The sequence below is a fragment of the Pongo abelii genome, chromosome 16, assembly GCF_028885655.2.
Source record: "Pongo abelii isolate AG06213 chromosome 16, NHGRI_mPonAbe1-v2.0_pri, whole genome shotgun sequence".
Classification (NCBI taxonomy): domain Eukaryota; kingdom Metazoa; phylum Chordata; class Mammalia; order Primates; family Hominidae; genus Pongo; species Pongo abelii.
The window spans coordinates 94,554,703-94,626,791 of record NC_072001.2 but is presented as its reverse complement, the minus strand read 5'-3'; the positions used below and the strand labels follow the sequence as shown (position 1 = coordinate 94,626,791).

General features: G+C 39.2%; 1 long non-coding RNA gene across 1 annotated transcript; it reads right to left on the bottom strand.

The window, feature by feature from the left end:
• Positions 1 to 28,427: 28,427 nt before the first annotated feature.
• LOC103892587 (uncharacterized) lies at positions 28,428 to 62,417 on the bottom strand. Its single transcript, XR_656799.3, has 4 exons — positions 61,909 to 62,417; positions 50,111 to 50,206; positions 33,976 to 34,066; positions 28,428 to 30,086 (listed from the first exon to the last, which is right to left on the bottom strand). It is a non-coding gene; the product is annotated as an uncharacterized LOC103892587 (long non-coding RNA).
• Positions 62,418 to 72,089: the final 9,672 nt, after the last annotated feature.

The following is a 72,089-nucleotide window of genomic DNA, read 5'->3' as shown; positions in this document are numbered from 1 at the left end:
CTTTTGATTAGAACTACTTATATTATACAGAGTGTCTAACAGGTAAGATCATCATGATTTGTTTCCTATTCCCAAGTTTTTATGGAAAAACATACAGAAAAGTAGAATCATTTAATGAGCACCTGTACCCATCACCTTGCTTCAACGCTTCTCAACATCATGACCCTCTTGTTCTTCCTCCACTACACATGCTCTCCTTTCTCCTGGAGGATTCTTAATGGGCACTGCTGGTCCTCCACCCAGATTCACTTGGATCCTTTGACCATTTCTGCATACCCCTCTTCAGGCTTCAGTGTGCTTCTATCTGCAAAGATCTGCACCTGCAACTCCTCTTCTGAGCCTTGTCCCTGGACTCCAGAGCTGCTTTGCTTGGGAAGTACCTGAGAGTTTATGCCTTCCAAGATGATTTTTAGCCAGTGACGGGTGCACATGGAAGTGTGAGAGCCCAGCTCCCTTGTTTCAGGGCAAAGCTGCTCTGAGGTGTAACATATGCCAAGCCATCTGATTTCTTCAACAAATATTTGGCAAGCAAAAGAGGTCTTGGCCTTAAGAACTCTCCATGCTACAGCTTTGACAAATTGCATCTTTGTGGTTTAGTGGGATGCTTATCCCTTGTCAGTTTTGTACACTGGTAATTAGATATAGAAGTTCCATTGAATCCAGCTCTTTTTTCTTTGTTCTCAAAAAATATCTCATAATTGGGAATCTGTACTTCGCCTTACATCAGAAGGCCCATAATGTCAAGTTCAGGTTTTGCCAGGCTAATCCAGTCATTATAAAATTCACTATCAGTCTTTCACCAGGAGGCTTTAGCAGCCAATGATGAGTGTTAACCACCAATATTGTTTTGTTACATGTTGCCAAATAGTGAATTCCAATTCTATTGCTTCTGCATTTGGTAGCTGGAATTCACCTCTAAAGAACATTCTCTCACTAACTATTTGGTAACCCTGAAATATAATTTGTATAAGAAGTCCTTGATTCTTCTATTTGCAGACTTTTGGAACAATGACTTGGTATCCTAGCAACCTTCAGAGGTGACCAATTAAAGGAGTATTTTTATAGAAAAATTCTTGAAGAATTCTTAGATTTTTACATATTTGATACATTTTAATCCATTGAGGTAATTACTCTTTTTGATGATTGAATTGTGTCATCTTTGGCCATTGAGACTACATTCACATGGGCTCCTGTAGCTTTCTAGCACCACCTCACATACAAAGTATTCCCAAGTCTTGTATAATTTCTTCCCCAGACATGAAGTTAGTCATTTTTCTAAGGAACTTGATTTCCTAGAAATCAAGAAATGATATTTAGAGATACAATCTGGATGCTAGTGTTGCAACAGTACTGAGTTGTATTATTTCTACATCTTTTTTCATAGCCAGAAATAGGAAACGCATGTTTATATAGAAAAAAATCTTAAATTCATATTGATATTTCCAATTCAAATGAAAGACTGCAGCATTTTACTTAACTTCTTTGATTTTACATGTCTTTTGTCTTACTCTTGAGAACCTTTACCCCTAACTGCATTAACTATCTGTTTGTTTTTATTCTTAAATATATAACTAATATATTCAAAATGCTAATATTATTACTGAAAGTAGTTCAAGATTTCTCAGTGGTTCCTTTCAGTCTGAGGATTATCTTACTAGCAACGTACAGTCAAGTTACTCCAATTCTGTGTTTAAAAGTCACTTGTACAAATTTTTCTCTGCATTATTATGCCATTAATTTCATATGTCATATTTGTTTACTTTTGTTTCCTAAGTCTTGGGATTATGAAATATTTTCCTTTTTGTTTATCTAGAGCATTTTCATGACTTCAAAGTCAAAACTATAAAACAAAGCACATTCTTCTTTGTTGTGTTTTCTACACCCATAAAGCATATTTTTACTAGGTTTTAATTTATCTTTTCTTTGTTCTTTTCTTATTGTTAAAAACAAGCAAGTAGGTATACTTTTATATACACCAAAAAGCAAATGCACATTTGCCCTGCACCTTGTTTTTTTTTTTTTTTTTTTTCTTTTTTTGTGTGTGTTTGTTTGTTTTTGAGACAGTGCAGTGGTGCAATCATAGCTCACTGCAGCCTCAAACTCCTGGGCTCAAGCAATCCTCCCACCTTAGCCTACTGAATAGCTGGGACTACAGGTGTGTTCCACTATGTCTGGCTAATTTAAAAATAAATCTGTAGAGACAGGTTCTTGCTATGTTGCCCAGGCTGGTTTTAAACTCCTGGGCTCAAGTGATCCTCCTGCCTCAGTCTCCCAAAATGTGGGGATTACAGGCGAGAGCCACCATGCCCAACCATGAATTTTTCACTTAATTAAGTATCTTTGTAATGGGAACAAAAGGATTTTCCCCTGGAATGTTATTCTTTTTTCTGCTTCTTTCTCTATGTAGAGTACTTTCCACTAAGTTGTACAGTCACTTGCTGCATTGAGACCCATTTTGCAAAATTAGTCCCCAGAGGGGTTGACACAAGCCACCAGCCACATGTCTAAGCAGTGTGCTGAGGTGAGCTGAAGACCTGCCAACATGAAGCGTGGTTGATGAGAACTAAGAAACACTAGAAAAGTGGGGGATATGTCTGTGGCCCTTAGCATTGAGGACAATCATTCAAAATCTTATCTATTTATGCAGGCAGGGATGCAGGATATTTAACAGCAGGGAGGTCTGTGTCCATTTGTGTTGTTAGAAAGAAATACCTGAGGCTGGGTAATTTATAAAGAAAAGAGGTTTATTTGGCTCACAGTTCTTCAGGCTGTACAAGAGGCATGGCACCAACATCTGCTTCTGGTAAGGGGCTCGGGAAGCTTCCACTCATGGTGGAAGGTGAAGGGGAAGTGTTGTGTGCAGATCACATGGTAAGAGAGGAGACAGACGGCTGAGGGGAAGTGCCAGGCTCTTTTTAACAACCAGCTCTCTTGGAAACTCACAGAGCAAGAACTCACTCATTACCATGAAGATACAACCAACCCACTCATGAGGGATCCACCTACATGACCCAAACACCTTCCATTAGGCCCCACCTCTAACTTTGGAATCAAGTTTCAATATGAAGTTTGGGGAACAAATATTCAAACAATAGCACAGGGGCTTTAGAGTCAGACAAACTTGAGCTTCCATTTTCCAATTACTTGACCTTGAACAAGGCATTTTATCTCTCTAACCTGTAAGTTCTTTGTGTAAAAAGTGAGAATGATTATGAATAACCTAAAATACATTGTGAATATTAAATGTGATAATGTACATAAAGCCCCTCACAGACAGCCCTCGTTATTGTGGCCATCATTTGATATATACAGTAGTCTTTGCAGCAAGGACCAGAGAAAATCTTATGGGGGTGCCCCTACAGTGGCCTCCAGTCTAGAGATAGTCCCAGGGATGGCTCAGTTGGATGAGTTGCTTAAAAGGGTGGCTAAAGAGCAGCATGTGGTGGTAGGAAGAAGCAAAGAAACAGAGCCTGACAGAGCAGCAGGGCCATAAGCAGGAAGCCAGGATGAATGGGAGCACATAGAAAGTGCTTTTCAAAAGCTTTGAGGCCAGCAGATTGGGACTGGAGCTAAGAATAATGCCAGAGTGTTGGGAGGGGTAGGGTGTGAGTGGCTTCTCTGCAGTGCAGGCTTGGCATTATAGCGATAAGTTGGAAGCCTTAATTCATCTGCACAGTATCAGGGAGCAGGGGCAAAGTATTCCCCATCAAATTCCATGATTGCCTCCAAATAGGTTCATGGAAAAAAATCATCCATAGAGAATAAACAGAAAAAAGGAATATAGTGGGAAGTAGCTCCCACAATCTACAGGGGATGTTATATGGGATACCAGTTTTGGTGTCAGGCCCATGAAGAAATGCAAAAAATCTTGTAGTCCAGAGCCTGAGAGGAAACCCGCAACATATCCAGAAATAGCTGCTGATGCAATATAACATACAAGGTGTGCTAAAATCTATGTGCCCCCACACAGGGTGGATAGAAAAAATTCCCAACCCTGAGGGACTTTGGCATACATGGAATTTTACCTGCTCAGCACCCACCTCCCTTTAACTGGCTGTGAGCAAAGGGACCATATATCATGGGTCTAGAAAATAAACCACAAGTGACATTCCCGCCAAGGAGGCAAATAGAATGGAGCAGTGCACACTAAAATGTATCTCTGGATTTGTTCTTTCTCTCCCAGAGATTTTCAGTCTTGAAAAATCTCTCACTGACCCTGCTATCCACGCCTATTTCTCTTCTTCATTTTAAATGCTAAGCTTTCCCCAAAGCACAATTCTGATTTCTTAAGTGAAGCACTAAATCATTAAATACTTGATCTTAGTAAAGTAAAAATCATCATTTATTTTAAATGGTTCTTTCCATATTTCCATTTTCATCAATAATAGTCCATATATTTGTAGTATACAAACAGGTAGTACATTTAATATGCTAAAAAAGGACCTTAGTTGATCAAGGATTTAGTGGTCTTTACTTGGGGCACCTTCTCACCTTAATCCTTGTTGCCTTCTCTGTCTGCATAGTTTCAACTAATTATATACATATATACATATATATATATATATATATGTATGTATGTGTGTGTATATATATATATATATATATAGGCTCTCAGGTCCTACAAAGTCTTCCCTGACCTTACTGGGTAAAATTTAACTCTTTTTTGTTCTATATCTCATAAAACTTTATTTATTCATACCTATATTTTTTAACTAATCATATTTCTTTAATTATTTATTCACAAGTCTCTCTTTCAAACTATAAGAATTAAAGAAAGAGGAAAGAAGCACAAAAAGGTGGCTCGCCAGTCAGGACAGATTTATTTTAGAGAAAACAAACCTGAGAGGGGCTTCTGGCCTAGTTAGGTGAGAGGCATGCTCTCTTACAGACTGAGTTTTTAGGGATTCAGGGTGGGAGAGTTTATCAGAAGCTTGGACTGCTTCTGTGTCTCTTTGTTGTGCTTATCTGGGAGGGAGAGTTGTGTGTCTGTTCCAATACCTCTTTCTGCAGCTGCAGGCATACCCCACCTGAGTCTGCTTTTAGCTTCCCTATCTTAGTGCACCTGAAGGGAAAGGAATGTGCTTATTAAGGCCCACTGTTTTACTGGGGCCCATTGTATGAGGGTGAAGTTTGGCAGTTACCCAAAAGACTTTCCCCCAACCTCCCTCTGTGCCCTAGCTGTCTTATCTGTGTTTTCCTGTCTGCTCTTTCTGGCTGCTTGTAATTAGAAGAGAAATTATTTCCTTGAAATGCATGAGGCTAGAAAGGGAGCTGGAACTTAAAAGTGGTGGTGTTTGTTGAAGATGATGATGCTCCTGCTCCATCACCAACTGAGCTCATGGAAAAACTGCATGCCATTAACTTTATGCTCCCAATACCTAGCAATAGTAGGTAGTCATCAAGCGGTTACTGAACAGGTTCATGCATGCAGGCCAAAACTCAAGCAATCCAGAAACTCATTTTCTCTAAACTCACCAAATTATGATCAAGTGAAGGGAAAAAAAGAGAATTATAGACAAACCAACCAGAGAGCCCCTTTAATTTGATAAATCAAGCACAATCGCAGTACACCTAACTTCAGTTGACTCTGTATCTTGCATGTCATTTATGTAATAAGAATCTATATATCATTTCTGTTCAAGCATCCATCTGGTGCATCATTTGTAAGCATAGAGATGCTGAAATATTATTCTGGTCTGCAGAGAAAAGTCACTGAGCATAGATATACTTGTAGGGGAAATTCAAAGGTCTGGTATGAGTCAACTGACAAAGACCGTCTGCTTCCCAGACCAACAGAGAGGGTCCAATACAGAAACACAAAAAGGAAGAAAGATACAGCAGACATATCAAATGAGCCCACACATTAGGAAACCCAAACTAATATAAATTTATGAAACAAAAGTGCTGGCCAGGTGCAGTAGCTCACGCCTGTAATCCCAGAACTTTGGGAGGCCGAGGCGGGTGGATCACCTGAGGTCAGGAGTTAGAGACCAGCCTGACCAACATGGTGAAACCCCATCTCTACTAAAAAATACAAAAAAAAATTAGCCAGACATGGTGGCGGGCACCTGTAATTCCAGTTACTCGGGAGGCTGAGGCAGGAGAATCGCTTGAACCCAGGAGGCAGAGGTTGCAGTGAGCTGAGATCATGCCATTGCACTCCAGCCTGGGTGACCAGAGTGAAACTCTATCTCAAAACAAAACAAAACAAAACAAAAGTGCCTTCACTTACTTGCTATTTAAAAGTATTACCAAATTCTCTAGGAAAGTTTAGATGATTGAAAATGAATACCATAGATTTTTCTTGGTTTCTGTGTGTCCCCAGATTCTCCAAGTTGTCTAACCAAGACAGTTGTGAACAACCCAGGCTCCTGTGTCAGCCCAGGTTCTGCCTGTGGGTAACAGGAAGGAAAGCCTATTGACTTCTCTCACCCTCAGTCTCCTGACCTCAAGGTTAAGGTGCGACCATTTGAAAGGGTTACTTTGTGAAATTTGAAAGAAAGAGAGCAAAGTAAAGGCAGAAACAAAGTGTGTTGTTCAACATTCATGCCACTGCCTAACATATTCCTGAGACCCGGCAGCCAAGGGGGAAGTCTGAGGGAAGGAGTCATTGAATTGGCACAGTTGAAAATGGTGAAAGACCAACGACATGAGAGCACCCTCATCTGGGCATCATCTTCTTGGAGGGTAAAAAAAGAAAAAAGTTGTAGAGAAAATACAGTGATGAGAACAATTCCCCACTTCAAGCACCAGATGGTACCATTGACCCAGAGCATCCAAACTTAGAATCTGGTAAGAAGGGAGAAAGAGTTGCCCTGAGTGAATCAGAGTGGGAATGTATTTTGGTATCTGGAAATTTACATGAATAGGCTATCTGTAAGTTGTATTTTTTGTTATTTCTTTTTTCAACTTGGGGAAAGACTCTTGGGAATAGTGCAGTGGTGCTTGAGACAGAGAGAAAGAGCACACCTCTCCAGGAAAAACAAATATTTCAGAAGCACTGTAACTGAATAGTTTGTAGCCCAGAGAACTTTATCTTCATGAAGAGTGGCTGACATTTTACCTGCTGGCAAAAGACTATCTGTTTCTCCAAAAAGAGAAATGGTGGCCGATTTAGTCTGCCAAATCTGGACCATAAAATTGCAAACACTGGACCAAGCATCAAAATTCAAGTGACCTTTTTCACTAATACCTAAAGTGACTCCATTAACATACGGTTTTAAATAGAAAACTCAAAGAGTTGACTTACACTATGTAACTATATTTAGAAGGAGTTGACAGAAGTATAGTAACAGATCATATATTCAGAAAATTGCAATACACTAATATAACCTCAGTATGCAGTGGTCTGGAAAACAATCTTAGTTCAATGATTCCTCACCACTTAGTTGCTAAATAACTAACAAAAGGAGGTGAGGAGGAATTGAGCTATAACATTTTTCTGTTTCCCACATAGGATAGGAGCAGAAGTAATAGGCAGTGAATTGCAGTATTAAGGTAAGCTACCCCTGTGTTAATATCTACAGATCTAATCGAGGCTCCAGCTGATTTAGGAGTGAAGAAGAAATCATTTAGGCAGACAGTAAGGGTATGGGAGTCCTCACTAAGGCTATTCTTTTTAATGAAAAGCAGCCCCAAATAATTTTCTAACAAAGAGCAGCCTGTAAAGTCGAGCCACAGACATAGACAAGCAAGCTGGGAGCTTACGTGGGTGAATGCCAGCAGGAACTAAGGACTAGACATGTTCAAGACGGTGGCTCCATTCTTCCCTTTGTCAGCCACGTGTAAGAGGCAGACAAGATGTCCCCAATCAACTGGAAAGCCCATTTGCATAATAAGATTAGGGTAGGGTGGGATGACCAGGCTTCCCTATGCACTATGTATGTAAACGTCATACCTCATTGAACAAATCGGTGAGCCCCACGTAAATCAGACACCGCCTCCTCAAACCTGACTATAAAATGCAGCACATCCACCACTCACTGGTCCTTTCTGCTTGGAGACCCCTTTGTCTATAGAGAAAGCTATTTCCCTTTCTCGTCTCTTCTGCCTATTAAACCTCCACTCCTAAACTCGTGTGTGTCTGTGCTCTAAATTTTCCTGGCGCCTGACAATGAACCCCAGGGCATATACCCCAGACAATGTAGCTGCTTCACAGCTACCATGTCTCCCAACCATCTTCTCCCTCTATGTTTGAAAGTAACTTTCAAAATTGAGTTATAATTTTAGGAAAGTTAATAAATAAAATTTATCATAAAATTACCAAATCTTAGGAGCTTGATGAGTTTTTAAGTAAAATGTTCAGTCGTGTAGCCACCAGACAGATAAAGACTAGAATAGTTCTCTTCTATATCTTTACAGACATAGGCTCCTTTACACTCCACACCTAGTCAGCATCCTGCCCCTGAAGTTAACGACCATTCTGACTTCTATCACCATAGTTTTGACTGTATTTGAGAATCATACATGGAATCATCCACTATGTGATGTTTTATCTCTGACTTATTTCACTCCATACAGTTGTGAGATTCATCCATGTTATTATGTTTATCAGTAGGTTTTTTTTCATTGCTGTGTATAGCTGTACTGTATAAATACAACATATTTCTCAATTACAGTTTTGATGGAAAGTTGGGTTATTTCCAAATTTAGACAATTATGGCCTGGGGGCAGTGGCTCATGCCTGTAATCCTAATGTTTTAGGAAGCCAATGCAGGCAGATCACTTGGGCCCAGGAGTTTGAGACCAGCCTGGGCAATATCGTGAAACCCGGTCCCTACGAAAAATATAAAAATTAGCTGGGCATGATTGGGAGGCTGAGGTGGAGGATCACTTAAACTCAGGAGGTCAAGGCTGCAGTAGGCCATGATCGTACCACTGCACTCCAGCCTCAGAGACAGAGTGAGACCCTGTCTCAAAATGTTTTTAAACAGTTATGAATAAAGCTTCTCTCATCATTCTTGAACATGTCTTTTAGTGAATGTAAGTATTCGTTTCTGTTGAGTAGGACTGTTGGGTCATAGGGTAGAAATGTATTCAGCTTTGGTAGTTGCTGAAAAACTGTTTTGTAAAGTGGTTGTAGCAATTAAACACTCCCACTGATAGTATGAGTGAGTTCCAGTTGTTTAGAGTCTCACCAACACCAGGTATCAACAGCTTTTTGTTGTTAGCCTTTCTGGTAGAAAGGCTAACATTTCTGATAATGTGATGTTATCACACTGTGGTTTTAGTTTCTGTTTTTACTAATCACTAACAATGTTGAACATCTCTCTATGTATTGAGGGGGTGGGATTTGGATAGTTACCTTGAGAAGTCTATTCAAGCCTTTTACCCATTTTTAGGGGCTTTTTATAATTGATTTGTAAGAGTTTTAAAAAATATATTCTGGATATGGGTCCTGTTTTGGATGTATTTATTACAAGCATCTTCTCTGGGAATCGCCAATTCACTCCATTAATAGTGCCTTTTAATAAATTTTAATGAAATCTCTATCAATATTTTCTTTTATGGTTAGCGCATCTCATGCCCTGTTTAAAACTTTTTTGCTTATTCTAGTATCATGAAACTATTTTCCCTTGTTTGCTTCTAAAGTGTAATTGCTTTAGGTCACAATCTATACTCCATCTTAAAATATTTTTCTTTGTGGTAAACGTAAGAATCAAAGTTCACTTTTTAAATACAGATATCAAATCAACATCAACTTAGGATAAATCATTGAGAAGATTCTGTGTTCCTCACTAAGCCTAGTATGGTGAGCCATTTAGTCCAAAATATATTTTTAGTTTTATTTTAAAACTTCTACTCTCTTTTTTTTAATCATGAATTGATTTTGAATTTTACAAAGTACCTTTTCTATATCTATTTACATAGTCATGTGGTTTTAATTTTTATTAAGTTATAATAAATTATATTTTTTGATTTTCAAATACTAAAGCAAGCTTACTGTGATACAGGAAAAATCTATACCAACACTATTTTTCTCTATACCAACATTCAATACTTCTGTGCCCAGGTGTGTGGGTTTTCTCCCACATTGACCAATTTTCCAATGCCAGCGGGGTGCCCTGCAACTCAGTTCAATTATAACACTAACCAAAGTTAGTAGAGAACCTACAGCTTTGGGGCTCAGTCCCGCAAGACTGTCACCAGCTTTGGGTGTCAATTGCCAGTAGGAGGTTCCCAGTGTTAAATCAAGTTTAGCCCAAAGCTGCCTCCTTACATATTCTAAGTTTGGCCTAAAGGTTTCTCTGTACATTGTGAACTATAACAAGTGGAGGTGTAAACAGATTGTAGCCTGCTCTTGTGCTAATCACCACGTTTTGACCAATCAAATGTGCCCAACTGTTTGAACCTTGTTCAAATAAGGCAAACACAGAGCTATACCCAATCCTGTTTCTGTACCTCTCCTCTGTTTTCTGTCCATCACTTTCCTTTTTCTGTCCATAAATCTTCTTCCACCATGTGGCTGAGCTGGAGTCCCTGAGCCCACTCTGGCTTGGGAGGCTATCCAATTCGCAAATCATGCATTGCTCAATTAATCGCTTTTAATTTTAATTCAGCTGAAGTTTTTCTTTCATCATCAGCTTACTCACAATTTCTGTCTAATTTGCTACAAATCAGAGGTTCTCATAACCCCCTTCTCTGCTTTACTAATTTGCCAGAGCAGTCCACAGAACCCAGGAAAACCATTTACTTACTATTGCCAGTATATTACAAATGATATTTCAAAGGATACCAATGAACAGCCAGATGAAGTGATACACAGGGCAAGGTCTGGATAACTCCTGCGCACAGGAGCTTCTGTCCCATGGAGCTGGGGTGCACCTTCCTCTGGGCACATGGATGAACTCACCAACCCAGAAGCTCATTGAAATTTATAGTTTAGGGATTTTTACAGAGGCTTCATTATGTAGGCATGCACAATTAACTCAATCTCCAGCCCTTCTCCCCTTCCCAGAGGTTGAGGAGTGGGGATGAACATTCCAAGTTTCTAATTATGACTAGCCCCAGCCAGGATCCCACCAAGGGTCCCCTCATTAGAACAAAAGATCTCCTATTATGCAGGAAATTCCAAGGAATTAAGAGCTCCATGTCAGGAACCAGGGTCAAAGACCAAATATTAGAACAAAAGATGAACCTAGCACCCCTATTGATCAGGAAATTACAAGGGTTTTAGGAGTTCTGTGCCAAGAACAGAGGGCAGAGACTATCTATCCAACTGTCTGTCTATATCTGTAACTATATTTTTAATTATGTTACACTTAAATTCTTAGGATAAACTAAACTTAGTCATAGAACATTAACCTGTTTATACACTGCTGGATTTGGTTTACTAATATTTTGCTTAGGAATTTTGCAAATATCCCTATAATAATAGCCTGTAATGTTTCTTTCTCATATTGGTCTTTTTGGTTTAGTATCAAGGTTATTCTAGCTTCATAAAATGATTTGGAGGAGAGTCTACACTCTTTCTCAATCCTCTCGAAGGACTTACATATGATTGGCACTATGTATTTCATAATTATTTCATCAAACTCACCAGTGACACTATCTGGAAATCAGAGTGTTTGGATTCTCATGGATAGGCAGTAAGAGTGTATTGATTGTGAAATCACAAGAAATAAAAGAGATGCATATATATATATACACACATATATACATATATACACACATATACATATACACAAACATATATATATATACACACACATATACATTATATATATATATAGAGAGAGAGAGAGAGTGTGTGTGTGTGGTTGGGGGGGAGAGAGATTGACAGACACAGAGAGAGAAATTTTGAGGTCTGGTAGGAAGAAACCTAACATGAGTCACTTTGGTAGAGATTCACAGCCTGTTAACACTTCCTTCCCAGAGGAACCCATGGCCCATTTACACAGCTGCTATGCACCAAGAAAGGGAAATGCAAAGACCTTCTAGGGGCTGTTAGAAATGGATTCTGAACTGCTACTCATTTTCAGAGACATGAATGATATTGTGTCCACCAGTAAGATAGGGGTTGATAGGCATCAGGTGACAGATGGGGTCCTAATGGGACTGAAGACCCAGAACGTATAATGAAAATAGATGTACTTAGCATTGGATGCAACATCCACATTGGTTTTCTGACATGAGGAGTGGGGGCCATTCTGGTAGGAAGGATGAAACTGCGTCTACCCCTCTTCCTAAAATAGGAAACCAAAAGCAGAAATTTATCCCTGGGGACAGGCAGAGACTAGACTAGCACAGCTATCAAAGACTTGAGGGATGCATAGGGTTGTGGGGATGCTTACCATAGATGTTTTGATTTGTCTACACTACTGGTATAAAAGCCAGATGGGCTGTAGCAAATGACAGCAGATTATTACAAGCTAATTCAGGTGCTAAGGCTGATCATAGCAACAGTTTCAGATGCGGTGTCTTTACTGAAGGAAATCCACACTTCTCCTGCTACCTGGTATGCAGTTAATGACCTGACAAGTGCTTTATTCCCCACTCCAAACAAAAGGAGTTTGTATTTATATGGCAGGGACAATTTACCTTTATGGTATTCATGGCTGTATAAAACTTTACTATATTGTCTCATGGCTGGGTAAGTTCTCTCATTCTCTCTCCCAAGAGGATCCAGAGGAAGCTTATTCACCCCAGTAGCTCACAGAATATGACTGTTTGTTGTATAGATCAAATGATGCTAATTGGATCTGGTGACCAAAAAGTATAAAGCACTCTAGATGCCTCAGCAAAACATGTGAAGCCAGAAGATAGGAAACAGACTTTTAGAAAGTTTAGGGGCCTGCCATAATGATAAAAGTCTATTTCTATATTGACTATATAGACAACAGTCTATTGATCTATGGAAAGTTGACATTTTCCTCTTAAAGTTAGAAAAGGTGCTGAAACTTGTTCCACCCATGATTACAAAAAAAAAAAAACCCAATGTGTTGGCTTTTGGAGGTCACATATGCTATCTTCTGTTATGTTTCACTAGATACTCCATAAAATCCTTGTATCAATACCACCATTTGTGGATTAATATAATGCCGAACCCATTGCCATGGATTGCCACTCCACGTCATTTCCATTCAGAAAACATACGTTTTTTTTTCTTTTTTTTTTTTGAGACGAGTCTCGCTCTGTCGCCCAGGCTGGAGTGCAGCGGCGTGATCTTGGCTCACTGCAACGTCTGCCTCCCAGGTTCAAGTGATTCTCCTGCCTCAACCTCCCGAGTAGCTGAAATTATAGGCGCCCACCACCATGCCCAGCTAATTTTTGTATTTTTAGTAGAGATGGGGTTTCACCAGGTTGGCCAGGCTGATCTGAAACTCCTGGCCTCAGGTGATCCACTCGCCTTGGCCTCCCAAAGCGCTGGGATTACAGGCGTGAGCCACCGCACCCAGCCCAGAAAACATGTTTTATAACAAAATAAATCCAGGGATGGGCTCATGCCTACAGGATGTTCTGTCTTATGTGCACTCACATGCAGAAGCAGCTTGCTCAACAGAATAGTGGAATGCCCTGCTGAAGGTTCTGTTATAGTGCTAGCCTGGAGACACCAGCTTTCAAGGTTGGAATGCTTCCTGCAGAATATGGTATATGCCTTAAACCAATGGCCAATATATGGCACTGTCTCCCCCTACAGCAAAAATGCACATGTTTGCGAATCAAAGGACAGAGGTAAGGGTGAGATCTCGTAACTAACTTGAAGAATTTTTGCTTCCTGTTCCTGCAAGCTTGAGCTCAGTGGGTTTGGAAATCCTAGTACCAAAGAAGGGAATGCTTCCACCAGGCAACATAGTGATAGTTGTAATTCACTAAAAAAAAATGCCAAATTGGAGATTTCATGGTATTGAACCATCAGGGAAGAGCACAGTGTACACAGTGGACTTATTAACAGGGAAAAATTGAGCGGCTGCTATTCATCGGAGGTCAGGAAATCTGTATCTATGACCCAGAGTATTCACTGGGGCCCATCCAGCTGAGGTGCTGGCAAGAGGAAGGGGAAATGGAACAGGCAGTAGAAGATGACAAATACATGATGCTCAAGTTAGACCATAAAATCCACAACCAAACTGGGGACTATGGCAGCTATGTTTATTACTTATTTCATTCCCCCATTTTCCTTCACTATCTATAGTAGAACACTGATAGTGGCTAATGTTTAAAGTTTCAGGTGAAAGTAAAACTGAGTTTACAGCATCCCTTGATGCTATGGTAGCTGGCAGGACTTCACTTGTCCCCTGTGATGAATACAAAATCTTTTCAGCCAGGTTAAGGCAAGAGTAGATGTTGAAGGAAATGGTGTGAGTAGTGACAGACATATTCCATTTGCCTTCCATCCATGCCCCCACGCCTTGCCACTCTGCTCCCTGCTGACCTGCATGAGCTACTACTTCCATCTTACAGAAACTTCATTGGTCTTTGGTTCCTGATTTGTTTTGGCCACAGGGAGCCCCAGCAGGAGAGAGAAGGATAGAAGAGAACGAGGTAGACTCCCTCCCTGCATAGCTGCTTCTTTCTAGATCAGCCTCTCTACACCACCCTCTCTCCTTTATACTCCGTGGACCAACCCCTCCCCTCATCCCTTTGGGCTAATTGGTGATAACAGCTCTGCTGTTACTAGACACAGGGTACTTCCATCTTCCTTGTAGCCTCTCCTATTCTAATTTGAGAGCATCTTCTTCCTGCTGGGACCCTGACTGCTACAGGTTGTTTATCTATATTCTTCTTCCACCCACATGCCTGCAAAACGATGACTCCAACGATCCTAAATGATTCCCTTCTCCTTTCTTTTGCAGCACATAGCAAGGAATCTTTTTATTCAGTTTAATCTCTTGTAAGAGAGAGGAAGTACTACTGTATCTTATGCTTTTTGCCCAACAAAATCCTACAGGCAGGGAATTATAAGGGCCTTGCTCTCTACTTAGACGAGGTGGGGAGGGAAGGAAGAATCAATACAAATAAATACCTTAAAAATATATTCTGTTATAAACTTCCCTGGCTGACAGTTTGCCTGCTTCCAACCTGGACATGAATGTTCTGCCCCCACTCAGCAGCCTCATCCACAGCCCACTTGGCAGTAAAAATCGAATCAAAGGAGGTCAGATGCATTTCATTGCTATGTCAACCCTAATTGATTGGCTTCTGATGCACGATATTGGGAACAATTCTGAGGCCTCATCCCAGCTCAGCAGGAAAGAGTACTGTAATCAATTAGGGATGCCTATCCTGGGAGGTGACCAGAGGTACGGCAGCCAGAGCTATGTGTTTATTATTCCCCATCTAATCTCTCCCTCCATCTCAGCAGCAACCCCTTTCTTGGCTAGTTAACCCTCAGGTGTTCAAAAGAGGCCATTTGTCTCATAGGGAGAGGTCAAACTGGGTGCTAGGACAAGAACTGTAGGTTTCAAATTATAATACCCTTTTCTATGTAAGAGTGGTTGTTCCATACAGGTTTCTGCTAATACTGGCTTAATAGACATTGGTGGATGATGATTCTGTATTATCTCACAGTCCTGCTATGTTTTCAGAGCTTTCTTCCTTTAGCCCTTTTTAAAAATAAATATGCCACCAAAGTTTATGCTAACAGAGGAGTTGCAATATCAAATAATGACTCACTGAAGAATGAAGTGGAGATATTTTTTACCCTCCTTTCAGCAATTGTTCTGTATATCTTTCCCCAGGTCCTCAAAATCAGATTCAAGGACATCTCCATGTTTTTGTTGTGTCTACCTCTAGTTCTGGCCCTATTTTCTTGAAATAAAGGAGGAGCCAACAGCCTCTGCCTGCCAATCACTGAAACTCAGCATTGGCAATCTGGTATATCTGGTTTAACATTGAGCTGCTACATCGGTTTCTCAACAGACTCACGGCCCTGTGTTTTGGTTGCTGTGATGATAAGCCTTGATTCTTGGGACTGGGTTTCTGCTTCATTCCTTCCACCATCGCTGAGGATGAGGCTTTGAGCCCCTTGCAGGAAGGAGCCTTCCTACTCCTTAAAAATCCTCTCAAGTGATGACTTTCCACTGCAAATCTGCTTCTCTGCAGTCTCCTCACCTCCAGCGGGCTCTGCCATATCATTTTTCAGCCCTCCCCACCCATGGATGGCTGTTAGATGTGCCTTAGCTTTCATTCTTACCTATATTGCTGCCTCTTCTTAGGGTCAGTTCCACTGACCTATGTCTAAATCTGGGTGGGTAAGTCCCGTAATTGGCGCACACTCTATTCTCCACCTCTACCTCCACATTGCTGTTGTGGAGTCGTGAAGATGTGCACAACCTGAAACTTCAGAGCAGGATTTGCCTTTAGATGCCAGGCAGGTCACATAAATGAGCACCACTGATCAGGTGGGAACTGTGTAAACCAGAGAACAGATGCCCAGTGAAAGAGAGGCATACACAACTCAACCTTTGCCACTGGAAGCCAAAAATCTAGATTATGTGGAGCCTCTCAAATCGTTAATACTGTCAAACTAATTCACAGGTTTCTTCACAGTGTTCTAATCCACATGGCATTGGTTTGTGAGTTCTACTCTAAAGTGAAAAGGTGAAAGGTAATTTTCTAGTAATAACAACTAATGTTCATCTTCCTACATTCCAGCTTACCAATCCTTTCAAATGACTTGAGCAGTTTGCACATAGTGGAGAGCTCATCAAGAATTTCTCTATATACGAAGGAGAACACATTTGGAAAAAAAGTTTTTCTTGGCTGGATAGCATTAAACCCTAATTCAAAATAAAACTATTTCAAGCCACATTTATTCCCTAAGAAATGAGATGAAAAGAAACCAAATGAATCAGCCAGATGATTCCAGCTCTTTAATCACCAGCATCACTATTGCTAATTGAATCTTCAATGCATATTGGCTTCACTCCCTGAGGTGCACTAAAACAAATATTTAACACATGTCTCCTTAAGATGAAATATTTCACATGGATGAAATATTTCACATGTTTGAAATTAAAAGTACCCATAAATTGCAGCAAAGGCAGACTATGGCACCTAAATAGAGGACTGCAACCTTGTAGTGGAGACAACAACATTATTCATTGGATCATTGAGGGTCAGAACCAGAAGGGTTCTTATGACTACAGGTTTCCCAATGAAATTTACAAAGCCTAGCTGTCAGTGTTCTTAACCAACATAATGAAGGTGATACCTATGCATTACCTTGAATCTATCTCTTGCTGCTTTTATTATGGAATCAGATTTTTGATGCTGATTGGGTTGTAACGGTCAACTGTTTTGACCAGATGTCAAAATAACCAGATGTTCCCGTTAATTGGTTGGCAATTGACCTGAATTTTTTGATGTAGTTGATTCATTGTTGCATTTTGATTTGGTTTCCAAGGTGGAGAGTTGACAGTGAGTGAAATATTCAGCATTTGTGAAAAATGTCCCTGGGTCCTTTCCAGCTATAGAGTCTTAAATTTCATCTTTTCATATTCATAGAAGAAAAGAGTGTGGAAAAGCTAAGTTCGGGCACAAAATAAGCCAAATTGTAGTGAGCTAATTGCCTTGCGAAGTACGCCTGTAAATGAATATTAATCAGAACAGGAAGTGACTGTGAGAAAGCAAGGATCCATCTTTAAAGTTCGGCTGAGTCCTTTAAAACAACATTTTATTCAAAAATGTAACTAAGAACATATCGCATATATATATATATATATACACACACACACACATAAATTAACTTTAGAAGACACATTTTGCCCCATTCTACTGCAATTATATGTTGTATTGTCTGTGATTAAAACAGGTCCTATAATATAACAAAAATGTTTTTAAAATTATATTTCAATAAATAAATGTTGCCCCATTGTAATAACAGATTTGTGCAGTATTGGTCCTGGTTGAAACAAACCTAAATTTAATATTTTTTCAAAGGGAAAAATTAAAGACAAATTTTAATAATATTAAAATGTGGGAAAACGTTAGAGCTATAAAAATAGAATGACCCCTAGGGAAATGTAGAGACCCAGTGAAGATGTCACTTGTTTTAAAAAAAATTAAAAATAAAGTGAAGCACGGTTTGATGTTTTACTCTTGCTTTTTCTTTTTGATTGTTGGTTTATTCATTCCAAACATTATTAATTCCCAAAAAAAACCTGCCTGCTTTTCTAAGTGTGATCCAGAGTTCAACAGCATTGATATTCCACTCAGAGCTTGTTAGAAATTCTGACACCACCCCACCAAAGCCCCCCAACCTCCACCCTGAAAGCTGAATCAGAATCTGATTTTACGTCTTCAGATGATGTGTATGCACATTAAACTTTGAGAAGCACTATTCTACAGGGCACTAAAACAAAAATTAAAAGAGTGGTTCCTGACCTTGAATAAGTCATAAGTCTAGGTAGGCAAATAGATCAAGTGAACAGGTAATTATGGAACAAGTGTCAATGTATGTACCAAGCACTTTGGGGACACAGAGGAGAAAGTGTGTACTTTAATGGAGGCAATGATTTAAGAGGTAGAGAAATTAGAGTTGGATCTTGAAGACCAAGTAGAGTGAAAAGCATTCCCAGCAGAGAGGACATGTGACAGGTTAGGGAATGACAGCCCTTTTCATAGAGTGGACTGGCAATAATTTGAACCAAGAGGCTGTGATGGGCGAGTAAGGCAGGACAGCAACCATTGCAGGGACCTGGCAATGGAGTATGAACTTTGTCCTCGGGACAATGAGGAGAAATCAGAGTTTTGAAAAAGGGGCATGACTTTTTCACAATTCTCTTTCAGAAACGTGTGCAGTGTATGCAGGCCACAAAAGATGAGGAAGCTACCAGTGAGTATGCTGTTGCCAGGCCTGTATTTAGGAGCTAGGAAGGCTTTAAAAGACCAGTGGAAGACAGGATTGATTGGGTGTGATTTTTGACCCCTGAGGTCCATTTAACCAGGGTATCTTTAATACCTATAGAACTCTGAGGTGATGGATATTCAATGAATGGCTTTAGAGTTTTTACATCCTCCAAATACTCACAAAGAAATTCATTTATGCCATGTGTACATACTGCCTCGAAGGAAGTTTTACAGTCTTTCTCAAATAAATTCAGAGTCAATTTTTACCAGTTTTATAAGAGGATTATATTTTTCACAAAGATCATCCCCATTATTTCTTGGTTCAGTTCCATTACATTCAATGCACATGAGCTGAATCAGATGATTCTCCTCTAGGTGTTTTTTCTTTATCACCAGGCAGGATCTAGCCCTTTTAGCAAGAAGCAAAAGAGAACCAAACACCATTGTATTCCAGCAATAAAAAGGACATCAGAGTCCATCCATATAGAAACAAAGTAAGCAACAAAAATGGGCAACAAAAAGTTTTAAATAATGCTAATTCTCATTGGCTTAGACTTTCTATCTTAGAAAGATTAAGTAATTAATCAGTAAGTCAGCATACCTTTATTGAGGTCGCCTATGTGGCCTTTGCACAGAGTCACAGATATTGACAGAAAAAGAAGTAAAGACGCTATTCTATAATAAAGCATGGATTATAGACGTGTATATAACCACACTTACAAGGAAAGATTCAGGCTGTGGAACCAGACTAGGTTCAAATTCTTACTGACTGTGTGACCTTTGGCAAATTATTTAAACTTTCTCAATCTCAAGTTCTTTACCTAAGGTTATTACCTGTAAATAATAATAGTAGCCTATCTCACAGGTTGTTTTAACTATTAAATGAGATAAAACATGTGAAACTCTTAGGATGGTGTTTGACCTACAACAAGAGCTCAGTCAATGTTAGCTTTTACCATTCTTATTAGGAGACTCACTGGGACCAAAGGGGAAGACCTGCCAATTCCAACAGAAAGGTTAGAGGCTGGCATTTGAACCAAGCCTTGAAAGTTAACCAGACAGTCTTCCAGAGAACAAGGTAAGAGGAAGAAGGGGAGTGGGAAGAAGCAGCGGCAATGTAAACAACAGCTGGGAGGTGTGTTTTAGGACATTATGTGTTGAGTGGTCTAGGAATATAGGGGAGAACCACAACAGTCCAAGGGGATAAGGGTGAGGGGCTTAGCTAGGGCCACTGAACAGGGAATGAAGACGAGGGAATGTAAAGAACAGTAAAGTCACAGGACTTGTGCACCCTAGCTATGGTGGGTAAGGTCAGTGGAGGCCTCATGACGACTCCCTCTCAAACTTACCACGTGGGTAGGTGGGGATCCTGTTAACTAAGACTAGGAATACAGAAGGAGACAGATTTCAAGACATGATGGTAAATTTAGTTTTAGACGTAGTGATTTTAGGACCATGTGGGACATTCAGATGGAAACGGCCAATAACAGTCGTATGAAGTGGTGGCACATCATAGGGGCTCAGTGAACATTTGCTAAATAAACCATAGCACACGAGAGAAAGATCTAAGCTGGAGACAGACTTCATCTCAACAATGTAAATGCATGCACAGATTATTTTTATTTTTTTACAAGTATCTGCGAACATTCTTTAAAACAATAACTCATCGATTTTTCAAAATAAAAATAACTATTGTTTTTGCTAATTATAAAAGCAATACATACCTATTGTATACACATTCAGATAGTAAATTAAAGAGCAGTGAGAAAATATGAGAAAATACAGTAAATTTTAAAGAACAATGAGAAAAATCACCAGTAACCCAATCCCATTACCCATAATGACTCATATTCTGTTTTATAACTTTTCAGACTTTTATGATGAAATTTACATACACATATTTTTATAAGATTTAGTCATAATATCTATAATGTTTTGTACCCTGACTTTTCTATTAGCAACTTAGAGATAACTATCTATGACTCTATAAATAAACATGACTGTTTCAGCAGCTGCCTTGTATATCACTGTACATATGTCCCATAATTGCACCCATATCCCATTTTACAGATACCCCATAAAAAGGGAGTCTCCCCTTTCTTGATATTACAACCAATACAGCGAGACCCTTGGAAATATATAATGATTCACATGTCCAGCTGTTTCCTTAGGATAATGTCCTAGGGTACATTCCTAGAAGTGAAATTTCTGGTTTAAAGGAAATGCCCGCTTAAAATCGGATAGCATGCCAAATTGTTGTCCAAAAGTATTTACCAATTTACCTTACCAAAAACAATACAAAAGAATCCCAGTCCTCAGCCCTAGTCTGTCACTATCATCAATGTCAGCTTTGAAACATCAGTTTTTAGTAAGAAAGTTTAGCATACTTATCATTTCTGTGTGCTGAGAACATTTAAAATTCACTCTTTCAGCAATTTTGAAATACACAATACATTATTAACTATAGTCACCATGCCGTGCAATCGATCACCAGAACTTATTTCTCCCGTCTAACTGAAATGTTGCATATTTTGATCAACATCTCCCCTTTTCCCATCCACCCCTTTCAGCTTCCAGTAATTCCCATTCTACTCTGTTTCTGAGTTTGACTATTTTAGATTCCACACCAAAGTGAGATTGTGCAGTATTTGTCTTCCTGTGTCTGGATTATTTCACTTAACATAATGTCTTCCAGTTTCATCTATGTTCTACAATGTATACATGTTTCAAAACATCACATTGCACCCCATAAATATAATTATTATTTGTTGATTAAAAATAAAATTTAAAGAAAGAGAAAAGACAGGTAAGCTAAGGCCTGATCTTAAAGAGACTTGTAATTCTGGAGAAAGATTCAGACGTGGGTGGTGACTGGAGGAGTACTTGCTTTCCAGGTGGTATCTGAAGCATGGGGGTGAGTTAGATTGTCCAGGGTGAATGTATAGCATGAGAAGGAAAGTGAGCCTAGGACTAAGCTCTGAGAAATCCTTCAGTAAAAGGGACTGATAAAGAAAGAGGAGCCAGTGAAAAGGCTTAGGAGAAATTAGTCAAAGGAGAGACAGCAGGAGACAGGGACACAAGTGCTCTAGTTAAGACAAGAGGTCTGTGTCTTCAACAGGTTGCTGTCACCGACTCCAAAGTTGAATTCAAGTCCATGATTCCTCTAAGACCCCTGTTGACCTCATTAACCAGAGTCAGGGATGGTCACAGAAAATTAACACTATATACTAGACATTTTCAGAGACGTGAGAATATTTGTTTATCTTTCAAGTTAGGTACCCCAGAGCAATCTGAGCTCTGTGGAATTCCTATTAGTGGTTCTAGATAAGACACCAAGAGATTGAAAAGCACACGGTTAAAAAGCTTGATCTCACATCATCAAATAAAAAAGTCAAAATTATTCCATTAAAGTATGAGTGAAGAGGCAGATGTAGATATTATAGAGACAATGGCTAAAACATGACCAAGAAATGCAACAAAAAATAACTTCCAAAGAAAGAAAAAATTGTTCCTCACCTATACACTTTTCAGTATCTGGCATGGGTAAGGCTTCTGCTTAAGTGGAAAAGAATGTTTTAAGAATCAGGTAAGCCTGGCTTTTAAAAAAAATTTTCACTAAATCCGAGACTTGAAAGTCACTGCAAGTTAACCTTCCTAGCCTCCAAAACAAAATAAGCTCCTTAAAAAAATATGATATATAATGTGGGATTGCAAGAGCAATGTGAATATAGCATGAAGAGATTTAAACATTTTAAAAGAGGTTTTTTCCCTCGAGTATGAGCAAAGTTCTTTTTGGCTTAATATTTTTAGCAAAAAGAAGTCTTTTGATCAGAAATTCTCACAAAGTATATAGGTAACTGCTAGATTCTTAGAATAGTAATAACAATTTCTTAATAAGTAGTGTCATAGTTTTAACATTACTATAAATTGCAGGTTTTTTCTATAATTTTCAAAGTAAAGAAATCAGGCCTGTCTTCTGTATTCCCTCCCTGGTGAATATTTTGTTTCTTTCTCAGTTATTTTTCTGAAAAATTTTCCCATATGCTAGTGGACACTTAAAGAGGAAATATGGAAAAAATTTAATTTTTTTTTTCTTTTGAGACACTCTTGCACTGTCGCCTGGGCTGGAGTGCAGTGGCCTGATCTCTGCTCACTGCAACCTTCACCTCCTAGGTTCAAGCAATTCTCCTGCCTCAGCCTCCCAAGTAGCTGGGATTACAGGCGCCTGCCACCACGCTCAGCTAATTTTTTGCATTTTTAGTAGAGATGGAGTTTCACTATGTTGGTCAGGCTGGCCTCAAACTCCTAACTTTGTGATCCATCCACCTCGGCCTCCCAAAGTGCTGGGATTACAGGTGTGAGCCACCATACCCAGCCAAAAATTTTAATTCTTATAAGTTCAAAAAAATAGAATTAATGCATATGTAGGCCTTAGAAAACATACTCCAAAAGTTTGGCTCTTTGGGATGCCAAGCCCTTTGAACTAAAATAGGAAGGCTTCAGAAAGAAGCCTGAAAACCAAGGTCTCTCTCAGACCTTTTCTTGCCCACGCCCGCACCTCCCGGCCCCATGTCTCTGATCTGCTTTCTTTCCTCAAGTGCAGGGAGGGACTCTTTTGGGAATTTTCTGACTATGGAAACTTCTTTCCAAAAGAAATGCAGTTGTCCTAAGAATCTCATCAAATAACCAGGAAAGATTAACCAGTGGAGAAAAGAGGAGACTAAAAGTCTTCACCACACCCAGATAGGCTTTTCACCTATTCCTCTGAGAGCAACTCAGAGAGGCTGCCTGGGAGGCTTTATCTGCATAATAAAACAACCTTTGTTCACAGTGAAGTTTTGCCCCTCACCTTGCCCAGAGCTCAGAGGAAATTTGTCCCAGACTATTGTTCTTTGGGCTCATTCATTTGCCCTAAAAATCATTCACTATTTTTCTAAAATTACCTACATCCCCCAACTTTCCCCTCCCCTACGAAGAGAGGACTTAAGCCTCAACCTTCTAGCCATTCTTTGAGAGTCATATTTTGGGGAATCCCATGTCCATATATCCCTGTTAATAATTTGTGTGCCTTTTTATTCTATTAATCTGTCTATTGTCAGTCATTTCAGCGAACTTCAGTAGGTGAAGAGGAAGCTTTTCCTCAACCTCTGCACATGTTTTAGATTGCCCATATATGATAATCAGCTATCATTACCGTTTTACAACCCTTGACACCGTCAAGTCGTTAAGACAACAGAAAAATGTTCTCAAATGTGTAAGGGCTTAGAACACACAAACATACAGACACTACATTTTCTAGGAGTATCATCCTGGAAAAAAAAAAAAAAAACGTATTTTGAGGCATTGTAAATCTGACTGGAAGATATCTAAATTAGGAGCACAAAATTTTATAGTCTAGTGGAAAAGGATTGGTAGTTGGCATCATAACAAATTTAAATAACTCTAAATCATATAATTACAAATATGACTACAAAATGAAGCCAATAGAAATATTCATGAAAGATAAAGCATATAACATGAACATTATAATATCGTAATGATCACCTGGGTCCCAAGTTCCCAAATGGCCTTAGATGAAAATTCTAATCCCTCAAAGAAGCCAGAGAACAACTACCCCTTTCCTCTGGGGCCCACAACTACGAGATATTTCCCAATTCTCCAGGCCATGGGATAGTGTTCAACAAAGAAAATCGCTACAGAGATATGAATTCCACTTCTAGGCCTGCCCATAAAGCCTACCTTGCAATTCTCTCTTCTTTCTTCCCAATCCCCAGGCTGGAAGTGAACACCCAAGGCAGCTTTGGAACTCCCCAGATGAAGACAGCAGGGCCATCCTCTGGATTCCTAGTTGACTGCACGAAGCATGATCCACCCCACCCCACCTGTATTCCCCACTGTTGGAGGAACATTTTACATGAGTGAAGCATAAAAAATGAATGAAATATCTTTTGCTGCTAAGCCACTGGGGGTGATTGGATTTTAATTTGCTATAACAGCTTTACCTTAACTAATATAATATCCTACTCAAAATCTGGAAAAATGAGTGTCTTTGTCAAGAACATCACAATGTTCTGGGGATTTCTGGGAACAGTTCTAATCCTTGGACCATCAGGATTTATGATCAGCTCTCCTGCAACTTCTCAAAGGTCACACTAATGTCACAATCCATGACTCTTTTCTCTCTTTTTTTTTTTTCCTCTGCAGTATTTCATTGGCAGTGAGGGGAAGGAAGAAAAGGCAAGAATTATACCTGCACGATAAAAGGAAAAAGGCATTTTATCAATTCCTCCCTTAAAAAAAATCTGACATGTCTACATAGAAATTGAATCCACAAAGGAGTGGTAAAGAGGAGAAAAGAACATAATTTAATTTATTCTCAGCTAACAGGAAACTGAAATCCATACGGCTTTCCTCTGTCCTCCATGTAAGATGGCTTGGAGAGCCACATCTGTGAGAAATATGTTTTATGTCAAACTGATTAGGAGAGTCAATATTAGACATAACCTCTTTCTCTTTAAGAGTAGGCAGGCACACTCCATTATCCATTTATTTCTCTGGTGGGGCTTAAAGGGAGGCCTTAATCAACTTGCCTTATAACCTAAAGGCATTTGGAAGAAAAATCTATATTTGTTTCCTTAGTCAGATTGCTGAAGCAGGAAATGGGATGTCTTGTCCTGCTGCCTTTGGTGAAAATGCCATATATTCTGTTTATTTATTTGGAGGGGGAAAACAGGAGAATTGTGAAAAACTTTTATATATTGCCCACTGGCTCTGAGTGATATGATTCAAATGGCTAGAGAAAGATAGGCAGATGCTTTCACGCAGAAAAGACTTGTACAGCAACTTTTCCCTTAAAACACAGGAAGACAGCCATTGCAGCGGTATCAATGCAAGAACAAGAAAAATTCTTAAATTAGTTTTCACCTAACTTCTTTGGGTATCTTAATTGGCAAGATTACAAACACAAACTACAAACATCATCTGAAAAGTGTCTCACGGCTGAATCAAAGAAAGGAAAATGCAGGCTGGTAGAGGACCTACGCAAAGACCCCAGTCCCAGGACTGGAGGCCTGCTGGAAGGAAATGTGGTGGAGAGGGAGAGGACAGAGGAAGAGCCTCCACTTGGGTTAACCTAGACCTAGCCTGGAGATATGTATAAAACTGTTCATAGCAGGGATTCTGTCTAGCTGCTCTGTCTACCTAGGGAAGTATCTTTTCTCTGTGCCCTGTGTATAGCACACTGGCTGCCAGGAAGGTAAGAGAAGCAGGTTTAGAAAACTGATCATGGCAAAGCGGGGGATTAGGCAGCAGATAGGGCCCATCCCGTGAGCTCACCACAACTATCATTACACTCTGGATGGCAAAACTTGTCCTGCTGCCTCTACTGACCCTGCATGCTGGATACTGGCCCCAGTGGCACTGCTGCAATTATCCTAACAGATCCTTCATGATCGCAGATTCTGTGTACCACTACCTAGGTCCCTATTCAAAGTCTAGGGTGAATACATTTGACTAATGAAGCCTGGGTCTTGTGCAATGCCCTACTGCTTGCCAGGGGGTAAATAAGGGAGTGTCTGGCCTTTGGACATTTAGAGTGGAGGGAAATTCAGCCTCCCAAAAAGATTTCAACTGGAGAATTCCCAAAACATAAGATCTCTAGCAACAGCCTGAAAAATGACAAAAGCTCCCTACAAGGGGACCATTCACTTGGCTCAACTGAACCAGGAGAAATCTTTGGGGAAAGAGGTAAAGTGGAGATGACAGTAAAAGTTCACAGATGAGACTGACTCAAGTATAAGTGTTTCTGGGGAGATATGGAGAAATGATGAGCTTATAAATCATTTAACTTACATGTTCAGTGGCAGGAAAAAGCTCTATTTGAACTTAAAGTAAATATTGACAGTGGAAGATATTACAGGAACATAAATGCTATATTTATTTTAAAGGCATGTTAACTAATAATAGAATATGAATTTCAGGATCCATATGATAGAATAAACATAGGAGTTGATGTTGGAAATCTATTATAAGAATTCTTGAGAATCTGAACAGGTCAGACAGCTCTCCAGAGCTACAAGTTTACATGTTTATTAACAGAAATAACAGATTATCTCAACACAGGAGGAAAAAAGTTCTAGATTCTGTCAGAGTCAGAAATTCCTAAAAGATAGTCATATCTGCCCAGAAAAACACCCGTTTGGCTCTAGTTTGAATCAGTGTAAGTCTAAGCCAAGATTGGATATTCCCTCCATTCTTCCCATATAGAGCTAGGGCCTCCAATTTAAGTTCAGTAAACTGGGGGAGAAACACAAAAATACAATGAGATTTTCTAAACCCCCAGAGTAGTCAGGAGCTACATTTTTTGTATCTGGGACTATTCGAGGAAAAAAAAATCTGATTGGTAGCCACAACTTTTTCAAAGTGAAATTGCTTTTTTTGTCTTGTTTTGTTCTTTAATTATAAAAATGAAGCACACCACCAGGCGTGGTGGCTCTTGTCTAAAATCCCAGTACTTTCGGAGGCCAAGGCAGGAGGATTCCTTGAGGCCAGGAGTTTGAGACTGGCCTGGGCAACATAGCAAGACTCTACATCTCCGAAAAGAAAAAAAAAAATGACAGATTAATGGAAAGAAGGGAGGGAAAAAGCAAGGTAGAACAGATGGAAGGAAGAGAGGGAGGGAGGGAGGGAGGGAGGGAGGGAGGGAAGGAAGGAGGGAGGAAAAGAGCCCTGTTGTAATCATTCAAAAAATGCCAAAAAGAATAAGGAAGAAGGCAAATGACCTGAATTTTTGCCCCAAAGAAGGACAAAATTCAAATAATAGCTACCTATTTCTTTACTCCTCTATTTATCTGCATAGAGAGCCACCTACCCTCCAACTCACACTTGAATACTAATATGTTTTTACCAATGGGAGGCTAATGCCAGATGCCAACACATTTTTGACCACTCTGGTAAAAAATAGCTCCAAGTCTTTTCTTGAGCACCAGATTCCATTACTTCTTCCTACCTTCCTGGAGCCCCAGTATACCACCCAGGTAGGAGGTCACCAACACCAGAAATACTTCACAAGGCACAGGCTCCAGTGGAAGGTAAAAGCTCTTACATAGGTAGAAAAGCCTTGAAGGTTATTCCTGAGTTATTCAAGGGAGGAGCCTTCCCTGTCAGCTCAAAAACACTGTTGAGTGCTGGTCTAAGTGCCCTGATATATAATTACTTTTCTTGACCACTATGCAACCATATTCACTGACTCCATATGTTTCTTCATGACAACGTTGTTTTGTACTTTTTTCAGGATTAGAATATTAATTCTAATTAATACAGAAGTTGTAAGTTGAATATTTACAACTTGCAATTTTTTTTACTGGATCCTAGGTTATTATATACTATATTTATATGGGGAAATTGTATGGTTTCTCCTACAAGACTGCTTTAAAATTAATATCAATTATTGTGTTATATAAAAATGATTTACCTTTTTCCACAAAATATTTTCTTACTTGATAGTGATTCATCATTTCACACTAAGATCAGAAATAAGACAAGGATGTCTTCTGTTATCACTCCTGTTAAACAAAACCCATTGCAATAAAGCAAGAGTAAGAAATGGAGAACAGATTAGAAAAAAAATAGCTCTGTTTTATCCAAAAAGACATATTTATCTTCCCAAAGAAACCCACCAAAATGCTCCTAGAATTAATAAATTAGTTTACTGAGGTTGCAGAATTACAAAAGTCAACCATTTTTCTAGATAGTGGCAATGAACAACTGGATTTCAAAATTTAAAGACAACATCATTTATAATAGCATCTCCTGCCCCATTGAAATACTTAAATTCTAACAAAACATGCTCAGGAATTATATACTATAAACTGCAAAACACTGCTCAAATAAATCCTGGAAGATGTAATTAAGTATAAAGATATAACATATTCTTGGATTGAAAGGTTCAATGTGGCAAATATACCAATTCTCCCCAGTACAATCCTAACCAAAATTCCAGCAAGCATTGGGTAGATATCAACAAACTGATTCTAAAGAGCAAAACATAGTAGAATAGCAAAATGATTTTGAAAGAGAATAAAAAAATGGAAAGATTTACACTACCCAATTTCAAGACTTTTATTTAAAATTTTTTTATTTTGTATTTTGTATTTGTATTTTTATTTTTTTGAGACAGTCTCACTCTATTGCCAGGCTGGAGAGTGGTGGTGTGATCTTGGCTTACTGCAACCTCCACCACCTGGGTTCAAGTGATTCTCCTGCCTCAGCCTCCTGAGTAGCTGGGACTACAGGCAAGTGCCACCATGCCCAGCTAATTTTTGTATTTTTAGTAGAGATGGGGTTTCACCATGTTGGCCAGGATGGTCTCGATCTCTTTACCTCATGATCTGCCCACCTTGGTTTCCCAAAGTGCTGGGATTATTATAAAGATATAGTAATAAAGACAGTAGCAAAAGGATAGACACATAGATCAATGAAATAGAAGAGAAAGCCCTGAACTAGACCTACATAAATATAGACAATTGATTTTTACACATTTTGTGTTGTTAACTCTTGTAGTGATTGCCCTAGGTTTTATAATATACAATTTTAAATAATCTAAGTCCACCTTCAAATAAAAGTGTTGCCACACGTTATGTAAGATCTTACAAGTGTTTCCCAATTCCTTCTTCTCATCTTTTGCACCACCATTGTAACTCATCTTACTCTCACATACACCATAACCATATAATATATGGTTATTATTACTTTAAACAGTCAAGTTACTTTTTATAGCAAGAAAATATGATAAAGTATATTTTACAGCTAGAAATATGATAAAGTATATTTCCCTTCATTTATGTCCTGTATGCAGATCTAAGTTCCAAACAAATTCTTTGTTTGAAGAACTTCCTTTAATATTTCCTGTAAAGTAGGAAATATTACTGAACCTCCTCAGTTTATGTTGGTACACAAAAGTATTTATTTGTTTTTCACAGTTGAAAGATATTTCTCCTGGATGTAGAAATCTGGTTTGACAGTTTTTTTCTTTCAACACTTTAAAAATCTCACTCCATTGTCTCTGGCTCGCATGGTTTCTGGTGAGACGTCTGCTGTAATTCTTGTCCTTATTCCTCCATAGTTACGGTAGTCCCCCATTATCACTAGTTCCACTTTCTGCTATGTCAGTTCCCCATGATAAAGCACAATAAGTTTTGTTGAGCTAACTTTGATGTTTTAAAGAACACCCTTCATTCTGAGATGGTGCACGTCCTTCTCTTCTCCTCTCCCCCCTCCTTTCTTCTTCTCACATCCTTTTAAAAATTAAATTGGGATGATATAAAATGTTAGAATTTGTTTGTTATTTTGTTTTGTTTTTTCATATCCTTACTTGAGAAAATAAAATTTGACAACCTAAAAAAAATATATATATTTGGGGAAAGAAATCACATTTACATAAATTTTATTATAGTATATTGTTATAATTGTTCTATTTTATTAGTAGTTATTGTTATCAACCTCTTATTGGGCATAATTTATAAATTAAGCTTTACTGTAGAAATGCATGCATAGGAAAAAATCATAATACATATACTATATACAGGGTTTGGTGCTAGCTACAGGTTCAGAGATCCACTGAAGGTCTTTAAATGTATCCCTCACAGAAAAGGGAGGACTACATTAATGTGCATTTTCCTCTGGTTCCATTCAAGAGTTTTATTTTGTTTTTGGTTTTCAGTAGTTTAAATATGCCTATGTGTGTTGTTTGGTTTTGTTCTTGCATTATCCTATTTAGTGTTCTCTGAGATTCCTGGATCTGTAGTTTGGTATCTGCCACTAACTTGGAACAATTCTCAGCCATTATTTCTTCAAATATTTATTCTGCCTCATTCTTTTTTACTTTCCATCTGGTATTCCCAATAGGCACATGTTAGAAAGTTGTAATTGTCCCACGACTTTTCAATGCTTTTTTTGTTGTTGTTACTATGTTATTTCCTAACTTTTTCCTTTTGGCATTTTAGTTAGGGTAATTTCTATTGACCTATATCTTCAAGTTGACTGATCTTTGCTTTGGCCATGTCAAAAGCATTCTTTACTTCTGTTATTGTGTTTGGTTTTTAATGATATATCATAGTTGTACATATTTTGGGGGTACATATGATATTTTGATATATGTATATGATGTATAATAATCAAATTAGCATAATTGGGATATTTGTCACCTCAAACATTTTTCTTTGTGTTGGGAACATTACAATTCTTCTCTTCTAGCTACTTTGAAATGCATAATATATTATTATTAACTGCAGTGTCCCTACTGTACTATCAAATACTAGAATGTATTCCTTCTATCTAACTGTATTTTTGTACCCATTAATCACTCTCTCTTCATCCATTTCTAGTGCTGTCATTAATGCTCTCTTACAGCTTTCATCTCTCCACTGAAATTACCTGTCTGATCTTGTATATTGTCTATCTTTTTAACAGAGACTTCAACATATTAATTATAGTTCTATTAAATTCCCCATCCATTAATCCTATTATCTGTGTCATACCTGAGCTTCGTTCTGATGATAGTTTATCTTGTCACAGTGTATTTTTATTGCCATTTGATAAGGCTTATAAATTGTTGGAAGCTAGACATATTATATATGACAGCAGATACTGAGATAGGCACTTTTTAGAGATGAGCATGCATTTGCTTAAACTAGGCTCTAGTATGAGGGTTCATGTTAACCTAGTCAGGAGCTGAGCTGTGTTTGAAGTTCATTGTCGCTATAGTTACCAGACTTGGAGTTTATTGTTGATAATGGACACCAGAGACTCCCAGTCCTTCCAGTGATACTTTATTTTTGTCTCTCTGATTGGCTTTGGGTATTTGCTTTGTACTGCTCACCAGAAATAATTTGCCTCTTACAGCTGTCCAGGCAAACTTCCCTATTATATTTTTACATGAGCTGGTTAGCATGCTGGTCATGTCCTGTTGGGGAGGAGAACAGCCTCTGACTCAGCATCAGACTTGAGCAGCTACTGGGAACCTAGTTTCAGGGGGTGGCCTTCACAAGAGTTTCTGTCCTTCTTCCAGAAGTAGAACCTGTCCCCACCCCTCAGCTGTAGTTGGTATCTGCCAGCATCCTCAGGCTATGGTTTTAACACCCTGTCCCCTGCAGAATGTGGCTTTTATTTTTTAGCTTAAGGGCAATAGAGAGATGTATCTGGGCAGAGGTTTGGTGATTGTCTCCATCTTGCCCCCACCCAAGCTGCAATGAGATTCCACCACAGATTTGACTACAAGCCTTGATAACCTTTCCCTGCAGACTAAAGCTTTTGTTATATAGGAGAGATGGGAGACAGGCCTGCCTGAATTTCACATTGGCTGCTGCTGTTTTCATCCCCTAACATAACAACAAGCACCAGAGTTGGAAAGGCGACAGGGAGCTTTCCCTGAATCCTACCCCACCCTCCCTGTGAGTTATTGGAGAAAAGGCCTACACAGGATAAAAACCTTCTGTATCTGCCTATATCTGCTGCCCTCAAGGGCTTTACCCTCTTCCTCTAGCCCACACTCAGGTTTTATCAGTTTATTAAAAATTTCTGTTATTCTTAATCCATTGCTCCTGCTATAACAGAATACCTGAGACTGGGTAATTTATAAAAAACAGAAATGTATTTCTCACAGTTCTGGAGGCTGGAAGTCTAAGATCAAAGTATCTGCAGGTTGGGTGTCTCGTGAGTGCCATCTCTGCTTCCAAGATGACCCTTGTTGCTGAATCCTCTGGAGGAGACAACACTGTGTCCTCACATGGCAGAAGAAACAGAGAGCAAGAAAGCCTTACTAGTTTCCTTGAGGCTTTTCTTAAAGGCACTAATGACCTCCTAATGGCGCCACCTCCTAATGGTATCACATTGGTCATGAAGTTTTAATGTATGAATTTTAAGGGGACACATTCTGACCACAACATAGTTTAGTCTCCTAAACTGTTTATATGGCATCCATGGTTGCGTGCCCCAGGCACACATAGGCTTGGGTCCTATTTCACTCTGTAGGCCCCTTTATCTCTCCAGAATTCAATTTAGTTGCCCACTCTGTCATCTCCAATGTTTTTAAGAAAAGTTAATTTTCCATTTTCCTAGCTTTTTCTTATTGTAGGATTGAAGTGACTTTTTTTTCAAGCTGTCTACATCTCCAGACAAAAACCAGAAGCCAGGTAAATTGATTTTTGACAAGGTGCAAAGGTAATTTAATGGAGAAAGGATAGGTTTTTCAATAAGTAGGACTGGGACCAGTGGGGATCTATATGCAAAATGTGAACCTTGATACATACCTCACAACTTTACAGAAATGAACTCAAAAAAGATTGTAGACCTAAATATAAAATGTAAGAAAATAAAACTTCTCATAAGAAAACATAGGCAAAAAAAAAATGTATGCCCTTTGTTTTGGCAATGAGCATTTAGGTAGGACACTAAAGCATGATACATAAAGAAAAAATTACAAATTAGACTTTATTAAAATTAAATACGTTGCTCTACAAAATACTCTGTTATGAAAAGACAACCCACAGAATGGGAAAAAATATTTCCAAGTCATCTATCTGATGAAAAACTGATACACAGACTATATAAAGAATTCTTAAAACTCAACAATAAGGAAATGACAATTCCAATTTTTAAAATGGGGAAAAGACTTGAATAGACACTTCACTGAAGAAGATACGCAGATGACAAAATAGGCATATAAATATGTGCTCAACATCATAGGTATTAGGAAAAAGCAATCTGAAACCATGAGATACTATTATATACATATTAGAATCGCTAAAATAAAGAAAACTGATGATACTGAGCACTAAGGAGGATGCAGAGCTACAGGAACTCCCATTCATTGCTGGGAGAATGAACAATTATAGGGCCACACTGGAAGTTTGACAGTTTAACTTTTTCAGCATACTCTTGCCATACAACCCAGCAATGCCTCCCCTTAGGTATTTACTTTGTTTACTAAAGTGAATCAAAAATGTATATCCATACTACCACTTGCACTCAAATGTTCATAGTAGGTTTATTCATAATCACCAAAAACTGAAAACAACCCAGATGTCATTCAATGGATTAATGGATAAACAAACTCTAGTACATCTACTCAGTAATAAAGGAACAACTGATACACAATTGTCTAGCAAGTATATGAAGTGAAAAAACCTTGAATGCATTTTCCTAAGTCAAAGAAGCCAGATCCAAAAGGCTACCTATTGTGTGATTCCATTTATATGATATTCTGGAAAAGACAGAGCTATAGATATGAAAAAAAATTTTTAAAAAAACAGATCAGTGGATGGGGGAGGGAGGACTGACTACAAATGGCCACACAAGGAAATTTTCAGGAAGATTAAACTATTAACATTAGCAGAAGCTAGGTCATGGGTATACAGAACTCTCTGAACTATCTTTGCAATTCTTTGGTAAATCTAAAATTGATTTTTTAAAAAAGTTTGAAAGCAAACAGTAAGTCTTAGCTCTGTAACTGATGAGAAATAAAATAGAAGAATTTTTTTTCACCTAACAGACTGAATTGTAGAATGAGAAACTCAAAAGATGGCTAGCTTAACTAACTTATACCTTAAAATTTACAGAGCATTAAAGCATTAATTGCCAGTTTTTAAGAACTCATGATTCATGATCTACTTAAATAACAGGAAGAAATAAGGAATAAAGTATCTATCTTTTGAAAAATGAAATAAAAGTAAACATAGGAACACGGATATTTATTCTAGAACCAGAAAATTGTTTTGCATGAAAAGAGTAACACTCTTCACTAATTCTTATATCAGTTTACTTCAAAAGTATACAAATCTAGAGAACTTAAAATAGTCTGATTTTTTTCTTGCAGATTAAGTGAATAAAATAATCAAGTGCTCTGAAAATAAAAATTTGGGATGTGTTGTAACTTGCGTATGTTGACAAATATGCTACATTATTTCTGTAATCAATGTGTCCCATTCAACCAGGCTAGGAAACACAATGAGGTTAAAGTTATTTTAAAATTCAAATGAAATGACTCATTCTTTGCAGGCTGTTGGCCCCATTTCTTGTTGAGAGAAGGTTTTTCTTGCCTCTCTGGGCTCCTTCTGGGTGTGATATTAAGGTTGGTGAAAACATAATTGCGGGTTTTGAATTGTTGAAATTTGCCATTTGATATTGAGATACATTCTTAAATAAGTGTGGTTATGTTATACGTCATTTTAATGGGCATTTCTCACTTTACTTTTTTTTGCTAATGACTTACTAATTGCTGTTTATTTTATATTTATTTTAGACTACGGAAATGATGTTAGGCAAAAAGCAAATTCGAGCAGTTTTCTTATTCAAGTTTGAAATGGGTCATAAAGCAATGGAGACAACTCATAGCATCAACGACACATTTGGTCTAGGAACTGCTAACAAACGTACAGTGGAGTGGTGGTTCAAGAGGTTTTGCAAAGGAGACGAGAACCTTGAAGATGAAGAGCTAGTGGCCAGCCATTGGAAGTTGACAAGGACCAATTGAGAGTGATCATTGAAGCTGATCCTCTTACAATTCCACGAGAAGTTGCTGAAGCAATCAACATCGACCATTCTATGGTCATTTGGCATTTGAAGCAAATTGGAAAGGTGAAAAAGCTTGATAAGTGGATGCCTCATGAGCTGAGCAAAAATAAAAAAATTGGCATTTTGAAGTGTCATCTTCTCTTATTCTACACAACGACACGAACCATTTCTTGATTGGATTGTGACGTGTAAAAAAGTGGCTTTAACACAACAACCGGCGACGACCACCTCAGTAGTTGGACTGAGAAGAGGCTCCAAAGCACTTCCCAAAGCCAAACTTGCAGGAAAAATAGGTCATGCTCCCTGTTTGGTGGTCTGATCCACTACAACTTTCTGAATCCTGGTAAAACCATTACATCTGAGAAGTATGCTCAGCAAATCAATGAGTTGCACCAAAAACTGCAATGCCTACAATAGGCATTGGTCAACAGAGAGGGCCCAGTTCTTCTCCATGACAACACCTGACCATACACCACACAATGCTTCAAAACTTGAATGAATTGGGCTACAAAGTCTTGCTTCATCCACCATATCACCTGACCTCTCGCCAACCAACTACCACTTCTTCAAGCATCTCGACAACTTTTTGCAGGGAAAATGCTTCCACAACCAGCAGGATGCAGAAAATGCTTTCCAAGAGTTGGTCAAATCCCAAAGCATAGATTTTTATGCTACAGGAATAAACAAACATACTTCTCTTTGGCAAAAATGTGTTGACTGTAATGGTCCCTATTTTGATTAATAAAGATGTGTTTGAGCCTAGTTTTAATGATTTAAAATTCACAGTCCAAAAGTACAATTACTTCTGCACCAACCTAATACCTCTCAGTCCTGCAGCCTTTCTCCATCCCAAGTCCTAGGACCTTTAAAAGAGGAAACTAGACACCTGTGCCACCTGCCCAGGAGTTGATTGATTTTCAGCTCTGGTTGCTGTCACGGTCAACTAGTGCTCTTCTTCAAACAAGTAATACAACCACTCTGGTGCCATTCTTGTTCCCTGGTTAACAGTCTAAGTCAGTGGTTCTCCACAAGCAGCCCCCTGGCCAGCAGCATCAGCATCAGCACCACCTGGAAGCTTCTTCCAAATACAATTTCCTGAGCCCCATTCCAAGACCTACAGAGTCAGAAACTACCTGGTAGAGCCCAGTCACCTGTTCCATCAAGGCCCCCAGGTAATTCTGATGCACACCATGCTACAGTCAAAGAACCACTGACCTCTGGTGACCTGGACACAGGCACATACAAAACATTAAGGACCCAGAGGTCGGGCCTGAAACAAAGGCCTTCAGAGGCCAGGGCTTCCCCTGCACTGCTGGTCTGCCACTGCACTCTCTGGCTATGGACATAAAAGAGAAAACTGGTTTCTCCTTCAAAATCAAGTTTAACTATGGTAGCTCCTCCACATCATGGTAGGCTTGCTCTTGCCGTATGGTTCTTTTGTTACACACTGTTACACACACACACACACACAAACACAGAGTAACTTCCCCCAAAAATGCCATTAAGCTAAGATCAAGGGATCCAGAGGGTTTGTTGTTTTGAGACAAGGTCTCAATTTGTCACCCACACTGGAGTGCAGTGGTGTAATCACAGCTCACTATAGCCTCCACCTCCAGAGCTCAGGTGATCCTCCCACCTCAGCCACCCAAGTAGCTGGGACTACAAGTGTGTGCCACCACACCCAGCTAGCTTTTTTGTATTTTTTGTAGAGATAAGGTTTTACCATGTTGGTCAGTCTGCTCTTGAACTCCTGGGCTCAAGTGGTTCTCCTGCCTCAGCTTCCCAGAGTGTTGGGATTACAGGTGTAAACCACCTTGCCTGGCCAGTTTTGTCTTAAAAAAAAAAAAAAAAACAGAAAACAGAAAACAACAACAACAACAAAAAAAAAAACCACAGGCTGTGCCTAGAACTCCCCTCTCTGTGAACCTCATCATCCGAAGAATAGATTCAGTAACCCAACTTGAACCCCAAGGTCCATCCTGAATTTCTCTCCCAGACAAGTGACTCCCAGGCTGGAAAATTCTCTGAATTTCTCTGAAAATGTATGTACACATTTTAAACTATTTTTTTTTCTTACAACTTAGAAAAATGTCAATAAAAAAATTGGCACTGCTTTCTGGCCACTACAATGTTACTATCTGGTGTTGTTTGAGAAGCAGCAACATGGAAGCAGCTTTCTGATTTCATCCTGAAATTCTGAAATTAGAGCACAACCCATCTCAAAGCCAGAAGGGCCATATATGAACTGTGGGCTCACCTCTCATTGCTCATCATCACTCTGCTGTAAAGGCAAAGCGATACCACAGCAGGTGGCCTCTGTTTTTCATGGCAAAAAGCTGTGGAGAGCCTCTGACATCCTGGGTAAACTGAGGTCACTAAAGCACCCATCTAGGGGAGTAGTGCTTTCAGGAGCTTCCCTGGCGATCAGCACATACCGCATTATAATTTGAGTGAATGATTTTGTGAGCCACAGGCCCCAGCCCTCTCCTGTTTCAAGTCAGACGAGTATAATAGCATCTTGCACGGCCCAGCACGTTGAAGCTTAGCACATTCCCGTGCTACGTCCAGTCCACGGAACCATGAGCCAGAAAGTCTGGGTTCAACATCTACCTCTCTACTTGTGTTCTCCTCCTCAAATCACTCAACCTTTCTCACTCTGCTTCCTCATTTAGTGAGAGTGGTGATGACTCTGTGGCTGGGCAATAGTGAAGATAAATGAACGATGTGGAAGAATGTCTTGGTGAGTACTGAGGTGTTGTATATATGTAAGAATTGATTATTACTCCTCAAGAGCAAAGAGCATGCTGTCTATCGTGTCTTGACTGGGCATGGTCAGAGGTCCCAAGCCCGGTATCGTTCACATCCATTAAAGATCCTCCTGTGATTTGGCCTCCTGGTGATGATACAGGAGTTAAGAAGAAATTACTTAGGCAGATAGCAAGGGAATGGGAGTCATCAGTAAGGCTTTTCTTTTTAATGAAAAGCAGCCCCAAATCATTTTCTAACAGAGCAGCCTGCAAGCTGGGAGCTTGCACGGGTGAATGCCAGCAGGAACTGAAGACTAGACATTTTCAAAATGGCGGCTCCACCCTCCCTTCTCTCCCAGCCACGTGTACTGTAAAGGAGCAGACAAGATGTCCCCATCAACTGGGAAGCCCATTTGCATACGATTAGGGTGAGGCAACCAGCCTTCCTGACTAGACGTCATACCTGACCGAACCAATCCGTGAGCCCTATGTAAATCAGACACCACCTTCTCCAGCCTGCCTACAAAATCTGCTGCAGTTCACTGCCTCCCCCCGTTTTCAGATGTCTCTCTGTCTCTCTCTCAAGGAGATGCTCTCCTCTCTCCTTTCTTCTATTAAACTTTACACTCCTTAACCCACCCACATGTGTCTGTGTCCTGAATTCTTTCTCAGCGTGCAACAGTGAACCCCAGGGTATATACCCCAGACAGCATAGCCGCTTCCCTGGGAGACTGGTACTCTTATGTGAAAGGTCGATGTTCAAATTGTTTCAGTGATGCTTGTTCCTGAATTGGTTGCCGTCTCCTCGCTCATTTCAGTCTCTTGGCTAAGAGCACATTTACTTTCACTCCACCTGCAGCCCAGGACTCCAGCAGCGTCCCCTGCATTGCCTATTCACTGGGGGATTGCCACCTAGAAGATGGCATGACAGTGAGGCTTCCACTGCCTCTTCCTGCTTCTCTGCCCTTCTCCAAGCTGTCCTTAGCTCTCTGAGCCTCAGAGAACAGAAGAGAGGATTAAACACTTAGAATTATCCCTTCTAATCTCCACATGTCCATTAAATCCCTCTGTGCCTCTTGGGCCACTGACTCAGCTTCTCTGGGCTTCAGGTCTCAAAACTGATTAGAGATAATGTCACCAGTGAACATTCTCAGGACTTTGTAAAGTTGAACTTATAAAATGTAGAGCATGTAAGATGACAAGGGCCTTAGGAGGGCTGCAGAAATCTGGCCAGTGGAATTTGTAGCATGCCAAATTGAAACTCACTTCTTGAGCATTTTATTTGTACAGCAAAACATTACAAGTTTTCAGTCTCAAATCAAAATCTTAACATTTCTTCCTGGAAGTCCTAGCCAGAGCAATCAGGCCAAAGAAATAAAGGGCATCCAAATTGGAAAAGAGGAAGTCAAACTATCTCTGCCAATGATATGATCTTATACCTAAAAACCCTAGCGACCCCTCCACATGACTCCTAGATTTGATAAATGAATTTAGCAAAGTCTCAAGTTACAAAATCAATGTACACAAATCAGTAGCACTGCTATACACCAACAACGACCCAGCTGAGAATCAAATCAAGAACTTAATCCCATTTACAATAGCTACAACAAAATAAAATTCCTAAGAATATACTTAACCAAGTAGGTGAAAGAACTATAAAATACTGCTGAGAGAAATAACAGATAACACAAGCAAATGGAAATATGTCCCATGCTCATGGACTGAAAGAATTAATATCATGAAAATGACCATACTTCCCAAAACAATTTACAGATTCAGTGCAATTCCTATCAAAATACCAATGTCGATTTTCACAGAATTAGAAAAATTAATCATAAAATTCATGTGAAACCAAAAAGAGCCCAAATAGCCAAAGTAATCCGAAGCAAAAAGAAGTAATCTGGAGGCATTATATTAGCTGACTTCAAATTATATTGTAAAGCTATAGTAATCAAAAGAGTATGGTACTTGTATAAAGGTAGATACATAGACTATGAAATACTACTCAGCCATAAAAAGAATGAAAAAATATCTTTTGCAACAACTAGGATAAAACTGGAGGCAATTATTCATTTTTTTGACATTTAAAAAATATTTAATCCACAAAATAATAAACTCATTGCATAAAACACACAATTGTCTTCATGAAAAATAACTATGGTTTTTGACCAAGTGCTCACAATTACCTATTACTTATCCACAGAACTTTCATTGACCAAATTTTAATCAGGCTTCTCTCCTCCCCATGGGCCCCTAAACTTTGGCTTGCCCCTAAGTTTCAGCAAGCCCTAAAGCACTAAGGTGCGAAACATCCTCCCTTAAAAGCTCCTTCTGAGAACTGGCTAACCACAAAAGAAACATTTCTTGTTGAAGTACCTGATTTCGCCACCTGTTCACCTTCCTGCTTGCCCTCCTCCACCACATAGTCCCTGTCATCTCTGCTTACTCTTTCCTATATACAAAAACAACAACAACAAAAAAAAACACCTTTTTTCTGTTTGATTTTAAGACACTTGCCCATCCTGAGGTCAAAGCATTCTCCTTATTGTAATCATCTTTCCAAATAAAGTCTCTCCTTATCTAAGTCTGGTGTTGTTTCTATTTGGCATTTTTAAAATTTATTTTACTTTAAGTCTGGAATACAAGTGCAGGACATATAGGTTTGTTACATAATGGAGGCCATTATTCTAAGTGAATTAACCCAGGAATGGAAAACCAAATGCCATATGTTCTCACTTATAAATGGGTGCTAAGCCATGGGTACACAAAGGCACATAGAGTGGTATAATGGACACTGGAGACTCAGAAGTGGGGAGGATGGGAGGGAGGCAAGGAAAGAAAAACTACCTATTGAGTACAATGTACACTACTCAGGTGACAGGTACACTAAAACCCCAGATTTCACCACTAAACAATTCACCCACATAACCAAAAATCACTTGTACCCCTAAAGTTATTGAAATAAAAAATCTAAAAAATTAAATATTTCTTCCTTTTAAATTTTCTCACAGCATTTGATCTATAGGATAGATGAAACCACATCTATTTGAACAGTTATGAAAATGAGATCATATTTATTTGAACATTTGTAAGGAACAATGAGGTTATACTTATGTAAATATTCAAATATTATTTGGGCAGCATCTCAGTGTAGCTGCTCAGGATTCAAAGATGAATGAGAAACATTCACCACAAATGAGGAATTGGCCAGATGGTGGTGGAAACAGGTTGTTATGAATGTGACTCCACCCAAAATTCATTTGTTGTAGCCCTAACCCCCAAAGTGATGGTATTTGAATGTGGGGTCTTTGGGAGGTGATTAGGTTGAGATGACGTGGTGAGAGTAGGGCCCGCATGATGAGGTTAGTATCCTTATAAGAAGAGGAAGAGACCAAAGCTCTCTCTCTCCCACATCGTGTGAGCACATGCCAAGGAGGTGGTGCTCTGCAAGCCAGGAGGAAGGCCCTCACCAAGAATCCAACTACATGAGCACCTTGGTCTTGGACTTCCAGCCTCTAGAACTGTAAGAAAATAAATTGTCTGATGCTTAAGCCACCCAGTCTGTGTTTTGTTACAGAGCCTGAGCAGACTTAACATGCAGTTACATAAAATTTAGTGTATTACTGCATCTGGGTGTTCATAGCTATACCTCAGATATACATAGATGCAATGGGAAAACAGGGTAAGGAACAACTTTCTTGCTCAGGGGTGGTCACAAGTAGCTTCATCAAGAAGGTAATATTTAAACTGAGACTTGAATTCATTGATTTATTATTGATTACATATTCATTGAATGTTTACTATGCACTTGGTGCTGTTCTGAGTGGTAAGATTATAGCAGTAAACATATACATTAAACACTTTGTCCTTACACAGTTCACTTCTAGGGGAGGTGAAGTCATAATGCAATAATTTACTCAAGGAATGAGATGCTTCAATCATCTGGAGGGTGAGGTGTCTGAGAGGAATGGTAAGAAACAAGGCATTGTTTCAATGATAAGAAAGGACCAGATTGCGATGGGCCTTCTTTCAGGCCCTTAGGGTTTATTTTCTTGACGGCAAATTTGCAAAGGTTGGATTTGCTTGATGGTGCTTAGGTTTATAATGCTGGAGTTATGGCTGCAAGACCTCTTTTCACACTGAAATTCCTTTGGGAAAAGTCATTTGTATTTGCAAGTTTGCAACTGCATCCCAACCCTTGTTCTTCACCAAAACTTTTGTTATAAATGTCACAGTTGTGGAGTTTATGAGGAGTGGAACCCTCACCATAGAACAGGATAAACTGTGCTGTGCACAGTTATTTTAGGACCAAATAAGCTGAGCTGCATGCTGGTTGTTACACCAGAGACTGTGAGCCTAAGAGCAGAAACTGTTTCGTAAATTGATCATTGAATTGTAGGCATGAAGCCTGATGCCTGGCACATAGTAGCTGATCAACAATTAGCATAAAATATATTACGGAGTTTGCCATTTCTATTGCATGTGATAATTATTCCATTTCAGTACAGCTGTTTAATTTTATTAATTTTAAATATACTGTATACCAGCAATGTTCTAGAAATCATTTTAGGCAACCACTCTACTTTCAAGAAAAGCATGTAAACATAAAATACTTCTGACCCCTATAGTATTAATCTCACCCATGCCTGCTATCTCCTGCTTACATAGAAATCTCCGTTCATTAAGACTACAGGGCTCCCCATGGGAGAGTTTATGCTGACAACTAAGATTTTAGAATCCAATAAAAGAGATAACAATCTCAAATGAAACTAAAAAACTGTACAAACGAAAACACACATTTAAAAAGTAGCTTGAATGACACATTTAGAACAGGGGACCGTGCAGCCCAGGCTTGGGCTGGAGTCACTCTCGCAGACCAGCCATGAAAAATAATGAACACATGGCCAGACATGTCTCCCATCTTCAGGTGAATCTGAAAGGGGATGCAGTGAATAACCACAGCACTGCCTCTCACTACTCTCTTCCCCTTGCCTCTTCCTCCCCATCTTTGTCTCCTGGCTCAGTGACCCTAAGGTTTCCCCACCCCTTTTCCCATGATCCCCCCAAATCCCCCCCAGCCCACCAGCGCCTTGTTTTTGGCCTCTTGCAGCTTTCTTCCCATCTTTATTGTTTTTCCTAATTTCTGTTCTTTCCAAAGCAACGCTCACCCTCACATTTCCAGTTTTGTCTTTACTTCCCCATTGCTCCAATTACTGCAGCCAGAGTCCAGACACCAGACTGTGAGGCCCAGCATCTAAGTCGGCAGCTGCAGAGCGCCCCTGGCTTGAGGTCCAAGCAGGATTCTCTTCATTGTGCAGAGAAGAGGTAAAGATAACAAACACTTGTCATAGAAAACATTTTCCTTTAGCCCTATCACCTATGCAGAGCTGTTTTACTTGCTGAAACTGTCCCAATATCTATTGGAAGAAAATTTTTTAAAAAATTACCTTTTAAAAAAAATATTGTCACTCCTTAAAAGATGCTCTCCAAATAAGGCATAACTGTAATGAAATCCAAAAACCAAAACTGATGTGAGACCAAGTAAACATAGAGGCAGGGGGAATTCTGAGCCAAGAACGAGGAAGCTAAGAAAAGGAAAGGTGGTTGAAAATAAGGCCCGGAGGTCAGGGAGGCCCAGGTTCAAATCCTGAACCCAGAACTTAACATGGGTGGGATTTGGGACTTGTCATTCAATAGTGCTAAAGCTCTGTTTCTTTGCTGTAAAAATAATAGAATAATCTTAAACTGTTAAAGGCATGAAAGAGAAAGTGGTTAGCAAAGAGTTCAGTCCAAACTAAGTGCCCCTTGTATGTTAGTTATTATGATGATAGTGTATATTATAGTCAAACCTCAACTCTAGGCCTGTTTATTTCCAGAACATCAGGTTTTGCATGCATTAACGTTATACAGTGTTTCATATTTTTTGTGAGACCTTCAATTCTTATTATAAAGTTTCTTATTTTTCCCCATTGTTTTATACTTAGATATCATAGCTTATTCTACAATGTACTCTTGGAGTTTTCTATAAGCCTTAAACTGAGATAATTTCAAGTTGCCATCTAGCGGAATACCATATATGAGGTTATTGTCATATGAGCACATACGTCCACACACACACACACACACACACACTTAGATACATATGTGTGTGTATGTGTGTATATTCTTTAAGCCTTAGTTTGCATTATTATTTTAAGTCACCAGCTTCCAGCCAGTTCTCTGACAGTGTCATCACGACAGACAGGCTGAGCTAAGTCCTTTCTAAGGGTGTGCTGGAGGATTTCATATACATTTTTCTATTCATAAAACACTAGTGAAATAATAAGCTATACTCCAGGCAGCCTGAGGAAGTCTTATGAAATTGTTATGATTTGTTTGTGAGATAGAGGACAAATTCCATGGTAATCTTCACCGAATTTTAATAAGGGTGAAAGGAAGACTTAATTAAGGAGTTCTTTGTGGCTTTAAAAAAAAAAAAAAAAAAAAAACACAGCCTCTGCAAGCACTTCCCCATGGCGTCTTATCACTATAGTACAGACACAGTTGCATCCTTGTCGTGTGTGGCAGGGGCTGAGGCACAGAGACACATAAAAATAATGGCAATGCATTTATTTTTAATGACACAACACTGTCTGCTTTTCTTTCAGGCATCTAAGTTCTGTGCTTAGATGTCAGTTGCTGTGTTGAAGCATGGGTCCTATCTAACCGGTTTTCTGAGAATCTTGCCCATTGCACTTTATAGCACTGTTTCCAGAGGATAAATTTTTCTAACTGGGGTTAGGGTGGGGTTGTAAAATAGCATATTTTTGTTTTAAAAATTCGAATGGGGCCTAAGGAGTATTTAAGAGAGTTTAACTCCTGTTGCGACTTCTTCAGCTACTTACCCCTTGGTTGCAACCAGTATAAAAGCTGTGCAACTTGGATGTTCAATGACAAGAACTTAGTGTCAAAAAATTAGGGTACATCCCAGCTGGGCGCGGTGGCTCATGCCTGTAAACCCAGCACTTTGGGAGGCCGAGGTGGGCGGATCACGAGGTCAGGAGATCGAGACCATCTTGGCTAACACAGTGAAACTCCGTCTCTATTAAGAATACAAAAAAAATTAGCCAGGTGAGGTGGTGGACGCCTGTAATCCCAGCTACTCCAGAGGCTGAGGCAGGAGAATGGCATGAATCCAGGAGGCGGAGATTGCAGTGAGCCGAGATTGCTCCACTGCACTCCAACCTGGGCAACAAAGCGAGACTCCGTCTCAAAAAATAAATAAATAAATAAATAAAATTAGGGTACATCCATACGAAGGATGTTTGCCTTTTTGTGCAATTTTGAAAAGTGATCTTGGAGAAGAATGTATATTACCATGAAAACAAGTCCACTAAGTGAAAAGAAAAAAAAAATACAAAGCCGCATGCACTACATGATCTAATTTTGCTTAAAACACAAATCAACAGAAGTGATGTGGAAATGTTAGTATTATGGGTGATTTTTACTTTCTTCTTATCTGCATATTCTGTATTATCTACAATGAAAAGGCATTCATTTTGTACTTATTACAAAAAAAATCTTTAAAATGCAAGCTATGGTTGTGGTTGTAGAGAAGATGGATTAAAGACACTCCACCATGTCTCTCTCACTGAACGCACCTATAATGCTTGAAGAGAATGCAAGAAAGAACTATCTGATGACTGTAATACATGGATGATAACAGGTGGATGGAGAAAGAGAACACACTTTGAAGTCTGCCTGAACCAGTGGTGAGTTTACCATTTTTTCCGTTCAGTATCATCCATCCTGAAATCAAAGGCATCCTGAAGCCCAGAAATCCACACCAGGTGTGGACAGAAAGGCCACAGGGAGAAGACTTCTCTTGCTCTTGTCTCCCACAGCAATGCCCAAGCAACACTCCAGTGGCACTGGCAGCAGCATTGACAGCAATAACAGCAGTCATGCACCTAAAACTCTGAGGAAAGGGAACTCTTCTTCCTTATCAAAAGAACTGTGGTCCTTTGAATTTTCAGTGGATACACACTGCTATATGTGTTTTGCCTCTGTCTCCTCCTGCCATTTGGTCCTGGACATAGGCACAGTTGCAGTAAGTTTGCATGATATTGGGGAAAATATAACTCTAGATTTCTAGCCAGAGAACTGAGAAGAGAGGATGCAGGGAATAAGTGTACATTGGTGAAATCACAGAGAGGAGAGGGATCAAGAGCGTGACGCCATAAAGTTGTGTATGAACTCCTGAGTGCCCCTTCTACCTGTGCATTTGTAAATCTGAACCTTATCAGCATATCACAGGCTTTGAGAATTGAGCTATGGGGCCACAGACTAGCCACTGGGACTGGTCTCAGCAGCAGTGACAATACTTTGAAAATGGAATTATGCCAGACTCAGAGAAGACAGGTCAGAATTTGCAGACCAAATGTAATCAGGGTGATTGCATGCCAAAACAACAGCAACAACAAGAATTACAAAGTTAACATTCTCTTTAGTATTTAAATAAGACCCAGAGTCTCATCATGTCCAGAATATAATCCAAAATTACTTGGCATACAAATAATCAAGAATACCTCATCACAATAAAAAATATAATTAACAGACACCAACTCTAAGGTTACATAAAAGTTAGAATTAACAGACTTCAAAGCAGCTATTACAACCATGTTCCCCAAATTAGATGGTCTAAACATAATGAATAATAGATTTAAAATGTCAGAGTGATTAAAAATAAACCCAAATATATACAGATACTCTCTTTAAGAAACCCTTTTTATATAAGTGGGTTAAAAGTGAAAGGAAGGACTAAGATATACAATGTGTACATTAATCAAAAGAAAACTGGAGTGTCTACATTAATATCAGACGAAGCAGATTTCAGAACAAGGAAAATTACCAAGGATAAACAGAACATAACATAATGGTAAAAGAGTCAATTCATCAAGTACTCCTAATAATCCTAAATGTATATGCACTTAACAACAAAGCCTCAAGCTAAGTGAAGCAAAAACCAATAGACCTAAAGGAAAAGAATGAACCCACAATTATAATGGAAGACTTCAACACTCCTTCTTCAGACATAAGTCAAACAAGTAGTGAAAATCATCATGAATACAGAGAACTGAACATTGTCATAAACTAACTGCATCTAACTAAAATTTATAGAACATCCCACCCAACAACAGCACAATACACAGTTTTTCAAGTACACATGAAACATTTCAGAAGATGGCCTATTATTGTGTCATAAAACAAATGTTAACAAAAGAATTTGACCATCTGACTATTGAACACAATAGAATTAAACTAGAAATTACTAAAAGAAATACAACTGAAAAACTTTCAAACACTTGGAAATTAAATAATATGCTTAAATAATCTATGGGCCAAAAAGAAGACTTCAGGGAAATTAGAAAATATTTTGAACTGAATGAAATAAAAATACAAAATATCAAAATTTGCGAGATTCAATCAAAACAATGCTTGGAGAAAAATGTATAGAATTAACTGCTAATTTTTTTAAAAAATAAAAGTTGTAAGTTGATAAACTAAAAAAATAACAAAATAAGCTAAAAGCAAATGGAAAGAATAAAAACAGTAATCAATGTAATAAAAAATACAAAATCAATAAAAAAATTAATGAAACCAAAAGCTAATTCTTGAAAGGATGAATAAGACTGATAAACCTCAATCCAGACTGACAAACAGAAAACACAAGAGCTTATCACTGCAGACTCCACATACGTTAAAAAGGATAACAAGGGTATAGTACAAACAACTCTATGCACATAAATTCAATAACTCAGATAAAACTTATGGATTCTTTGAAAGCCACAAACTACCAAAACTCACCCAACAGGCAACAAATAAACTGAACTATCCCAAATCTATTAAATGAAGTGAATTCTTAGATAAAAGCTTTCCAAAGAAGAAATCTCCAGGCTTGTCTGCTTTTGCAGCTAAATTCTATCAAATATTTGAAGAAATGACATCAATTCTACATAATCACCTCCAGAAAAGATAAGAAATGAGAACATTTCTCCCCATCCATTTTATGAGGTCAGTATTACCTGGATACCAAAACCAGATAAAGACAATATAAGAATATTTCAGACAAATATTCCTAGTAAATATAAATGCAAACATCTTCAATAAAATATCAGATATATAATAAATACACATGATTAAATATATAACAAATACTAATACACCATAACTAAATAGACTTTGTCCTGTGACTACAATAGTATTAATAGTTCAATATTCAAACATCAGTAAATGTTATTCATCATATTAAGAGACTATAGGAGATAAAACACATGATCATATCAATTGATGCAGAAAAAGAAAATTACAAATTTCAACATCTGTTCACAAATTTTTTTAACTCAAAAAACTAGGAATAGAACAGCACTTCCTTAATCTGGTAAAGAGCATGTCAGCTAACATCATACTTAATAGTGAAAGACTTAATGCTTCTCCCTAAGATAAGGAACAAGGCAAGGATGTCAACTGTTACTACTTCTATTTAACCTCATACTGGAAATCTTAGTGCCATAAAGTAAGAAAGAGAAATGAAGCCAAAGTTTCTTATATTAATAAGAAATTTCAGGAAGGTTGCAGGATATAAGATCAACATACAAAATTCATTGTATTTCTATATGCTATCACTAAACAATTAGAAACTGAAATTTAAAATCAAACATTTACAACACCACAAAATATAAAAATATGTTAATATTTTGTGTAAATATAACAAGATGTGCAGAATCCTTATAGGAAAACTACAAAACCCAACTGAAAGAAATCAAAGATATAAATAAAGGAAGAGACATGCTGTGTTGCTAGATAGGAAGATTTAGTATAGTAGAAATGTCATTTAAAAAATTAAACTCCAGTTTTAATGCAATTACACTCAGAGTTCCAATAGAAATTTTTGTAGACACAGACATGCTGATTCTATAATTTACACAGAAAGGCAAAAGAGGGAAGGAGAGTAGCCAAAACAATGTTGAAAATAAAGAGCAAAATTGGAGAACTCACACTATGGTATTTCAAGAATTACTATAAATCTACAGTAACTATAAATCTATAGTGACATGTTTGTGTCTACAGTACAGACACATACATCAATGGAAAATAATAAACAGTACAGAAACAGACCCATATAAACATGCCCAATAGATTTTTGAGGAATGTGCAAAGGCAATTCAATGGATCAAGGATAGTGTTTTCAACAAACGATGTTGAAATCATCAAACATTCCTTTGCAAAAAACTGAACCTCTGCCAAAACCTTAAACCTTAAACGAAAATGAATTGAAAGTGGTTATAATCTAAATATAAAACAAAACATTTAGAAGAAAACATAGGAGAAAGCTTCATGATCTGACGTTAGGCAAAGAGTTCTTGGACATGATACCAAAAGCACAGTCTATTGAAGAGAAATAATTAACAGATTGGATTTTATCAAAGGTAAACATTTTTTTCTTTAAGATGCCATTGAAAGAATGAAAAGATTACCAGCAGGGAGTGGTGGCTCACGCCTGTAATCCAGCACTTTGGGAGGCCGAGGCGGGGGGATCACGAGGTCAGGAGATCGAGACCATCCTGGCTAACACGGTGAAACCCCATCTCTACTTAAAATACAAAAAAAATAGCCAGGCGTGGTGGTGGGTGCCTGTAGTCCCAGCTACTTGGTAGGCTGAGGCAGAAGAATGGCATGAACCCAGGAGGTGGAGCTTGCAGTGAGCCAAGATTGCACCATTGCACTTCAGCCTGGGCGACAGAGTGAGACTCCGTCAAAAAAAAAAAAAAAAATGAAAAGATTACCTATACAATGGAAGAAAATATTTCCAAACCACACATCCAACAAAGAGCTCATATTCAGAATATATTAAAAAAGAAAAACTCTAAAAACTCAATACTAAGTGTATTAGTCTGTTCTCACACTGCTATAAAGATACTACCCGAGACTGGGTAATTTATAAAGAGTAATTTAGAACTCACAGTTCCACATGGCTGGGGAGGCCTCAGGAAACTGACAATCATGGCAGAAGGTGAAGCAGGCACATCTTACATGGCAGCAGGTGAGAGAGGGCAAGACTGGGAGAACACAGGAAAAACTACCATTTATAAAGTGAGCAGATCTCATGAGAATTCACTCAGGATCATGAGAACAGCATGGGGGAAACCACCCCCATGACCTACCTAATCACCTCCCACAGGGTCTCTTCCTTGACACGTGGGGATTACGGGGATTACAATTCAAGATGAGATCTGGGCGGGAACACAGCTAAACCATATCAAGAAAAAAACACAGTTTAAAACATGGATGAAAGAATTAAGCAGACACTTTATCCAAGGGGAGATAAGGATGATAAATAAGCACATGAGAAAATGCTCAGCATCATTTACCAGTAGGATAATGTAGATTAAAACCATGATCAGCTATCACTACATGCCTATTAAAATGTCTACATCTTTTTTTAAATCTGACAATATCAAGTGCTACTGAGGGTGCAGAACATGAACTCTCATATATTGCTGCTGGGAATGCAAGATGGTACAACCACTCTGAAGAAAAATAGCAGTTTCTTATAAAGCCACACGTGCACCTACTACATGACCCAGCAATTTCACTCATGGGGACTTACCCTAGAGAAACAAAACTTATATTTCCACACGCTCCTGTACATGGATGTTTATTGTGGCCCTATTCATAATTGCAAACTTGGAAAGAACTCAAATGTCTTTCAGAGAAAAGGGCTATTGATAAATGGAACAACCTAGTTAAGTATTTCATTATGCTGAGTAAACAAAGGCAATCTTAAAAGACTACATACTGTTTGATTTTGATTCCACTGATATAACATCTTAGAATAGTCAAAACTACGGTGATAGGAAACAGATCAGTGGTTGCCAGGTGTTAGGGGTTGGGGGAGGATGTAGCTACAAAAGGGAAGTGTGAGATTTTGGGTAGTGATAAAACTGTTTTCTCTTCTATTGTGGTAGTGATTACACCCATCTATAGACATATTAAAACTCATAGAACTCTATATCCATTAAAAAAGTCAATTTTACTGTAAAGCAATTTTAAAAATTTGTATAGGTTATATTTATAGATCTATAAAAATCACACTTATAGACTTATAGATCACATCTGTATACCTATATAAATGTCCAAAAACCAAAATTTGGAGCAGTTCTTTTATTTCATTAACTATCCATAACATAAAACACTGATTAACTCACATTTTTCTGATCAATAATCAGCTATTTTCACCTTTTTTGCTGAAATATTCAGTGTTACCTTTTAGTGTTAGATATTTAGATAAACATAAAATTCATTTCTTGAAAATGTATTTACTGAAGCAGCAGAAACATAAAATTAAAGTGCCAGTGACTTCATGTGATAGAAGTCTAACTCTGCGATTTATTCTTCTGTAGAAGAGAGACACAATGTCCTCCACACAAAAGTTTGACAGATCAAACTTTTCAAGGAAAGGAAGTTACGTGATGAACAGTTTCATGATCATAGTTGTGTACAGCAGCACATTACCATGTTTATCAAGTCGCTGTGTCTAGGTAAAGAACATCCCAAGCAGAGAGAAGACTGTAGGCAAGACTCCTCGGAAACCAAAAAAGGCCATGAGCTGGACCCCCGAGATGGAGGGGCAAGATGTTACCAGAGGGTGTGGGAGGACTGGGCAGAGGTCCAATCACACAAGGGCCAGCTGACTCAGGTAATGGTCCATATTTCATCCTAAGAAGAGTAGGAAATTTTTTTGACAGTGTTTTCAGTAACATGATCAGATTTTTGTGGGGTTTTTTTTTTTTGGTAAAATATACAGAGCATAAAATTTACCATTTTTAGGCATTCGGTTCAGTGACATTCAGTACATTCACATTTTTCTGCAACCACCACTACCATCCATCTCTTGAGCTTTTTATCTTCCTCTCATACTGAAAGTCCTTACTTATTAAACAATTGCTCTCAATTATCTCCCCCTCAACCCCCGGCAACCATCATTCTACTTTCTGTCTCTGAGAATTTGACTAGTAAGTACCTCACAGAAGTAAAATTCTATTTTTCTTTTGTGATTGGCTTATTTAACTTAGTATAATGTCTTCAAGGTTCATCCATGTTCTCAGAATTTCCATTTTATGACTGAATAATATTCGTGTGTGTGTGTGTGTGTGCATTCTATCATCCATCAATGAACACTTGGGTTGCTCCACTTTTTATCAATTGTAAATCATGCTGCTATGAGCATGGGTGTACAAATACCTGTTTGAGTATTTATTTGGGGTATCTACCCGGAAGTGGAATTGCTGAATCATAAGGAAATTCTACATTTAATTTTTTGAGGAACCTCCATAGCATTTTCCATGGTGACGAGATTTGTTTTTAGAAGATTATCCCAGCCATAGTTTGGCAAACAGACGGATGGGTCAGGAATGTTTACAAGGCGATTGCAGGAGCCCAGGTGAGAGACGATGGTGGTGGCTTGAACAGTCAATAAACAGAAAGAGAAGTAGAGAAACCTGAAAAATATTCGCAAGGTAAAAGTAACAGAACATGGAGATGTATTGGATATTAATTGCCTGGGGAGAGGGATTATGTAAGGCACCATGAGCCATGTGGCTTTATTCTTGGGTCAAACAGCAATGTCCAGTGACCATGTAAGCAGGTCAAACATGACACTGGGGGATGTCACTGGAGGCTGCGTGACCATCCAGTCTATGGTTGGCTGCCTGGGGTATGCCATATACTGAGTCCTTAAGGAGATTACGATCTAGTTAGATTTCAACATTTTCTTGACCAAACGCTATGAGTAAAAGGAAGAATAGAAAGAAACTGACTTATTTTTGAAAACCGACAAGTAGGTACCTCTTAGCCTTCCCCTTGTCAAGGTGCAGTGGGGCCCTGTGCACAGCTGCCCCCTGCCTCGGGGACTTCTGACCACATATCACAGAACATTTCTCAGAAAGAGGCCCACTCACAAAGAAAGATAATTCGCAGAAAGGTTAGCAGGTTACCCAAGCTGTTGATGAAATAGTCCAGGTTGCCACAGTTCCTCAGCTGTGTGTGTTTGTTCCTCGTTTGAGTGTGTACAAGCGTTGCCATCGTGCTATAGGAGGAATGGAGTAGGTGGAACTCTCAGCCACAGGGCAGATCTCCCCCTCACCTTCCCACACGCAGACTGTTCATCAGAGAGAGAGAGACCCAAGAAAGCAGCCATACACGTATCCACACAAGGCCAGACGGTGTGCGGCAAAGTTTACATGTCTGCTTGTTTAATCTTCACAATGACTATGTGACATTATTCTGATAGCCTCATTTCCGTCATTATAAAGATGAGAGAAGTGGAAGTTCAGAGACAGCAAGTTATTGCTCAAAGTCACATACCCTGGCGGGGCAGCACCAGGTCCCCTGAACCCCAGGCCCTCCCTCTCACCCTGGCACTCTGCCAAATGACTGGTAATGAGAATATATGCTCTGAAGGAAGATATGAAAAAAATTGCTTCCACTGAGGGTGTGCTGGGACACAGAGGAAGTGGGATCTTAAAGAGAAGGCTTTTCATTGGTGGAGTGGAAGAACAATAGCAGAGTGAGTGCTGTTTTGAGGGGAGTCGGGGAAGAGGATGTCTGGACATTTCAGATCAGGGACAGGAACTCAGATGGAGCTCTGTTGGCAGTGGGGAGCTTTTGAAGGACTTTGAGCAGGAGAGTGAAGTGAGTCAAATACTACTTAGAACCCTCTAAAAACATAACAAGGAATGATAGTCTCTGTTTCAGCTGAGGTCTGATAACAGATGCCATAATCCAAAATGCAGGGTGAGAACATCTTGTGTGACTTACAAAGAAATTCACCAAAAATTTGGCTGTGACTCTTCATGCCTCACCCCTGCTGAGGTGATAACAGGTCAGACATAGAGAAGATTATTTTTAGGAGAAAGCTGTCGGCCTTTATAATGGGTTGGAGATGTGAGGTTGTCAGGGCAAAAATGTATATGTGTCTTGCCTGTGGCTAGATGTGGGCCACATGGAGAGACATCTGCCTGGGTCTTCTTCCTTCCACCCAGGAGAGCTGCCCCCAGTGGAGGGGGAGCAATCGGAAGCCTTCGGTGCCCAGGAGCTGAGGAGGGAACCATGCTGTGATGCCAGTTTTAACCACCTGCCAAGTCTGAAAGTGCTAATTGAGTAAGCATTTCTGTCCCTAATCCCCCATCTCTCCCACTGAATCACAGGCAGCCTGGTGAGCAGGGGAGAAGGTGTAGTAACTCAGCCCCCTCCTAATGCAAGTGGACACCATGCAGTGGGAGAGGGAGGGAATTAGCTTTGTATGAGGATCAAAGTTTTAGTGATCGTGGTGGTGAATTTTATCTGCCAACTTGGCTAGGTACCTTGGTCAGACACCAGTCTAAATGTGGCTATGAAGGTATATTTTGGATGAGATTAACATTTAAATCAGCAAACTTTAAGTAAACCAGATTACCCTCCATAATATGGGAAGGCTTCATCCACTCCACTGAAGGCCTAAGGAGAAAAAGACTGAGGTCTCCCAAAAACAGGAAATTCTGCCTCCAGACTGCCTGTGGGCTCTGGGTCTCAGTGCCCTGCCCTGTGGATTTCAGGCTTGCCAGTCTCCACAATTGTGCGAGTTGATTCCTTAAAATATTAGGTTGGTGCAAAAGTAAAATTGTGGTTTTTGCCAATGAAAGTAATGGCAAGAAACACAATTATTTTTGCACCAACCTAATAAATCGCTCTCTCTCTCTCTCTACGCGTGTGTGTGTGTGTGTGTGTGTGTGTGTGTGTGTGTGTCTTCCTATTGGTTCTGTTTCTCTAGAGAATCCTGATCATTACAATTATTATAGTGGCCTGTGTATTAACCACAGAACTAACACTTTTGTTATCAGAAGATTTTTTTTGTATCATCTAAGAATATGAGGACAGGCTGTGGGGTCTGCTTAAGATTTAAACCAAGGCCTGTGGAAGAATTAGCATCATAGAGCAGATTTGAATGGATGGGGGAATGGATTTTTTTCAATCCTAATAGTTTAGTGCATCAGAACAAAGGAAAATCCAATCAAATGAACTATTTAGAGGAGGAAAGGGCAGAGATCCAGTTGAAGAGGCTGCCTACACATGGCTCAACAGAGATTTCTGCTTCAGCGGTGACAGCAAGAATGTAAAGGTCTGTGAAATGGAAGAAACCCTGAGGAGAATATCTGAGAGGATATGATGGATTAGATGTGAGCCATGCAGTCAAAGAAGTTGAGGAGAGAGAGGGGAGTGATGATATCAAAGAGGTAAACTGGGAAGCCAGAAGCTCTAACGGGGCAGGGAACTGAGAGGATGACCAGGAGACAACATCCAACTAGCACACACAAGCTCAAAACCAAAGGTCTGGAAAAGAAAAACAGGCCTCAGAATCACCAAGAAGGTGTTATAATGGGAAAGGCACAAATTGTTGAGGACTCAGAGGGGAATGACTAGAGGTGGATCCAGAGCTTACGGGGCCTGGAGCTTTTAAAATTTGGGAAGGCATCTTTAAGAAAAGAATGCCTGCAGGCCAGGCACGGTGGATCAAGCCTGTAATCCCAGCACTTTGGGAGGCTGAGGCAGGTGGATCACCTGAGGTCAGGAGTTTGAGGCCAGCCTGACCAACTTGGTGATATCCTGCTTCCACTAAAAATACAAAAATTTTCCAGGCATTGTGGCACATGCCTGTAATCCCAGCTACTCGGGATGCTGAGGCAGGAGAATCGCTTGAACCCAGGAGGTGGAAGTTGCAGTGAGCCGAGATCATGCCACTGCACTCCAGCCTGGGCGACAGAGTGAGACTCTGTCTCAAAAAATAATAAATAATAAAAAAATTAAAATAAATGGAGAAAAGAATGCATGCAAATACAACATGAAGTACACATGTGAGTAATTACTTAAAATCAAAACAAGTTACACATTTTCAAACAGTTGATAAGTACAATCTATACCACAAGATTTTTAAAGATTGCATGATATTTTTAGGATAAACTTTCTGACATCACTTATAATAGTTTTTTCCTATATTTTTGGCTACACACTCCTGGAACCTCTTCACGGGACAAGAATTTTATAATAGTATCATTTTCTATTGATAGAATAGAAAGATAATTCAGTTTTACAGCATGGTTGATGGAAATTTGTTTAGCTATTGATAATTTACAAACATTTCCTTCAACTTCATGATTGTTCTTAGTAATGCCTAGCTCAGGCAAAATCTGCAACTTCACCCACAGAGACACGCACGGGTGGTTGTGTATATATTTCTGCAAATACAGGAATTCTGAGAAATAATCTTTGTCTCAGTTCCCATCAAGATTTTTAAAATATAATTGTATACATTGTACTTTAAGTATCCTTGATAGGCAAGATTATCTGTCTTGAGTAGTCAAATTGTATACATCTGATGACTGGGAGGGTTTTCCAGGGACAAGCAATTTAGCATTGTAAATTACAAGCCATGCGTCTCCTCTGGTAGTCACATACTTACAGAACAAGGTGCCATGGGACACATTCACATCACCATAGGACTTTTGGCCCTGCATCTTTGTGTCATGAGGTCAGCTGACTCAGTGGAGAGAAGGAAAAAGGTAGCCTTCCACTCTGTGGTGCTAATTCCTCCACACCATGTCAGCTGACAATAACTTCATTCACAGAAATGGCTGTAAACCATATAAATGGAACTGACTAAATTTGTACGACTACATTCTCAGGTCAACCTTCTTTAGTTGGATCCCAAAGGTGTTTTTGCTCACTTCACCACTCTCTGACAAGAAAAGAAGTGGAAGGGAGGAGATAAGTATCTTGCAAACATTGCAATATCAGGTAACCATGTGAACACACAACCAGGCCTCCTCCCACAGCCTGGGAAGGAGGGTATGCAATGAGGAGCCCTGAGACTCCGACTCCATTCATTTCATGGTAAATCTGTGACTCATTAGGACAGAACCTAGAGATACAACCATACTTCAGAAATGAGAGACAGAAACAGTGCCATAATTCTGATTTAGAATCATAGTTTCTTTCAGGTGAGTTTAGAAGGCAGATTCTCCTTTCCTTTTAATTTATGCATCAACCATTAATTGACCCTTTGCTAGGCACTGAGGTTATACAAATAAACAAGAATCAGTTCCCTTTTATATGAGATACATAAACAAATAAGCTAGGCTGTGTTCAATAATGGAAGCCCCAAGGAGAGAACTGTGCTCACGGCTGGAGTTGCCAGGGAGGTCCAAAGAAGGCTTTCTAAGGCTGGCGCTCCATTTGAGTACTGAAGGGACCACACAAGTTTGCCAGATGGACAAGGAAGGTGAGTGCTTTCCAGGCAGAAAGCCAGCTGCAAATGAACTCAGGTGAGATGCAGCAGAGCACATTCAGGGAAGGGCAATTAGTGTGCAAAGCCCAGAATTTATGGTGTATGATGCAGCTTGCCTAGAAAGGAGCCCAGTGCAAACAGAAAGGCATGCTGAGGTAGGCAGTGTGAGGATAGCTGTAACAGGGACCCCACAGACAAGAGGTCCAAGGAAGACAGAGCTGCCTGATCTGAATCATTGACAGCAATGATGTGCAACAGCAGTCAGGATTTGGTGATAACCGACTACATACTGAACTTGAGGAAGAGATAAGAGTTCAAATGTAAAGACTTCTTTTAATCAGAACAGTAATAAAATCATTTTATTAGAGAAATTTTCAAGGAAGAAGGAAGGGTAAGACAGTAGTATGATAAACTCCCATGTACCCATCGCCCAGCTTCCATAAGGATCAACACCTTGTCCATCTTGTAGACACACCATTCAAAATTAATTTATAAAACTCCAGTCATTATAAAACTACAGCAACATCACATTAAACTAAATCTGGCCTGATGATACCTCCACAACCGAGTTCTTATGTAACAAACTGCAACCTAAGTGAACTAGCTGAAAGCCTAACTAGGAATATGCTCTTATAACAAATAACTGAGTCTCAGCCAAGCACATCAGCTGAGCTTCAGTCAATCACAGGTGGCTGACTGGGCATGGTTACTCATGCCTGTAATCACAGTACTTTGGGAGGCCAAGGCAGGAGGATTGCTTGAGTCTAGGAGTTCAAGACCAGCTTCAAAAAAAGAAAAAAATAGATGATCAACTGATCCAAACAGGGCAAGATACCGAGCTTCGTCTCTGAACTTCAATTCTGTTTTCTGCCCATAAACGCTTCCTGACAACGTGACAGACTGGAGCTCTTAGCAAATGTTCTGGTTCTGAGAGCTGCCCAATTCTTAAATCGGTCTTTGTTCAAACTCTGTTAAACTCGTCTAAGCATTTTAGTTTAAACAGTAACAATATATGAATTAATACACTTTTGGTGATATCTCAGGTAACTGAGGAGGAAGATATCCAGTGAATAGTGTGGGACAACTAGTTAACTATACGGTAAAATATTAAGTTAGATCCATACCTCATACTATATTTAAAAGTCTTAATAGGCAAAAAGTCTTTAAATGCTGTTAAACATTAAAATAAAATACAGCTGAATATTAGATAACTAATTAGATAATTAGATAACCAATTTATAGTTGGAAAAAACTTTCTAAGCATAAATCTAATAGGAAAATAATTGCAAAATAAAAGATGTACAGTTTTAACCAAATGACTTTTGTAAAACCTTCTGCATGTTAGTGGTAATGAAAAATGGATTGAGAACATTCCCTCTGAAAACTGGCACAAGACAGGGATGCCCTCTCTCACCACTCCTATTCCACATAGTGTTGGAAGTGCTGGCCAGGGCAATCAGGCAGGAGAAAGAAATAAAGGGTATTCAATTAGGAAAAGAGGAAGTCAAACTGTCCCTGTTTGCAGATGACATGATTGTATATCTAGAAAACCCCATTGTCTCAGCCCAAAATCTCCTTAAGCTGATAAGCAACTTCAGCAAACTCTCAGGATACAAAATCAATGTGCAAAAATCACAAGCATTCTTACACGTCAATAATAGACAAACAGAGAGCCAAATCATGAGTGAACTCCCATTCACAATTGCTTCAAAGAGAATCAAATACCTAGGAATCCAACTTACAAGGGACGTGAAGGACCTCTTCAAGGAGAGCTACAAACCACTGCTCAATGAAATAAAAGAGGATACAAACAAATCGAAGAACATTCCATGCTCATGAGTAGGAAGAATCAATATCATGAAAATGGCCATACTGCCCAAGGTAATTTAGAGATTCAATGCCATCCCCATCAAGCTACTAATTACTTTCTTCACAGTATTGGAAAAAACTACTTTAAAGTTCATATGGAACCAAAAAACAGCTCACATCGTCAAGTCAATCCTAAGCCAAAAGAACAAAGCTGGAGGCATCACGCTACCTGACTTCAAACTCTACTACAAGGCTACAGTAACCAAAACAGCATGGTACTGGTACCAAAACAGAAATATAGATCAATGGAACAGAACAGAGCCCTCAAAAATAATGCCGCATATCTACAACCATCTGATCTTTGACAAACCTGACAAAAACAAGCAATGGGGAGAGGATTCTCTATTTAATAAATGGTGCTGGGAAAACTGGCTAGCCATATGTAGAAAGCTGAAACTGGATCCCTTCCTTACACCTTATACAAAAATTAATTCAAGATGGATTAAAGACTTACATGTTAGACCTAAAACCATAAAAACCCTAGAAGAAAACCTAGGCAACACCATTCAGGACATAGGCATGGCCAAGGACTTCATGTCTAAAACACCAAAAGCAATGGCAACAAAAGCCAAAATTGACAAATGGTATCTAATTAAACTAAAGAGCTTCTGCACAGCAAAAGAAACTACCATCAGAGTGAATAGGCAACCTACAAAATGGGAGAAAATTTTCGCAACCTACTCATCTGACAAAAAGCTAATATCCAGAATCTACAATGAACTCAAACAAATTTATAAGAAAAAAAAAAACAACCCCATCAAAAAGTGGGCAAAGGATATGAACAGACACTTCTCAAAAGAAGACATTTATGCAGCCAAAAAACACATGAAAAAATGCTCATCATCACTGACCATCAGAAAAATGCAAATCAAAACCACAATGAGATACCATCTCACACCAGTTAGAATGGCGATCCTTAAAAAGTCAGGAAACAACAGGTGCTGGAGAGGATGTGGAGAAATAGGAACACTTTCTTTTACACTGTTGGTGGGACTGTAAACTAGTTCAACCATTGTGGAAGTCAGTGTGGCGATTCCTCAGGGATCTAGAACTAGAAATACCATTTGACCCAGCCATCCCATTACTGGGTATATACCCAAAGGATTATAAATCATGCTGCTATAAAGACACATGAACACATGTTTATTGTGGCACTATTCACAATAGCAAAGACTTGGAACCAACCCAAATGTCCAACAATGATAGACTGGATTAAGAAAATGTGGCACATATACACCATGGAATACTATGCAGCCATAAAAAATGATGAGTTCATGTCCTTTATAGGGACATGGATGAAGCTGGAAACCATCATTCTCAGCAAACTATCGCAAGGACAAAAAACCAAACACTGCATGTTCTCACTCATAGGTGGGAATTGAACAATGAGAACACATGGACACAGGAAGGGGAACATCACACTCTGGGGACTGTTGTGGGGTGGGGGGAGGGGGGAGGGATAGCATTAGGAGATATACCTAATGCTAAATGACGAGTTAATGGGTGCAGCACAGCAACATGGCACATGTATACATATGTAACAAACCTGCACATTGTGCACATGTACCCTAAAACTTGAAGTATAATAATAATACAATAAAATTTAAAAAATTAAAAAAGAACAATTTAAAAAAAAGAAAGATTGAGAGAAAAGTGGCAAACTAAAAATATGTGTATATATGTTACAAAGAGTTTATTCCTTTACATTATGAAGCACCCTTACAAATTAACAAGAAAAAGACAAATGGAAATTTAACAAAATAGCAGAGAACATGAACAATCCTCAACAGAAACTACTTAAATCACTTTAAATTTAATCACTATTTAAATATAGAAGAAAAAATCAATCTTACTAATCAAATAAATTACAATGAAGCTGAAAGTCCATTGTTGCTTATCAAACAGAAAAAATTTCTTTTTAAAGAGCATGCTTAGAGTTGATGAACTACTGGAAACTGGCAGCCTTATATACCAATCATGGGGGTAGAAAGTGCTATCATCTTTCTGGAGGTCAGTTTGACAGACAATTTCTACCAAGAGTTTTACAAATATTCAGGCATTAACCCATTAATTCCATTTCTAGTAATTATCTTTTTTTTTTTTTTTTGAGACAAAGTCTCACTCTTGTCCCCCAGGCTAGAGTACAATGGTGCGATCTCGGCTCACTGCAACCTCTGCCTCCCAGATTCAAGCAATTCTCCAGCTTCAGCCTCCCAAGTACCTGGGATTACGGCCCCTGCCACCACGCCCGGCTAATTTTTGTATTTTTAGTAGAGATGGAGTTTCACCATGTTGGCCAGGCTGGTCTCGAACTCCTGACCTCAGGTGATCTGCCCGCCTCGGCCTCCCAAAGTGCTGGGATTACAAGTGTGAGCCACCATGCCCGTCCCATTTCTAGTAATTATCTTAAGAAAATAATCAAACATGTATACGAAAATATCTGTATAAGGGTGTTCATCATAGTATTAATGCTAACAGTGAAACATTGGTATATTATTCTGTTCTCCCACTCCTATAAAGGAAAACCTGACACTGGGTAATTTATAAAGAGAAAGGCTTTCATTGGCTCACGGTTCTGTGGGCTGTATTGGAGGCTTGATGTTGGCATCTACTTGGCTTCTAAGGAGGCCTCATAAAGCTTCCAATCATGGCGGAAGATGAAGGCAGGGAGCACGCAGGTCACATGGCTGGAGCAACAGCAAGAGAGAGAGCGAGGGGGGAGATGTCACACACTTTCAAACGACCAGATCGAGTGAGAATTCACTCAACTATCATGAGAACAATACCAGCAGGATGGTGCTAAAGCATTTGTGAGAAATCCACCCCCCTGATCCGATCACCTCCCACCAGGCGCCATCTCCAACACTGGGGATTATATTTCAATATGAGATTTGGGCAGGGACACACATCCAAACCGTACCAACTGGCAACACTGTAAATATTCAGTGGTCAAATATGAAACTATATTGTAAATTGTGGCAAATTTATGCACGGAATATGGCACAGCTATTAAAACATCACATTTTCAAATTCATTAATGGCATACGGCATTGCTGATAATGTATTATAGAAAAGAAAATGACCCACTTTCAATTTTAAAGGGATGTGTGTGTGTGTGTGTGTATATAGTTGCAGTTTTACATATACATGGTTGGCCAGGCGTGGTGGCTCATACCTGTAATCCCAGCACTTTGGGAGGCCAAGACAGGTGGCTTGCTTGAGCCTCAGGGGTTTGAGACCAGCCTGAGCAATATAGCAAGACCTCATGTCTATTTTTTTAATAAAAACAATTAAAAAATAAAAAATACGTACACATGATTATACATAGTAAAAAGACTGGCATTAAATATGCTAAAATGTTAATCTTGATTTTCTCTTATAGCTAGGAATCTGGGTGAATACTGTTATTCCACACATAATTTTCTATATTTTCTACCATGAACAGGCATTACATTTGTAATCATAAAAATAATGTTATTTTGCTTATGGAAGTTCATTTATTTATATTCTGTTTAAAAAATGATTTCAATATTGGAAAAGGAATAGACTCATTACTTCACAAATATAAAAAGCAATATCAAAATCCATAATGTGAATATTTGTTTGCCTGCGGGCCAACTTACCAAATCAAGAACTGCACAAATGAATGAAGTATGCAGCAGATTCAGAGCCTGGTGATGTACTTTGATTTCATACATAATATTGAAACATTTATAGTTATCTCTATAACCCGACCTTAGTGCCCAGCCTCATGAAACCATCTATTTTTCCCTTTTTTGATTAATGTCTTTCCATACACATGTACTGAGGGGTGACTGTCCCCTCAAGGAAGAGGAAATCTACTATACTGTGTACCATGCAAATATTTTTCTAGGCTGAGATTATTACTTCCAGAAATAGGGAGATTACTGCCTTCTAATGTTTTTCAGTTTAAATAATTCTGCTAGTGTGGTCTTTTACATTTAGGTAAAATGTGACTACCTAAAAATTCCTCATCTTGAAATTAGATAAGATATTGGCCTTTCAATTCTGGAGGTCATCGTTTCTATCTGTCCCCAGCTCTTTTTTACGTATTTTATCAGCTCCTTGAACTTTTCTACACACAATGCGATGTCCAGAACTCTCTCCCTTACTGATATGGTTATCACATGCCATATCTGTATACATTTTCTTGAAATGTGGTATCAGATGTGTACACATATGGTTTAATGTGTACAGAATGCAGAGTCACTACTCTTTTCCTGAATGAGACAAACACCAACAATGCAGGTTGTCCTGTCACACACTGACACATGCATTCAACATGGGCCAAGAAAACAAAAATATTAATAAAAACAAATTTTCCCAGGGGCTTTTTATGTCAAGGTTTTTGTATTCATCTGCTCGGGATGCCATAACAAAATACCACAGACTAGGTGACTTAAACAATGGACATTTATTTCCTCACATTCTGGAGGCTGGAAGTCCCTGATCAAAATGCTGGCTGATTTGGTTGCAGGTGAGGGCTCTCTTCCTGGCTTGCAGACAGCTGCCTTCTCACTATGCCCTCACATGGCCTTTCCTCTGTGTGCCTGCAGAGCAAGAGCTTTGGTCTCTCTTCTTCTTATAAGGACACCAGTCGTATCAGATTTAGGCCTCACCCTTATGACCTCATTTAACCTTAATTATCTCCTTAAAGGCCCTGTCTCCAAACACCACATTGGGGGCTAGGTCTGCAACATATAAATTTGGGGGAGACACATTTCAGTACACAACAGTTTTGTCAGGTCAAGAGTTACATGTCTAGCAGGGCATGGTGGCTCATGCCTGTAATCCCAGCACTTTGGAAGGCCAAGAGAGGATTGCTTGAGGCCAGGGGTTTGAGACTAGCCTAGGCAACATAGCAAGACTCTGTGTCTCAAAAAAATTAAAAAATTTGCTGGGCAGAGTGGCATGCACCTGCATTCCCAGCTACTTGAAAGACTGAGGTGAGAAGATTACTTGACCCCAGGAGTTTGAGGCTCCAGTGAGCTATGATGGCACCACTGCACTCCAGCCTGGGTGACAGAGCAAGACCCTGTCTCTAAAATGAATAAAGAAATAAAACGTATGATAACCTGCCTAAATATTTCTATTCTTGCCTATCCACAATTAAGTCCCCACAGGCTTACCATAATTGTCCTTTAAAAATATGAGTCAGATCAAGTCATTGATCTGCTCAAAGCCCTCTAAGATATTCCCTTTATACTCAACATACAAACTCCTCAAAGTAATCTACCAGGCCCTGTGTAATTTGGCCCCACTTACCTTACCAAGCCTCCCTTCTTCACTGCATTCTCCAATAGAAGCCTCCCTTTGGTCCCACATAAGAGGCTGGTCTCTGCCACTTGCCCTGGCCCTTCCACTCATGTTCCTGGGATGCTTTTGCCAGGCTTGCCCCTTGCACTCTCAGACCTCCACTCAACTACCACCTTCTGTCCCCTTCATCTAAACTCAGTCCCACCTCACTCCATGACCTCATTCCATTTGTTTTAATGCACACATATATATAATAATTGCATTACATATATATGTTACTACCTGCAATTATAATGCAATTATACATGTTACTATTTGCAATTATAATACAATTATAATTGTATTACATATGTAAGTTACTATCTGCAATTATAATTACATTACTATTGCATATATATGCAATAACACATATATGTACTACCTGCAATTATAGTTTACACTTATTTATTTATTATCTCTCCCTCCTTTTAAAAAATCTCATTAGCCACTGTACTTCCAAACCCTAGAAGCATGCCTGGCACATAAAAGGTGCTGAATCATGTGTTGGAAAAATGGATCCTGTGTGTAGAATTGTGCAATATTTCCCCTCCTAAGTGCAGGGTTTTACTTTGATCGGTTAAGTTTTATTTCTAACTGTTGATTGCTCTGCTCACTGTTCACTTGTCAATATTATTTTGAATATTACTTTGTTGTTAATCATATTAGATATTTCTCTCAGCTGTTGATCATGAAAAATGTAAGTACTCCCTACAGTTGTATCAAGAAGCAAAAAAATGTAAGTTTCTAATAAGCCGCAAAATATGCAAAAAACTAGCTATGTGTGTTGCCAATATCATATATATGATTATATGGGTATGAATATACATATGTTATGAATTGAACTGTGTCCCCTCACAATTCATATGTTGATGTTCTAACCCCTCGTGCCTTAGAATGTAACAGTATTTGCAGATTGGGTCTTTAAATAGGTGATTAAGTTAAAAATCAGTCCATTAGGATGGGCCCTAATTAATCTGACTGGTATCCTTATAAGAGGAGGGGATCAGGACACAAGAGAGATACCAGGGGTGTGCATGCAGGGAAAAATGCATGCAGAGAAGCAGAGAAACAGAGAAAAGGTGATTATCTGAAAGTCAAGGAGACAGGTCTCAGGAAAAACCCTGCCAACTCTGTCATCTGGAACTTCCAGGATCTGGAACTGTGAGAAGGTAAATTTACCTTGTTTAAGCCACCAAGTCTGTGAAGTTTTGTTGTGGCAGGCTGAGCAGACCAGTAGTAGATGTAAAATCAGGATAATACACGAAGGCCTGCTTCAGAAAAGAAATCAAAGGTCAGCATACTTAGGGAAGCAGTAGGAACCATGAGAAAAGGACAAGGCTCCACAGTTCTGCCTTCTCTCTGCCCCATCCCATGCCTAGTTCACATGGTCTGGGGAAGCTGGAAGCTGAGGGCTGGCGGCAAACTAACCAGACATCCTTCTTTATGCTGTCCCGGAGACAGCCCCAGCCTCTGCCCAAGCTTGGGGCAGGGAAAAAAGGGGACTTGGAGAGCACGTAAAAGGGATATTTTACAAATGTCTTAAGAAGCTAAAGAAGACTAAAAACTGCGAGTGAGTGAAAGGTTATGCAATTCGGGCTAAGGTGCTGTTAAGCATTTCTGAAACTCATTGAGGAAAGAGGGATTTCAAAAGTATAGTTTGGAAGATTTCATAGGGGGAAAAAAATCATGATTATACCTCAGTGAATCATGAGGTATAACTCTTCAATTAACCAGTGACATTTACCGCATAGGCTAAGTACTTTTTTTCCTACCAAACTGGAACACAAGAAGAAGAGGGCAATTTGTAGGTAGCGTATTACCTGCCATCACTCATGCTTTGCTCATTTTTTATACTGCACTAATATCCTCCCTGGCTGCAGCTGTCTGGGCTGTTTTGGCTTACATATTTCATGGGCATTTACGTACTGGATGCAAGGATTAAATTTGATGACAAATGAGAAGGTAGATTATAGTGGTGGGATTTTCACAAGTATAAAGCCAACACCCAATCTGCTGAAATCACAAAGGCAGGAATTAATGGCATAGAAGATACCACCATATATTCCTTGGTCATTTTTCATTTGTCCTTGAAATAAGTTATCAGCTCCCTGCCAACCTTGTGCAAAGGCATGCGCAATCTGAATGATATCCACAGAACACTGAATGATATTGTGTCCAATCTGGAAGCACGGGAAGTGGCACTCATGAAGACCTAAATCAGTTTATCATACCCAGACCAAAAAGAAGGAAGCAGATAGGACACAAACATTGATTTAATATGAGAGGCTTTACATATGTTACACCTCCTTTAATCCTTACAACAACCCTCAATTTTCCTGAATTTTATTCTAAAAATAGTGAGGATCCGAGAGGTTATTATCTGCCAAGGTCACCTAGCTGGTATATGACAAAGTCAGGATTTTGGTCCAGATCCATGTGACTTCAACTCTTGCTCTTTCCAGTATACCCACTCTTTCTCCGTGAATGTTTCTTTAGATGGAGACTTTTGCTTAACCGCAGCCTCCAACAGGCATGAGTAATTCACATGGAGGACTTCTAAAGGAATGGGTGGAAAGCAATGCCTCCTGAGCATTTGTATGTGAAAGGCATTCTGCTCAGCACTGCAAAGAACACAGAGAAAACCACCTAAAGATGCTTAGAATCTCATGCAAGCGCTGATTTACATATCACTTTTCTTTGAAATGTTTATTGCCATAAGGGCACTTAACATGAGACCTATCCTCTTAAAAAATTTTAGGCATACATTATTGTTGATTATAAAGATATCATACCTCACAATTGTCAGCATGGCTATTACCAAAAAAAAAAAAAAACATTCTGTCACTTGAGACAACACAGATGAATGTGGAGGACAAATTCAGTAAAACGAGTCAGATACGGAAATACAAATACCACACGATCTCACCTACATGTAGAATCTTAAAAAGTTGAACAAATAGAAAAAGAGTAGAAAAAGAGACTAGGGGTTAGGGGATTGGTGAGATGTTAGTCAAAGAACACAAAATTTCAGTTAGATGGGAGGAATAAGTTGTAGAGATCTATTGCCTATCATGGTGACTATAATTATTATATACTTGAAAATTGCTAAGAGTAGAATGTAAGCATTCTCACCACACACACACAAAAAAAATGGTAAACATGTGAGGCAGGGCATATGTTAATTAGCTCAATTCAGCCATTCCACAATGTGTACATATATCAAAACATCATGTTGTACACCAAAAATATATATAAATTTGTCAATTAAAAATTAAATTAAACAAAAAACAAGTGTTGGCAAGGATATGGAGAAACTGGAACCAGTGTATGCTGTTGGTGGGACTGCAAAATGGCACAGCTGCTATGGAAAACAGTGTGGAGGTTCCTCAAAGAGATAAAAATAAAACTACCACATGATTCAGCCATCTCATTTTTGGGTATATATCTGAAATAATTGAAATCAGGATCTAAAAAAGAGATATCGCATCCGTGTTTATCACAGTAAGTAAGAAATTCACAATAGCCAAGATAAGAAAAGGACCCATATGTTCACTGACAGGTGAATGGATAAAGAAATTGTGGTATATACATACAAAGACATACTATTCAGCTTTTAAAAAGTGAAAAATTCTGCAATATGCAACAACACTGATGAACATTGAGGACATTATGCTAAGTGAAATAAGTTACAAACAGACAGACAAGTACTACATGATTCCACCTCCATGAATCATCTAGAATGGTCAAATTCTTAAAATCAAAGACTAGAATGGTGGTTACCAGGGGCTTGGAGGAGAGGCAAATGAAATGTATTAATCGGTTTTTTTGAGAGGGTCATGGCAGACGAGAGGCAGAACTAGATTGCAGCTCCCACTCAGATGGACAGAGCAGTGTGTGGAGTCTCGCATTGTAAACTTTTGCTCCAGAACCACTGCAGAAATAATTCAGGAAAGCCGAGAGAACCCACAGACCCTCTGAAGGAAGCAAATTGCTCCTGCAGGACCCAGGAGACACCCCAAATACCGTGACTGCCCAAACTCTGGAAGTGAGAAACGGGGATCGTCTGCCTCTGAACACACACCCTCACTAAGGAACCCGAAGGTCTACATCACGGAAGAAGATTCTGATCTTACCTGGAGCTGAGTCAATTTAGAGAGCCAAGTGAAATACAGGGGTAGAGGAAGCAGCGGGAAAAGCCCTGTGGGCTCTCTGCATCCCCTGGGTGGCCATTTCCGCCTTGCCTCACAGGGGGCCTTGGGGAGGACTGCCAGAAAAGGACTGGGAAAAGGCCACAGGGAGAAGGAAATCTCCAGCTGAACTTTGTAATAATTCCAACGGAACGAGAAGTCTCCTGGCCAGAACTCAAGGGAAGGCATGAATCCTGTGTGCAGACTCCACAGGTGGGGAAGCATGAAAGCCCTACTTGCTTTCATAGCTGGGAGGTGAGTAGCCTGGAGCTAGTTCTCAGCCCTGCTCACCCACTGCCTGGAAACAGACTCGGTGCTGTTGCGGGGTGGCTACAGTGAGAGTGAGATGGTCCTTTTGGGTTGCATGGGAGGTGGGTAAGGCCTGTGACTACTGGCTTTCCCCGACCTCCTTGACAACCTACATGGCACAGTAGAGGCAGCTATAATCCTCCTAGGAACATCACTCTATTGACCTGGGAACCACACTCCCATCCCCCACGGCAGCCACAGCAACACCCTCCCACAAGGAGACTCTGAGCTCAGACACACCTAGTCTTGCCCCCACCTGATGGTCCTTTCTACCCACGCTGGAGCTAAAGACAAAGGGCTTATACTCTGGGGAGTTCTAGGGCCCTGCCCACCACCTGATCCTCCCTATACTACCACAGCTGATGCTTTCTTGAAAGTGCCACCTCCCTGCAGGAGGCCAACCAGCACAAAAATAGTGCATTAAACAACCCAAATTAAGGATCTTCACAGAGTCCATTTCACCCCCCTGCCAACTCCACCAGAGCAGATGCTGGTATCCACAGCTGAGAGACCCACAGATGGTTCACATCACAGGACTCTGTATAGACAACCCCAGTTCCAGCCCAGAGCCTGGTTGACCTGATGGGTGCTAGATCCAGAAGACAGATTACAATCACTACAGCTTTACTCTCAGGAAGCCAAATCCCTAGGAAAAGGGCAAGTACTACATCAAGGGAACATCCCATGGGACAAAAGAATCTGAATAACAGCCTTGAGCCCTAGACCTTCCCTCTGACCACAGCCTACCCAAATGAGAAGGAATCAGAAAACCAACCATGGTTATATGACAAAACAAGGTTCTTTAACACCCCCTAAAAAATCACTCCAGGTCACTAGTAATGGATCCAAACCAAGAAGAAATCCCTGATTTACCTGAAAAAAGAATTCAGAAGGTCAGTTATTAGCTTAATCAGGGAGCCACCAGAGAAAGGCAAAGCCCAATTTCAGGAAATTTTAAAAAGTGATACAAGAAATGAGGGAAGAGATCTTCAGCGAAATAGCATAAATAAAAAACAGTCAAAACTTCAAGAAACAATGGATGCACTTAGAGAAATGCAAAATGCTCTGGAAAGTCTCAGCAATACAATAGAATCAGCAGAAGAAAGAACTCCAGAGCTTGAAGACAAGGATTTGAATTAACCCAATCCAACAAGACAAAGAAAAAAGAATAAGAAAATATGAACAAAGTCTCCAACAAGTCTAGGATTCTTTTAAACAACCAAACATAAGAATAATCAGCATTCCTGAGGAAGCAGAGAAATCTAAAAGTTTGGATAACATATTTGTGGAAATAATCAAGGAAAACTTCCCTGGCCTTGCTAGAGACCTAAACATCTAAATACAAGAAACTCAAAGAACACCTGGGAAGTTCACCACAAAAAGATCATAACCTAGGCACATTGTCATCAGGTTATCTAAAGTTAAGATGAAGGAAAGAATCTTAAGAGCTGTGAGGAAAAGCACCAGGTAACCTATGAAGGAGAATCTATCAGATTAACAGCAGATTTCTCAGCAGAAACCCTACAAGCTAGAAGGTACTGGAGCCCTATCTTCAGCTTCCTTAAACAAAACAATTATCAGCCAAGAATTTTGTATCCAGCAAAACTAAGCTTCATAAATGCAGGAAAGATACAGTCTTATTCAGATAAACAAATGCTGAGAGAATTTGCCACTACCAAGCCAGCACTACAAGAATGCCAAAAGGAGCTCTAAATCTTGAAAAAAAATCCTGGAAACACATCAAAACAGAACCTCTTTAAAGCATAAATCACACAGGACCTATAAAACAAAATACAATTAAAGATTAAAAAAAAACAAGGCATACAGGCAACAAATAGCATGATGAATGGAATAGTGCCTCACATCTCAATACTAACATTGAATATAAATGGCCTAAATGCACCACTTAAAAGATAACAGAATTGCAGAATGAATACGAATTCACCAACCAAATATCTGCTGCCTTCAAGAGACTCACCTAACACATAAGGACTCACATAAACTTAAAGGGGTGGAAAAAGATATTCCATACAAATGGACACCAAAAACAAGCAGGGGTAGCTATTCTTATATCAGGCAAAACAAACTTTAAAGCAACAGCAGTTAAAAAAGACAAAGAGAGACATCATTATAAAATGATACAAGGCCTTGTCCAACAGGAAAATATTACAATCCTAAATGTATATGCATCTAACACTGGAGCTCCCAAATTTCCTACTAGACCTAAGGAATGAAATAGACAGCAACAAAATAATAGTGGGGGACTTCAATACTCCACTGACAGCACTAGACAGGTCACCAAGACAGAAAGTCAACAAAAAAACAGTGGATTTAAACTATACCCTGGAATAAATGAATTTAACATGTTTACAGAACATTCTACCCACAAACCTCAGAATATACATTCTACTCATCAGCTCATGGAACTTTCTCCAAGATAGATCATATGATCGGCTATAAAACAAGCCTCAATAAATTTAAGAAAATTGAAATTATATCAAGTACTCTCTCAGACCACAGTGGAATAAAACTGGAAATCAACATCAAAACCATACAAATACATGGAAATTAAATAATCTGCTCCTGAATGATTGATCATTGGGTCAACAATGAAATCAAGATGGAAATTAAAAAGCTCTTCAAACTAAATTACAATAGTGACATAACCTATCAAAACATCTGGGATATAGCAAAGGTGTAACAGGAAAGTTCATAGCCCTAAATGCATACATCAAAAAGTCTGAAAGAGCACAGACAGACAATCTAAGGTCACACCTCGAGGAGCTAGAGAAACAAGAACAAACCAAACCCAAACCCAGCAGAAGAAAGGAAATAATCAAGATCAGAGCAGAACTAAATGAAATGGAAACAAACAAAAAAAATACAAAAGTGAAACAAAAAGCTGTTTTTTTGAAAAGATAAATAAAATTGATAGACCAT